Here is a 72089-nt window from a genome sequence, read left to right as displayed (position 1 = left end):
CCCTCCTGCTTTCATCACGTCCTTTGTTATCGCTAAAATGTCAGAAATTTTGTTGTTCTAAAATTTTTGAATAATTTTTCATAAATTTTTGTTGGTATTTCTATTGTTTTACTCTGGTTTCTATAGCATCTAGTTTATCTACACTTTTCATCTGTGTTTATCAATATTTCGAATAAATTCAGACAGTATAGTCCTGTCGCCAGGGGGGGGGGGCACAACGGCCTCCTTTATTCAGATGGACTTACCCAAGTTTTTTTATGTATTTTGACCCGTAGAATACGAATTTTTTGGGTAACAGTTGATCCGGATGTCGATAAGATTGTTATAGACAAAGAACTTGAGGAACTACATAACAGCGATTTCTTGCAAAACAAAACATTTTTTTGTATTTTTTGGGTCATTCTAAGCAAAAATGTTCCTACAAGTTTTTTTCGTAGGATGCACAGTTTTCGAGATAACCGCGGTTGAACTTCCAAAAAATCGAAAAATTACAATTTTTGAACCCGAATAACTTTTGATTAAAAAATAAAATAGCAATTCTGCTTACCGCATTTGAAAGTTCAAGTTAAATTATATCGGTTTTGATTATTTGCATTGCTAAAAATTTATTTTTTTATTGTTAAACAAAGCTATAAACACATAGTGTTTCTCGTGCCTAATACATGCGTTTTAATGCATGCTACGTAGTTATTGCCTCGCTTGCACTTGTAGCAAGTCTACCTACTCGTTCGATTTTAAATGAGAAATCATTGAAAACATCACTCACGCACTAGGTGTTTATAGCTTTGTTTAACAATAAAAAAATAAATTTTTAGCCATGGAAATAATCAAAACCGATATAATTTGACTTAAACTTTCAAATGCGGTAAGCAGAATTGCTATTTTATTTTTTAATCAAAAGTTATTCGGGTTCAAAAATTGTAATTTTTTGATTTTTTGAAAGTTCAACCGCGTTTATCTCGAAAACTATGCATCCTATGAAAAAACTTGTCAGAACATTTTTTGCTTAGAATGACCCAAAAAATACAAAAAAATGTTTTGTTTTGCGAGAAATCGCTGTTATGTAGATCCTCAAGTTCTTTGTCCATAACAATCTTATCGACATCCGGATCAACTGTTACCTAAAAAATTCGTATTCTACGGGTCAAAATACATAAAAAAACTTGTGTAAGTCCATCTGAATAAAGGAGGCCGTTGTACCCCCCTTGGCGACAGGACTAGTATGAAGTTAGTTGTTAAATTTTCTAGTTTAAGATGAATAAGGGTTTAATAAAATAATTTTTTTTTAATTTTGATATTGTTTTAATAAAATTTTTTGTAGAGTAATAAAAACTAAAATTAGTTTAACATTTAAATACAATACAAATAAACTGTTTAAAATATATTTATTTAGTTGTAATTATATAATAATGTAGAAGTATAACTTCTAACGTGCGTACAAAGTACAAACACATTCTTTTTTTCAATGAAACTATTTCTAAACAGCGAAAATTATAACGTTTTGAAATCAATTTTATATAAGTTTTATACATAAACACTCTTTACTTTGAACTATATTGAAATTAGATGCTAATTACTAGATGCACATTATTATCATATTATCATATTTATAATACCCAGGAAATTCTATGCAGATAACTGTTATATATTTCGTGCCTTGTTTAAAGCTTAATAAACACTATAGTTAGGTTCTACTGTTATAATTATGAATTATTGAATATAATATATTATGGTACGTATCAAAAATAATTGCATGAGCATGTACCTGAGTATGAATTTTCGGTTAATATTTTCAAGTTTACTCGTTTATCCTGATTACTTTAGACTTTAGACCAAAGATGACAAAGAAGTGGAACGTTGCTATTATTAGAGTTTTTTATTAGAGGACGTCTATTTGGCCCTCTAGACTCTAGACAAAGAAAACTCTTTGATTTACTGTCAAGCTTTCGAATTTATTTTAATTCTTTTTCAAGATTTTGTCTGTTGATAAATATAATGAATATAAAAATTACGTATTTATAATTTTTGGTTGTCTACTTACTATAATATACAGAGTGGGCCAAAGAAAACAGTCCACCTCGATATTTGACACTATTTATTAGATATTAAGGAAATGACGAAATAGGTCGATTTTTTCGATGGGTGGTTCCAAATGTGGAAGGGAGGGAACCACCTCCCTTCCACATCCCCCACCCCTTATTTTTAAATAGGGAATAGGGGTCGCGTGCTAGCTCATTTGAAAGGTTATTCAATTCTCTATTCAGTAATATTAACATTGACATAATTATTTATACAGGGTGTCCAAGAAAAATTATTTTGAATTAAATTAATTGACACAAAAAAAAAGAATGTATGTAATTTATTTAACTCAAAATACATTCTATTGCTGACAGAAAACAGAAAATATGTTTATTTGATAAATAAACGTTGTTGCTTAAATTCAATATTCAACCTACCAAGAGGCATAATAATATGGGTGGCAGCTTGAACATTGAAATTAAGCAAAAAGCAATGTTTAGTTATCAAGAAACATTTTTTTCTGTTTTGTGACAGCAGTAGAATGTATTTCGAACTAAATAAATTACATACATTCTTCTTTTTGTGTCAATTAATTTAATTAAAAAAAATTTTCTTGGACACCCTGTATAAATAATTATGTTAATGTTTATATTACTGAATAGAAAATTGAATAACCTTTTAAATGAGCTAGCACACAACCCCTATTCCCTATTTAAAAATAAGGGGTGTGGGAAATGGGAGGAAGGGATTGACAAATTACAGATGTACCTACCGTAAAAATGTGTCCCCCTTATATCAAAAATCGACCTGTTTCGTCATTTCCTTAAAATCTAATAAATACTGCCAATCATCGAGGTGGACTCTTTTCTTTGGCCCACTCTGTATACCTATTATAGTCGTGAGATTACAGATAAATTTAAACATTATAAAACGGACAATGGGACAATATTAATTCTTTTTATTTTTTTAATTCTTTAAAATTATCTTATTGCTATGTTTAGCATGCCAATGCTATTAGGTCTGGATCCCGTGTATGAAAAAAAAGTTGATAAATAGCAAGCTGAAAATTTGTTAATAGCTTAAGGGTGTCTAGTCGGATAAACTTTGATATATGCGAACACTGGAACAGGGGCAGTTTTAACTGTGGAACAGTTTAAAAATTTGGAACGGTCACACCACGAAAACGGCACATTTATTTTGTCCGACAGAACAGACTTAAACTCTCCGAACAGAGATTAAACTCTAATGCAAAAAATCATACTGCTATTGATCACCTAATGGGCGTTTTAATGAGTGGAACATGTAGAATATTTCAAATGACAGGAATTATTACAGGTGATAAATAGCAGTCTGAGTTTTGCATGAGAGTTTAATCTCTGTTCGGAGAGTTTAAGTCTGTTCTGTCGGATAAAATAAATGTGCCGTTTTCGTGGTGTGACCGTTCCAAATTTTTAACCTGTTCCACAGTTAAAACTACCCCTGTTCCAGTGTTCGCATATATCAAAGTTTATCCGACTAGACACCCTTAAGCTATTAACAAATTTTCAGCTTGCTATTTATCAACTTTTTTTTCATACGCGGGATCCAGACCTATATAGTTTGAATTTTAATATTCAATTTTTAAAAGCTGTTTTAGTTTTTCGATATTAAGGTTTTTAATTATGACTGGAGATTTAGATTTTTGATTTTTGATTTTCATTATTTATAAAAAACTGCTGGAGTAAAGTGATCAATTATGTCAGTACGAAAAACGATAGGATTAATATTAATTTACTGTTTTAAATTAGCTTGAGTTTTTATAAATATATGATGATTTATATTTAATGTTTATTAAAAACTTTTGATATACAATGTGTGTTTTAATTGGGCGGGGGGCCCGCATCCCAACTGGAACCAGGGCCCTCGGATCTATCAGTACGCTACTGTGTGGTGGTACTGATACAAAATGTTAACTGTCGGGCTATTGTTCATTTCTTGGCTTGTCGTTTTCACTGCTATTTGTTTTTTTATTGTTGGTATTGCCAATCAATCAGATGAAGGCTGGAGAGGTTGCAGTACCAAAAATTAATTTATTAAGTAGGTCTATCGGATAAGGTACCAATCAACCAACCAGCCAATAAAAAGAAAAAAGAAGCTGACAACTAATCAAATACTCGTGAGTGACGATTTCAACGATAACACTCCTAATTAATTTAATTCAGATGGCGAAGACTTCTCGCACTGATCGAATAATCCCTTTCCTACAGAATTCCTCATAAAATTGGCAACGCAGCTCATTCAAAGACCTTTACCGTGACTCGCGAGTTGTTTGGAATTTCAGAAACTCAGTTCAACACGTATTTCAACGGAACGGAGTAGTAGTAGCATTGTCTGCTATACATCGCGCACCCACCTGTTTTTCCGAGTGACGCGTTTTCAATTTTCCGAGTTTCGGACAAAGTTGCCGCAAGTGGAAAACAGTGCCGTCAAACAGTGATCGAGTTGTGCTTTTTTGGATGGTTTTTGTGGTAGAAATTGATATTTTTTGTGCTGCTAGTGACTACTTTCACCTGTATATTAGTATACACCTTCGAGAACAGGTTTTCAAGATGAAGACGGGTCTGGTTGTAATCTTTGTCTTCGGATTCATGCAAGGTAGGCACTGCCGCCGGTACTACTTTTTCTGTTTTAAATTGTTTTATGAGGTTTTCTTGTGTCTGGTGGATTGTTTTTAGAACTTTTTTGATTGTTTATCGATGTTGAAAAACGTTTAAAATTTACTAATATTTTTAAAAAAGCATAGTTAAAATCATTAAGTCTTTTCAATTTTTTTTCTATATTAGTAATATCAAACAGATAGATAATCGTTATATTTAGATAACAAAATAGGTATGTTAACAATTCATCATTTAAACTTGATTCATAAGGTGTCAATTGTCATAATTTTTGTTTTTATTAAAACAACACTTTTACAGTAGTTAAATAATGACATGTATGTAGAAAGAAAACTGTACAAGCCGAAAATACACTTAGCCTGATCAGGGAACACAAAATTTTACGAAAACCTCCAAAAAAATACAGGAAGGATGAAAATTTGGAAATAGGTAGTTGAAATTATTGTCTATTATTATATAAGAAAAAGTTTACAATTCTACATCCCTCTATTTTACAAAATTGGGAAATACGGGTGAAAAATATTTTCTCGTGAGTGAAAAAATATACGTTCAAAATAGGCCCGGAATTGGATAATTTTTGTTCTATAGAGTTTTTCCCAATACTTTCCCAAGTCCAATACTTTTCGAGTTGTTTGCAAGTGAATATGTTTATTTTTAACAAAATAAAAAACATGTTTATGGACGGTTTTTCGCAGATAACTCAAAAAGTAAGTACTCTAGCGAAAAAAATATTCTTAGTAAAATATAGCTTATAAAAAATTGAAAAAAAAAATGGTGTACGCGTGAGGTCTGCAGACCCAGTATAAAGCAGAGTTGCTAATGAAAAGTAGGTTCTTCTTCGTCAAATTCCAAATCGAATATTTCAATGTGAAATAATCAAAAAACAGAGCACGTTTCGGGGAAAATTCAATACAACTTTAAAAAGTGTTTAAAAAAAGGTTTATTTTTGTTTTCTAAAAAATTTTATAACATTTAAAATAAGTAACTTACGCTCAAAATATTGTTGGTCCCTTTTATTTTTTGGTACATAAATCGCGAAAATCACCCCCTAATTAGCTTCCCAAATAAAATTAATCGTAACCGCTTCACAAGTTACTTTACTTATGTATTGTTTATATTATCTATAAGTTTCATTGGTTCAAAGTGCTCATTTTTGAAAAAAATTGGGTTTAAAATAAAACATTTTTTTTTAATTGTGAAAAAAAATGGAATTGTTCATGGAATTAACTTAAAAATTATTAGTAATACCAAAAATCTTAAAGAGTAATAAAATGTACGTTTTGCTTTTCTGAATATTTTTCCTTTTTTGGTTTCTTGTTATATCAAAATTGATTATGCTATGGATGTTCAAAATTTTTGCCTAAACTCGTGATTACGTTACTCGTTCAAGCCATTTTAACTATAGCTTTTTCAAAAATAAGCACTTTGAACCGATGAAACTTACAGATCATATAAATAATACATAAGCAAAGTAACTTGTGAAGTGGTAATGATAAAATTTATTTGTGATGCTAATTAGGGGGTGATTTTCCCGATTTTTTTTTCCAAAAAATAAAAGGGACCAACAATATTTTGAGCCTAACTCACTTACTTTTAATGTTACAAGTTTTTTTTTTAAACAAAAATAATCCTTTTTTTAAACACTTTAAAAAAGTTAAAATGGTGCTCCGTTTTTGGGTTATTTCACATTGAAATATTCGATTTGGAATTTTATGAAGAAGAACCTACTTTTCATTAGCTACAACTCTGCTTCTACTGGGTCTACAGACCTCAAGCATACACCATTTTTTTCAGTTTTTTTATAAGCTATATCTTTGCTAAGAATATTTTTTTCGCTGAAATACGTACTTTTTGAGTTATCTCCGTACAACCGTCCAAAATCATGTTTTTTTTCTGTTAAAAATAAACACATTCACTTGCAAATAACTCGAAAAGTATTGGACTTAGGGGAAAAACTCTATAGAACAAAAGTTGCTTAGAATTAGTCATTTTATCCAATTCCGGACTTATTTTGAATGTATATTTTTCACCTTCGAGAGGGGGGTATTCCCCTCTATTTTTGAAAAATTGAGGGGATGTAGAATTGTAAACTTTTCCTTATATAATAATAGACAATTTCAACTACCTATTCTCAAATTTTCATCTTTCCTTTATTTTTCTTGGGGTCAGATTGTTCTTTGATCGGGCTAACTACCCAGCACAAGATTCTGCCACTAATAATTTTTGATTAAGTTTGACAATTTATTTATTATTTACATCAGTTTGTAGGTACATGTATTAATTATTGATATCGTTTGTTATTATTCCGGTAACATTTCTTTTTTTTTGATTAGATGACATTATACGGGAGTGAATGGAAGCGTTGTATTTTCTCCTAACTTTAAAAAATTTTGTGGAAATATTGAAGGACTGATTTTGTTTCGTAGTCTTTTTGTATTATCTCGAAGGCATCCCTCAGATTTTGTTTTTTTTATTATCCGAATATATCTTTTCTTGTAAAAGCTTTAAATAAAAATACTGCTTTGAAAGTTCATTTAAGTAATTAAAAATATTAAACGCACTAAAATTAACAAAACAAAACAAAATTAACAACAAAACAAAACATTTGTTATCCTTGTCTGGGGAATAGCCCGACATCCCTCTACCAGCGCCAACCTTAAATGTACCAAATGCCTAGGCCTAAGATGACGACGAATAGCCTAATATTTCAAATCATTACATAAATGTTCGATAGGATGAGATCTGGGCTGCATGCGGCTATTCCAATCAATCCAACCTCTATTTAAGATATTCATGTATTATGAGTCAATCAGTGTTTTTATTTACAAAAAATTGTGCAACTCTTACAAGAAAAGAAATATTCGTATAATTCAAAAAAAATCTTAGGGATGCCTCCTCGATAATACGAAAGGACTATGAAATAAAATCTGCTCTTCAATTATTCCACAGATTTTTTTAAAGTTAGGAGAAAATACAACGCGTCTATTCACCACGTATAATGCTACCTAAGTAAAAATTGTTTATTACTAGAATAATAACAAACGATGTCACTACATGTACCAACAAATTGATGCAAGAATCTTGAAAATCGGAAATCAAATAAAAAAGAATGTGTGTGTACTTTGTACGCACGTAAGAAGTTATACTTTTATTATATGATTTCTTAAAAATAAATATACTTTAAACAGTTTGTTTTAATTTTTTTTAAACACCAAACTAATTTTGTGCTTACCGCTTTCAAAAAAATAAAAAGAAGTATAGGAATGCACTGGATTCGAACTCAAGACCTCTCGATCTCTGGCCGAATGCTATACCAAATACGCTACGAGGACAGTGTCCGTATCGCTTCGGACGTGCCTAATGACAATTCACGGCAACAAACAGACAAGGTGAATAAATATACAATAAAATGTTTTAATAATACTCATCTTACTCCTGAGGAAGACAAATCCAAAGACACAAAAATTATAATAAATATATTTACTAAAAACACTAATATATTCTTTTCACACCTCTTCTTGCCTTGATATATTTATACATAACTAGAAAGATTTAGCAACTAAACGTCATACTGTCTGTGTGCGCATGCGCTCAGTATTATGAAATTTTACTCTCAATCGCGCCTAAAGAAGTATAACTTCAAAAAATTATAAATTATCAAACTTAAAAAATATTTAGTGGCGGAATTTTGTGACGGGAAGTGTATATTTTGACTTACATTATGATTTACAACAAACCAACTTTAAAATAACTCGGGGAAATAAGATTCTTCTAGGGTCTGTGATAAATTCAAGTATCGTAAATTTTTTTAGTTATTTTAGGCCTATATTAAGAAAATAGCAGATATTTCAGTGTCTTTATTTTAATTATTAACAGGTTTAACCAAAAAATACCATGTTTTTTAAATTTTTTCCTCATCATTAAGTAAAATACTTTTATTTTTGTATGTAAAATTTGTTATGTATAAATTTGTTTATCCCAGAGACCTATTTTTGCAATATCATTGCTCAGAACATAATGAAGATAGGGTAATTCTGCGCATACCAAATGAAAGTCTAAGTTAAACTATAGATATGTATCAAAAAAGTGAAAAAAATTTACAAGACAAACCCTTCTGCAAAATTACTGGCATTTTTGATTTATAAATAGAATATATTTTATAATTTTATAAAATATAATAAATAGAATAACTTTTAAACTATTGCTCGTAGATAATTTTCTTTTCATATTCGAAAAGCTGATAATTTTTACAAATTTGAAAAAATAGAAAGTTATTTTGGGGCGATTAGATAAAAAGTAGGTTTTTTTATTTCCCAGCTAATTTATAACTTAAACAAGTAAATAGTTTAATTAAAAAAATATTACTTACAAGTTTTATTATACAGTAGAAGATTATTCGATACAATTGAGTAAAAAATTATTAACAATTTAGTGTAAAAATTCCATTTCTTCGATTAATTTTGAAAATGACTAAATTTTATCTTTTAAAATACCTAACTTTGGGCGATATACCTACCCAAAATAACAAATATTTTGGTTAAATTTTACAATAGTAACAAATCGCGATTTTTACGGAACAGTGGAATATTCACATCTCAAACCATATTTTTATACAGAAAAAACAAATTATCAGTAATTATCAAATGTTAATTTCAAAATGTTTTCTACTTGGCGCCGAAATGATGACTTTTGATACAATAGATTGCATTCACACAATACAAAATAGATCTGCTAGCGCAAACCACATAAATTACTTCAATTAAAATGCATTTAAACATCTGTAAACTACTGAACACTGCCACTAAAAGTAAAATCTATATATACATAACCTTGATTGTGCAATATGTCGTACTTGATATTCTTTGTTTATTTTACTTGTGTACTGGTAAAAACTCAAATGCAGTATATTTGAAACCAATCACAAGTCAGGTTGGACAATGCACTTATTTTTCCCATTCTTACAAGCTCATCTGAAATATGGACTATTAAAAAATTTATAGAAGTAAGATCGAAGCTTTGAGTCTACAGAAAAATTTTACGTGTGTCCTGGACAGAACACAGAATCGACCTGTCAGTTCTGGAAGAGCTTCAACACAAGACATAATTATTAACCTTCGTAAGGCGGTGCGGGGTGCAGCTGCATCCCAGCCCTCGTTTTTCTCACCTATCTTTTTTAATAAATTTTTTTGATTTTTGCCCATTTTTTTATTCGTATTAAATTCAATTCTAAACGCACTCCACCCATTACAGCATTTAAAACTCTTTGCGTTTAAGTGCTTTTTTGGAAAAATTACTGTAGGGTGCAAATGATGAAAATTTCATATCCTGAATTGGACGTTTCTGATGTTCCACCTGGAGCTAACAGAGCTACGGGACGAGGTCGGTGTTACTTATGTCACAGAAAAAAGACAGAAAGTTCCGACATAACTGTATTGTGCAAGTAAAAACTTTGTGTTGCTTACTCTGTGAAAAATTTCATGTGTTTGTCTTGCAACGATAATAATTTTTTTTAAGAAGAAATGAGTACATACTTATTTTGTAAAATTATGTTTCATAGTATAGTCCAAGTAATGAAGCTTAAAATAGGTCAAAACCTCGCAATTTTCACAGAATGCATCGATTTGCTTCGAGAATAAGTAGTGGATAGTCCAAGGATCAAAATCTATATCATGCGGAAAGGCGCTTTTACCATGGGGGTGGTTGCCACCCCATCTCGGGGGTGGAAATTCGTTCTTATATTTTAATCGCAAAAGTTGGTAAAAACGTTCATTCTAAGTAAAAAACGTTCTATACATTTTTTCGATAAAATTGATAGTTTTCGATTTATTCGCTATTGAAAGTATTAGTTTTATATCGAAAAAATCAAAGTTTTTAAAATTTTCTGCTAATAACTCCAAAAGTTTTCGTTTTATCAAAACAACTTTACTTAACAAAAATGTACCTTTTGAAAAAATAAACAAAACCGTTTTTTTAATTTTCTTTACCAATAGTAATCGAGCTATACTTTATTATATGATGGCTCTTCTTCGTCAAATGCTAAATATTGTAGTTTCAAATTTAAAAGTCGGGAAAACTATGCATTTTTAGAGAACAACTTGTTGAAACTAATTTAAAGTACTTAAAAATATCTATCTCCAGAAATAAAAAAAGTCTCTAGCTTAAAAATTAAGTAACTTATAATGAAAAGAATGTCAGTCCATATTTTTTTCATCAAAAAATTGATCGCAAGCAAACCCGTAATCACCACCCTAATTAAAATTGGTCATTGACCTTATTTGACCTTTTTCATGTATGTATTATTAATATATTCCTAGAAGTTTGACTGGCTTAGAATGATTAGTTTTTAAAAAACTGGAGTTAAAAGTGAATGACGAATTTTTGTAGTTTAGAAAAAAATGGCCTTTTTTTCAGAATAGCAAGATTAGTATCAGAGATACGAAAAAATGTTTAAATATGAAATTGTAGTTTATTTAATTCCCAAGAACATAGTTTGCAAAAATTTTTTCTACGGTAAAAATTGAGTGAGCTATTATTAACAATTAAAGCTTGTAATAACATGCAAAAACCACCTTTAAAAACCCTTTCAAAGTCACCTCTTTTTGCGACTGAGGATTTTAAAAAGATTTAATATTCACAGTCTTATAGATCTTCTTAAATCCAATCAAATTGTTTTTACCAAACTTTCTAAGATAAAAAATAAAAAGTTACGATTAAAAAATCAATTTATTTTTTTGAAAAAAAAAGGGGAAATCCAATTGGAAACATGATAATGTAAGTTAGCGGTGTTTTTAGTCATTGGCCTTATTCATTCTTATTTATTTATGTATTATTAATAGGTTCTAAAAGTTTGAATGGCTTAGAATGATTAGTTTTTAAAAAACTGGAGTTAAAAGCGAATAACGAATTTTTGTAGTTTGGTAAAAAATGCCATTTTCTTCAGAATAGAAAGATTAGCATCAGAGATAGGAAATAATGTTCTAATATAAAATTGTAGGTTATTTAATTCCTAAGAACTTGGTTTGAAAGAAATTTTTCTACGGCAAAAATTGAGTGAATCATAAATGAGTAAGTATATGGAAAAACATTGATTTTTTCTATACAAAATAACACTTTCGATAGCGAATAAATCGATAACTATTAATTTTATCAAAAAAATGTATAGAACATTTTTTGCTTAGAATGAATGATTTTATCAACTTTTGCAGTCAAAATATAATAAAAAATTTCCACCCCCGAGATGGGGGGTTGCCACCCCCATGGTAAAATCGCCTTTCGGCATCATATAGATTTTGATCGTTGGACTATCCACTACTTATTCTCAAATTTTTGAGCAAATCGATCCATTCTGTAAAAATTGCGAGGTGAAAAGCTTCGGTTCCTGGCCTAGTATAATAAGCAAGTCCTATTTATCTTTCAAATCAATTTCCTCGACGTTCACATATGAAAAACAATGGATATACATATGGGGTGCAAATGCACCCCGCACCGTCTTTTACGTAAGAATCTAAGCACCGCCTTACGAGGGTTAAAAAAGGAAACCCAGCATACCTAAATTACTTCGACCCTTTCTCGGAAACCGCTAAAACGATTTTTATAGATTTTGGTGGGTAAGGGTCTTTTAATGCGGCCGATATTATAGTGTTAATTACATTGTTGTCAAATCTTCTGTTTTTCTGAAAATCTAATGAACTTTCTTATTTTAACTGGAACACCCTATATATTTTTTACGTTTTGAAGTCCTTAGGAAATACTAATTATTTTTCATGTTATATTCTCTATACCTTATTGCCGTAGTTTTGGAGTTATTACTCGATTTATTAAAAAAAAATTAAACAAATTATAAAAAATAATTTTTTCGGCCCGAATAGACATTATTTTAGGTTTTTATTTAATCTAATAATATATCTATAATCTATAATTTAATAATAGTTATTAGTTTTAGTTAATATTTTCTTCTAAAGTTAATCGTTTCCGAGTTATAAACAATTAAAACTGAAAAAAAAATCGAAAAATGACGATTCTCTAGGTTCAAAAACACAAGTAAAAAATATTATTTTTGAAACTGCGAAGTGCCTAAATTTAAGTACAAACCTTATTTTATCAGATACCGATAAGTGATTCGGTCTCATTTTAATTTTAAAACGTTGTTTTTTAGTTGTTAATGCAGCCCGATCGCCCGTTCTCTCATATGCGCTTCATTAACAATTCAAAAAACAATGTTTTAGAATAAAACGTGTCAAAAATTCTTATAGGTAGCTGATAGAAGAAAGTTTGAACTTGAATTTAGGTACCTCGTAATTTCAAAAATTAATATTTTTGTTGTGTTTTTGAACCTTGAAAATCGTCATTTTTCAATTTTTTCAGTTTTAAAATGTTTAACTCGGAAACAATTAACTTTACAATAAAATTACAAAAGGCCTTTTTTGTTCCCAATGATCCAAAGAACCTAAAAATAATATCTACCCGAGTCAAACAAATTGATTTTTATAAATTATTTAAAAATTGTTTTTTTTTTATAAATTAGCAATGACTCCGAAATTACGACATTTAGGTATAGAAAGTATAGCATAAAAAATAATCAGTATTTCTTAAGGACTTCAAAACGTAAAAAATATACAGGGTGTTCCATTTAAAATAAGAAAGTTCATTAGATTTCCTGAAAAACGGAAGATTTTACAACAATGTAATTACCACTATAAATCGGCCGCATTAAAAGACCCTTACCCACCAAAACCTATAAAAATGGTTCTAGCGGTTTCCGAGAAATTCCGTGTTTCCATACATTCTCGCTACCCTGTAGAACTAGGGGTAGTAGAAGGAAAGGTAAACGGCCGAAGACCAAGACATATCTCTAACACGATGGGCAGACCAAATGAAGTCTCTGGTCCTGGTGAAAAATCCCTACACGAATCCGACCATCAAGAACAGAATCGCAGCGAATGTAGACAGTATTTATCAAAAATCAAGTGGTGTAAGAACTGGAGATTTTGGGGGAGGACCCAATATCTTTGCTTGATGTCCTGGATATTATAAATTTTATACGGATGATATTATTTATCTTTTTTTAGTACACGTAAAATAGACCTTTTAGAAATGTTTGTATCAGCTACAATTTGTTTGCATTAATTTAAGCGTACGAAAAACTAATATAGCACGGAAATTGGATTTGTTCTTTTATATTGATCTTGTCACTTGTTGCCTTTGTTTGAAGTGTTTATTCTTCGTAATATTTTCTTTCAACTAGAATACAAAGACATACAATGTAGACTTTTCATTAAAAAAGCTCATTTAATTATGTATGCATAAAAACCAGTCCGGCAAGATCCACGCCATCCATGTCCTACGACCATCCGCCCACATGGTCTCTTTGTCTTCTCATTAAATAATCTTTAAAGCTTACGATATATTATGTATGCTTGTTTATTTTCTTACGGTGTCATATTGTTCTCTAAAATATGATCTTTCGACTTTATGGACTTTTTTAATGTTTGTTAGAAAAGTCTTTACTGGTTTGGTTATTTATGGGTGTTAGAAGTATTTACTAATCCAAATATACTTATCTATTTATCTATCATATTTAGAAACCCATTCCAAAACAAGTTTTAAAACATATATTTATTCTGGCATATAGTCCAGGAACATAAGTTTTCCTTAGGACTTCGCAAGAACTTGTCGTTTTTCCGTAATATGTAGTAAGAAAAGCTAGGTACATAATATATGTTTACACGTTTTCTGAAGAAGTTTCGGCGTTGTTTTTTTGATTTAGTAGGAAAATTGTGATTTATTTGAATTTTTACTTAAAACGTATCTAAGTATCTACATAAATATTATAAAAACCAATGTTGGTAAAAACCAAGGTTTTTTCCAAAAAACCAGGTTTTTTGGTTTAAACCAGGTTTATTTGGTTTAAACCAGGTTTATTTGATACAAAGGTTTATTTGATACAAAGTATAATAAGTCTAAATACTTTAAAAATGAATAAATTATTTTATAAAATTTAATACATATAACAAAAAAAACACCTTCAAACGTAATAATATTCAAAATAACTAAGTTCGAAAGTAAAAAAATTGAATTTATTTATCTAATTTTTTTTTCAAGGTTTTAAGCATGTTGTTTTAAACCTGTCAACCCTGAATAAAAACTTTATCAAAAACGCATACTCAAAATAGCGTATTTTAAAATTTTTGAAAGTAATTTGTTGCTCCAAAAACAGCATAATAACAAAACTTATTTACTTATTATTTTTCCAATCGTTATATACTAAAGCATCATAGTTCCTTATCTTTATTAATGACATCACTAGTTTAAAAATCGATGGAAAAGTTTTTCTTTTTGCTGACGATACCAGTATCACTTGGAGCAACTCAAATATCGCAACTCTTCATGCTACTATAACTTCTGATCTACTCACAATAAAATACTGGTCCGATTCTAATTTACTCTCTTTTAACGTAGATATAACAGTAGCATTATCATATAAAGGAGGAACTCTTCAACCCTTACCTCTTCATAACAACCAGATCAGTATAGTTGATTCTGTAAAGTTTTTTTAGATAGCAACCTTAAATGCTCCCTTCATATCGATGTGTTAAGCAAGAAACTATCCTCAGCTTGCTTTGCAATAAGATCTGTTTCAAAGGAAATGAATTTAGACTCTTCCAAAATAACATATTTTTCTTTGTTCGAGTCCCATCTTCGATATGGTCTTCCTTTTTGGGGTTCTGGTATAGCTGCCCAATCCGATGTTATTTTTAAATTACAAAAAAGAGCAATAAGATATCTTTTTGACCTCAGAAGAACAACACATTGCAGAAGCTACTTCAAAGATCACATTATGATTCTAACACTACCTTCTTTATATATTTTAGTAACTGTTTGCTTAATTCGTAAACATCTACATGTCTTTCCAGCAAGACCTAGACATGACTATTCCACCAGAAATTCAACCTTTGACATTTATTTACCGATCCCGTCCAGTGAGTTAGTAAAGAAATCTATATTATATTCAGCAAAAAAACTATACAACCATCTCCCTCTACAACTTAAATCTGCAACATCTTTCCCCAAGTTCCGTAACATGACCAAAGCCTATTTATTTGAAAGACCATATTATTTAATAGCAGTTTCTTAATCTTAATATATATTTGAGTGTCATATGCAGCAGCTTAACACATTCGCGGACACGCTGTCATTTTATACACGTATCCTTATGGAGTAAATGACTTCATATGCAGTCATGACCGCGAATGTGTTAACTTACTAACTTATTAAATTTATTAAGGTATGTTACGCAATTTGCATTTTTTTTTAAATTTTGCAATAGATTGTTACTGATTTTTATTTAATTTTATTATGTTTTATTTATATTGACGATTTATATAATTGACCGCCCTGAACTTGGCACCCTTAATGATAGCACCCTTCCAAATTTTTAGAGTTCTGAGCTCTTTTTGAAGAGTTCTATAGTTCTCGCCGGGGTGCAGAAAGAGTTCTGCAGTTTAAATGCCGTTTTTTTTTAAAACAAATTTTGGGGTGCCAATTTCAGGCCGCACCCCTTTTGTGCGGAAGGGTAGTTCCAGGTGCACAATTTGGAAGAAAATAAAGAGTTCTAGAGTTCTCAATAGTTTTTTTTAAGAGTTCCGTCATAGTACGCGAGTTAGGGGCATTTGAAAAAAAAGCGAACAGCATCCTTTTTTAACGAGGTTGTTCGAGATTAATATCAAACCAGTGCAATTAGTATAACAAATAAAAAATAGAAAACAGGTTACACGTCGATTGGTCATTTGGGAATAATGACTCTACTACTCGTAAAGTAGTGCTCATTTTAGTTCAAATTCGCTCATTTAGCATTCTTTTTAATCAGAAGTACAATTAGTTTAATAAACCAAAAAAATGCATTATCTATTATTGATTTGCAAATATTTAGTATAATATTGTATTTCTGTTTATCGATATTAGAGTTTGCATAACCAGCATCCTTTTTCAAGGAGGTTTTTCTAGCGCAATATAAAGCTATTACAACCAGTTTAATAGATAAATAAATATGTTGTGCATCGATTGCTCATCAGTAAAAATCGATTCTAATATTCTTTACGTGCTCGTTTTCGTTTACATTTGCATGATTTTCATCCTTCCTAATTTATCTTGAGCTAGCACAACTTGCGACATTTTCACAAATATTAATTATTACAAAATGACGATTTTTGAAGGTAATAAAATAGTGAATTGAAATATTTTTTCGTTGCTCAAGCTCAAAACTTAAACTCTATGTTTTTACGGAATTTCTCATGTGCCTTCAATAGCACAGTGGGTAGCGCGCTTCGCTATTTTCAGTTGTCGCGGAGGTCCCGGGTTCGAATCCCGGGAACGGCTTCAGAATATTTTTCTGACACAGATTTCATGGAAAATGAATCAAAGGATTATTATTAACCACTAAACTATATCTGCATATGTGGTTCATCTTTCTTAAAGAAAAAATATTTTTTGCCTTCTTTTTATTTATTAAATAAAAAGGAGGCAAAAAATATTTTTTCTTTAAGGAAGATGAACCACATATGCAGATATAGTTTAATGGTTAATAATAATCCTTTGATTCATGAAGGGTGCTATCATTAAGGGTGCCAAGCTCAGGGCGGTTAACAAAAATATAACAACTCTAATTTATTGTTTATGAATTATGAATAAATTATTCATAAACTTGTATAATTAAAGACAAAAATTCTTATGTAAATAATTACTAATTCGAGATTCAATATACATTAAATTTTTAGTACACTTTGATAAAAAAAGGGAATATGCATCGATTGTTTAAATGTTAATATTGTCTTACAAATTTTTTTGCTCCTTTTGATTCGATTTGCTCCATGAAAAGCTATTTTTAGTCTATAATAATATTATACTATAATAATATTAAACTATAATAATTCTCAAGTATCGTTCAATACGCATGCGGCGGCAAATCCTCGCTTTTTTTTCAAATGCCCCTAACTCGCGTACTATGACGGAACTCTTAAAAAAAACTATTGAGAACTCTAGAACTCTTTATTTTCTTTCAAATTGTGCACCTGGAACTACCCTTCCGCACAAAAGGGGTGCGGCCTGAAATTGGCACCCCAAAATTTGTTTTAAAAAAAAACGGCATTTAAACTTCAGAACTCTTTCTGCACCCCGGCGAGAACTATAGAACTCTTCAAAAAGAGCTCAGAACTCTAAAAATTTGGAAGGGTGCTATCATTAAGGGTGCCAAGTTCAGGGCGGTATATAATTTTAGTAAATTGTGTTTGTTATTGTTCTTATTTATGTTTCTTGTAAGCTTTGTCTATAAAATTGTTAAATATTTCATGACAATAAAGCATATTTCTAATTCTAACCTATTGGGTTATAAAAATTAGGCTCTAAAACAAAAAAGTTAAGTTTTCCATTTTAGTGGGGATTTTACATTTTTTAATTGAATTTAATTTTTCCAAAAATCAGTTTTTGTGATTATTGCGCCATCTATCCATAATTCAAAAAAAAATGTCTCGAATAAAAGTTTCGTATTTTTACGTAAGAAATCCAAATTTGCAATAAAAAATGGGTCCCTATTTAAGATTTTAAAGTAACCTCCACCCCTCCTCCGCGGGGGCCGTGTTTGGTGTTATTCGATAGATATTTGAAAAATATTGAACACGTATTTTTCAGTTTTTTAATCTGATGTTCATTTCGCTAAATATCGCGAGTTCCTATTTAAAGTTTTAAAGTTATCCTCCGCCCGTGTTTTGTTCATACGATAGACTTTTGAAAAATTTTACAAGAATTTTTCAGTTTTTCTATTTGATGTTAATCTCGCGAAATATTTGCTTTTTTTTTGTAAAATTTTGTGACACTCATTTTCGTACGCCCCACTCAAATCGTTAGATTTTTGAAATATACATTGTTTATCATGTACTTAACTTACCTTGTTTTAATCTGACTCGCTAGAGTTTTCCTAAGGATAGATTTTTTTACGGACTGCCCCAATGCACGCCCCTATATTAAGAGTCCATAGTAGGGATATTATATAATATAGTAGGGGTACATTTGCAGCGTACACGGGTTCAACCCATGTGATTTTCTGACGCGCTCGAGTAACTACAAAAATTCCCGCTTAGACTTCCCCTACCATTACACTTTTGTGATTACTCTCAAAGTGGGGCCGTGTAGTGCTTGACAAATCTTCAAAATTTCAGCTGGATGCATGAATTGGTCTAAAAGTTATTCAAATTGTTTAGCCGAGAGGTAATTTTTATATACACCGTTATTAGGCGTCGACGCCCTTCCCGTAGGGATCTATGGAGGAGTGTCACCGAGCCGCAAGCCCTTATCCCTTGCCGTCCCGCTCCTCCATAGGTCGATCAGACACCAGCTTATTCCAGACTAGCCGTAGATTCTATAGAATTTTATACTACTACTTTGGCCTTTTTATCTTTCAATGACCCGATCCAATACCTCATCTTTTTATTGTCTGGACCGTTGCCGATATTTTCATTTTCTAGCATTATCTGAATTCTTTTGTCCTTAAAAAACTCTTGTAGGTATTACTTTTGCCATCTTTTAAGTCTTTCCCCAACGTCTAAAATTATTATTTTTTACTTGTTTTTAGTGAACATTTATTGAAAATTATGCTTTTAAATTTATTTGTCAATTATTTATTAATTTGTGTAAATTTTAAGGATTAAAATTTTTTTTGTATAAGGATTAAAATTCAATTCAATTAAATTAAAATCATTAAAATATTTTGAACTAATCAAAAGCAACGGATAATGCAATCGCTAATGTATTGTTTATTAAATTAATTTGATCCTCAATTATTTCAATACAGATTTAATCACATATTGTATACCGGGTGCGCCAAAAAAAGCGGGATGGTCTAATATTTCGTGAAACTTACATTGGGTCGAAAAATTGTAAAATATGTTTTCAATATGTTTCAAAAATCTATCGAATAACACCAAACACGACTCCCCACTAACTTGGAAATCTTAAATGCGACCTTCCCTTTTTTATTGCAGATTTGAATTTCTTATGCCAAATTATTATCATTTTTTCGAATTGTTGATAGAGGGCGCTATAATCGGAAAATACGATTTATCCTGATAAATTACAGAAACAGTATATGTATATATCGATAACACTGTTAAATGAAAAACCAAAAAACAAGTGTTTAATATCGTTCAAAAATGTATCTCCCTTGCCCCACTCGCAGGGGGTGGGCTGGGGGTCGTGTTTGTGTCATTCGAAAGATTCTTGAAAAATATTAAATATTTTTTTTTATAGAGAAATGATAAGTCTCAGGTCTAAACAATAAATCTGAAACTTCTCGTGGTACCACTTTCTGGTAATATCCTTAATCTCTGCCTTTTACAACTCATAAGGCAGAAGACGACGAATGGGACTCTACACTCTACAATATGCAGTCACATTTCGTCTATTCGTCTAGGAAAAATTCCAACGAAAATTTTTTGCTCAATTAGAAATCCAATGAAATCAATTAATTTGTGGTCATCTGATTGAATACAACCAATAAAACCAACATTATACTGAAAACAGATCCCATGGGCTGTTTTCACTCAGTCATGTAGCTACACTCAACGAAAAAGGTACGTAATATCAATAAAAATGTTAATTCAGACAACAAACGCAATTGTTAAAATTTGTCCAATTCTTGGTTTTATTGGAACAACAAAGCGATGTTCATCAATTCATTATTTTCGTTAGTTGAGCCAATGTATTACGTTTATTGAATGGACGAATATTCATTATGTATACCATAATATCACTTTATTGATATTACGAACTCAGTTCATTGAGTCAACGAACACTGTTTATTGAAACAACAACGTCGTTAATTGACCGACGAAGACCATTCATTGTGCCAATAACAGTGTTATTTCTCCTAACGTATTTCGTTTATTTCTACAATTATTTCCGTTTATTGTTACAATTAATTCCGTTCATTGGCACAATAAATACGGTTATTCTTACAAGCAATTCTATTCATTCTTACAATCAGTTTCGTTCATTCCTACTATGAACGTATTTTATATTAACAATTACTGAATGCATTAGCCCAATGTATCATATTAATTGATTAATAATAATTTTTTAAATCCCCTTTTTTGTCCTTAACCTTTAGGACTTTACACTGTGTGATTTCTCATAATTATTATATCGCTTATACAGTGCACTGGAATCAGTGTTACACTCCCCCCCCCCCCCCTTATTAACTTATTTATTTTTAGTACATAAGCAAAACGCTCAGACGGGTCGATTTTTAAAATTATCTAAGTAGGTATATTATAACATCAATGTTTCGAACTTTACACGATCCCTCTTCAGGTGACAGGCGTAACTTTGATTTTCTTTAATGGGAAAGTACATCATGTGACAGCTCATTTAAAAGTGTTTGAAATGGTGATTTCAAAAATGTATAACACTTTAATCATTTTTGAGAGCGCAGGGGCAAAATTTCGATCGAATTATTTTTAAACGCATTCATTTTTTTGGAATCCTGAGAAAACTAATAAGTATTTTTGAAAAATTTAACCGCAGAATAAAAGACTACATTATTACTGAGGGCTGAAAGTCCCTTAGAATAAACAAAAAGTTTCTTTTGAATAGTATATTTGAAATAAAAAAATCATACTAAATTTTCTATTTTTCACCCCTGTGACTTATTAAAATAATCATCATAGAAGTTCTCAGGGACGTCAGACCCTCGATAATACTGTAATATTTTATTCTGCGTTTAAATTTTCAAAAATACTAATTATTTTTTTTCATTCAGGATTCGAAAATTCATTTTCAGTTCATCTTATAAATAACATCACAAGACAATATTAAAAGTAAACACTTACAAACATAAGACACTGACAAGTTTATTTTTAATTAGAATGTTCTCCCGTATTTACCTTATCAGAAAAAACTTACTTTTATTCAAATATAAAAAATAAGTAATATCTTATCCTTATCTTCCTTCTACTACGGACTACACTTGGAAACAAAATGCAATTATTATTCCGCACTTTCAAGGAAAAGCCGTTACATTTCAAATGGTCAAGCAAAACATTTATTGTCTCAACAACCACGATTATTGTCACAATTAACGCATTGATTGTGGGAATTAAAGGCAGTAGTAGATTAATTAATGCATTCGTTGGCACAACAATCAGTGTACATCTATTCAATAATCATATATTACTCTATATTAACAACATTTGTACATTGTTTTAATGAAATCTGTACGTTGTCACGATAAACCAAGGTAATTGCTTGTCATCTACGAAATCAAGAACGTGAGTTGCTGCCACAATTAACAGTATTTATTAAATATACGAAACTAAGTTATTGGCTGAATAAATTGAGTGTTATTGATTAATGTACTCTAGTTATTCTCACAATTATTATTCAATCATTGTGACAATAACCAAGTACATTCGTCAATGTCTAAAAGTTCGTTGAAACAACAAATTAAATTGTTGTGAGAACGAAATACTATTCAATAATCACTGTTAATCAATATTACGAACTAAATTTTTTTGAGTGTATGGATACCTACAGTTCGTTTCATTTCGATTTTGACATTTCAAATATTCAATATTTCAAAATGTCACGATTTGGTTGTAATAATGTAATAAAGACATGTTAGTTTCTATAACTGATGAAGATTTATTTCCACTACGCATGCTGTTAATAATTTTATTATGATGTTCTTCGTCAATGTACGGTTTTATTGAGTTGGGATTGTTATGCCCCGTAATTTTTATAAGCTCTTGCTCTTGAACACCACTTTTGGCCAACCAACTGACCGCGGTCGATCTATTGGAGTGATTAGTAATTTTTTTTTCCTTGGTTTTCAAGCCAATCGCTTCAAGATAATTGCACATTTAAATAAATTGTTTCTGCTCTGTATTTTTTTTTTCATAACCAGCAAAAAATTTTCTATCCGAATAACCCTCGAACATTGATAAATGCTCAAAAATTTTTTAACAACTTTCTCAAGCTTGTTGCTTACAGGCAACAGACCTCCGCCTACGGCGTCGGTCTGTTTCCAAGCAACAAGCTTTCGAAATCTGTTATAAAATTTTTTCGAACAATTATCAATGTCCTTGGGTTATTACTACTGAAAGTTGATTCTGTGTAGATACTCAAAATATGAGTAAAAATGAAAATTAAAAACAGCTTATACTTAATATGTTTCATTTCGGTTCATCCCCAAAATCCTTAAATTTTTACAATAGATTTTTACTCTTAAATGTTTGGATATTATGATTGAGCAAACGTAAATCTAGAAAGGTACTACTTAGTACCTTGTATTAGAAGGAGACCAAGGTAATTTGTGCTAAAATACAAACATAAATGATAAAATCAGTGTATAATAAATATAGCAATGCATTTATGTACTTTTAAATGCAAGGTTGACAAATATCAGTTACATTTCGCTTTCGAGACGGTGTGTGCCATTTTTTTCGTTTTGTTAACCGCCAGAGTACTACCTCGTTTCAAGTTCCCAAGGATTTATAAGTATACATTTCGCTGAAACTAGTTTTTGCGTTTGTATATTTGAGCACGCAAAAGTACTTCTCGTTTTTGTATGCCTTTGTTAGTCTCTGCAGTTATGTCTATCTCGCTCAGATTGAAAGTCATTCATGATAGCAGCAACAAATTATTAGTAGTTTCACTTCTTGAACGCATTGTTGTAATAGGTAATGACCGGTTGATTCATGTGGAATTTCTTGTACGAGTGAAACTTTAGTGTTTTACTGCGTATGTTCTTTTGCACTAGAAAGTAAACATCATATTAAAGATATTTATTATCTCTCGCCACAGTGTTAAGATTATTGCCTTAAGTTAAGTAATTAGTGTAATTGTACTTTTGTAAATAATTCGAAAAAGGCTTACTTTCCTTTGGATAGTAACATGCAAATAATATGCAATATGTTTAAGAAATTATTAGATACGCTTAGAAATTCAGATAAATATACCTAGGAGCTAGATTCTGTATGAAAATCCAAGACCGTGTTTCTGATTATAGATTTTTCTTCTTCTTCTCCTTTCTGTATAAAAATAACTGTCTGTTTTCCAATGTGCCCCAGTAAATTTTCATTCCATCATTTTCGTGGTTTTCCTGCTCATCGTCTACTGGAGAACCGTCTCATAGTGTCGTACCATAGATTTTTTAAGGGTTTTCATCCCTGCTGTTTCTACAATTCTTTTTCCATTTCTTAAACCATGAAATATATCTACATTAAATGAAATATATCTACATTAAATTTAATAAATCTATAAGTTATTCTGGAATAGAGAGTTGCTAATTTAAACTTTACAATAGATTTTAATATTCAAATAATTTAAATTACATTTTCAGACATTTATTAACAACCTTTGCATTTTACTAAAAAAATCCAAAATTCAAATTAAGCTTTAACCAAAAATTGGCTTTATCTTGTCATGTCATGTCACTCTTGTCAAATTGTATATCCACTTCCTAATTTCTCAGTTGGTCTGTGCCCATTGAATTGGCAAGTACCTAGCATCTTCGAGCAGGGAAGCATGGCACCCTTTTAGCATGTGTTCCATTATATCTGTTAACATCGACTTGTAGTCATAAAATTTTAGTAAATTATATTATGTAAACCATATATGATGGGGTCACCACTATATACAGTGTGCTAGTTTCAAACTACTCGGCAGGATGTAAGTATTCCCACATTTTTTTTTTCATTCTAACAGTCACAATTTTAATCTTTTGCTTTAAACTAACGTGGAAATACTTCATTCTAGGCACTGAAGATGTTCTGTATTAGAACGAAAACGTTTTGCAATCCATGACATTTTAGATAGTTTTTAAATAAACGATTTTATACCAGAATACATCTCGAAGTTTTTACTTCTGTATGAGTTTTTTAAACTATGGTATACAGCCAACTATTGGGATTTTCCCATTGATCTTTTTTTACAATTCTTTTTGTTCTCTCTGCGTCAGGTGATGTTTCTGCCGCATATGTGCCTCGTATTATTTTAGATGTATGATTTAGGCTGTGGTCACCAATAAATGTCGTAGGTTTGGTACAGCGTTTGTCGATCGCCGGCAACAACATTTCGATTTGTTGATAAGCAACTCGTATTGTTCTCTTTTACTACTCGTTTTTCACATTTCGCTAGGTTAAGGGGGTATGCGCAAAATCTTAGCCCAATGCTTTTTATTTCAATATTTAAATGCATTATGTTACGGTGACCATATCTTTTGAAAGAAAAAAAAGTACAAAAAACCAAAAATGTATTAAAAACGCAAAATGTATCTTGTTATTGGACAAATATAACTTTTTGGCATTAAAAATAGATAAACTATGTAGCTAAACATAAAAAATTATATCAATTATACTAAACATAACACATTACATTAACTTTGAAAAAGTTACAAGCCTGTAATTCAATGTTTTTAGATGAGGGACCTGGAATAGCCTCAACTTCTTCCGGTTTTTGCATCATTCATATTTTTCTGAACTTAAAATTAATTTAAGAAGGTCCGGCTTCGACTGAAGTAAATGAAACATTTCATACAAGTCTCATCAAAATTTGCGTACACCAGCATCGCTGCCTTGAGAGTGGATATGGACATTTGTGACTTTACCGACGTCCAATAATAATTATTTATTACAGAAAATAAACGCTCGATAGCCGCACTAGTACCCGGAAGACAAAAAATAAATTCGCATAATATTTGTAAGTTTTTCAGTTTGAATCGATCTACACACTTAAAAAACTTTAAGTCATCGATCCTGACTATTTTTTCTTCTCTGTTCCACTCAGCAATTTTTTCACTTGAAGCCACGTCTTTCAAAATTCCCAGTTCGTCAAAGAGTTGATCTTCGTGTAACATGGTTGCCTTAGTATACAATTTAAAAGCTTCAAGAGAATAACAAACATCGTTCCATGTTATTTCACTTCTTATGCGAGCTCCACACTCTCGCCGAAGTCAATCGAGGTTCAGCAAGTACGAGAGTGTAGACGGCCACCTTATGTAACTTTGCCTCACTTCGTTCTACTTCCATTCTCTGTCGGTCTGGTCAAAGGGATCTTTGTCGGTATCGCACCGCTCTTTGTCGGTATCACACTTCCTCGCGAAGTAAAACGAGTGTGTAGAGAGGGTACTTCGAACTTCGGTCAACTTTGGCGAAGTAACTTCGCCGAGAGTGTGGAGCCCGCTTTAGATCTATGCTTTTGAATAGTTTAAATTCATGAAAATTTGTACTCCAGTTTTCTACGTAGGTTACACATTTTGTGTAAAAATGTTTCACTTCTGCAGTGAATTTTGTGTACGACCACCGCACCATAAGCCTGATGTCTCACACACTTAAAATGTTTTTAAAGATCATTCATAAACGCATTTACCAAACACTTGATATGGATATTGAAGAAACCCACTTTGGATTTACACTACTAATCAAGAGATGCTTGGATGTGAACCAGGATATGTACGTCTGTTTCATAGATTACAAGGCTTTCGACAAAGTCCGCCACAAAGAGCTAATGGACGTCCTCAAAATCAAAACAGTTACAATACAATGACCTTTGAATTATAATAAATCTATATTATAAACAGCAGGCACACATACGCATTAACGAACACACATCAGAAGAGTTCGAAATTAAAAGAGGAGTGCGACAGGGGTGTGTATTGTCACTACTACTATTAAATGCATACTCTGAGGAAATTATGAAAAAAGTTCTTGAGGGAGAAACAGCAGAAATAAAGGTACCTAAATGGAACGCCAATTAACAACATTAGATATGCGGACGACACTATCATAATAGCGGACAACCTCCAAGACCTCCAAAAGCTAATGAACAAGATAGCTGAGTATGGAGAACAATATGGATTATCAGTAAACATCAAGAAAACTAAATTTTTGAGGATATCAAAAACCCAAAATAATGATAAAAGCCTGACAATTAAAGGTAAAACTTTAGAACAAGTTGAAAACTACAACTATCTTCGCACAATAATTAATCACACAAACGATTACTTCAAAGAAATCAAAGTTCTAATAGAGAAGGCAAGAACCAACTTCAATAAAATGAGAAAGATAGTTTGTGCAAGAGAACTGAAATAATTAAGACTTAAGAGTTAGGCTGGCAAGGTGTTATATTTCTCGACTCTGCTTTACGGGATATAAGCGTGGTCAATTAACGCGTCGACTACTAAAAAGTTGGAAGCATTTGAATTGTGGGTAAAGGTACCTGAAGATAGCATGGACCGATCCTGTAACAAACAACGAAGTCATGAGAAGAGTCAACAAAAGAATGGATATATTATAAACCATCAAGACACAAAAGCTGAAATACCTGGAACAGTGTACAAAGAAATTTGTTTAAAAGTAGTAAGAGATAAAAATATTCATTTTTTATAAAAAAATAAGTACATTCGCGTGTCCTTAGAAAGGTTTTAAAGTACATCAGGACAATATTTAAAAATAAGTACTGTCCTACTTAAATAAGTACATATGGTCACCGTAATTATGTATTCATTTTTTTTCGAATCCCGAAAAAACTAATAAATATTTTTGAAAAATTTAAACGCAGAATGAAAGATTACATTATTACCGAGGATAGAAAGTCCCTTAGAATAAACAAAAAGTTTGTTTTGAATATAGTTTTGAATAAATATTTAAAATTAAAAACCACACTAAAGGACATCGCACACATCTTATGGAAAATATAATGTCACTCAAATTCAATAAAATTTATACCAATAGATTCGTTTTAAATTAACGATCAAATCTTATCATTGCGCCAACTCTCTATTTTCAAAAATAAGAGCAGAAATTGATATAAATAAATCTGAAATCAAATGGGTAGGTACATAAGTTAGAGAGAGAAAAAATATTTTAAAGTACCCAGATTTTCGGTACTCCATAAATCAGTGAATTGGTTTCACTAATCCACTTAGGCCCAGCGGGATTTAAGCTGTTATGAATAGCACTCAGAGCAATAATGATTGTAAACTAACATATTATGGACTCCAAAAATGTGATTTCGATAAACTTTAATTGCAATTTGCGCCATAATTAATCATAATTAAGAGTTGGCGCAATGATAAGAATTGATCGTTATATTAAAACGAATCTAATCGTATAAATTTTATTGAATTTGAGTGACATTATATTTTCCATAAGATGTGTGCGATGTCCTTTTCTCTTTTTTTGACCACTGTATGTAACTTATTAAAATAAACATTATAGAAGGTTTCAGGGACTTTCTGCCCTCAGTAATATTTCATTCGGCATTTAAATTTTTCAAAAATACTTATTAATTTTCTCAGGATTCGAGAAAAACGAAGCATTTAAATGACGTTGGATCAAGATTTTGCGCCTACCCCCTTAAAACCTGTACCAGCCGTACGTTGCAATGCTCGAAAATATCTAAAGACGCTGCTTCCAACATTTGAATTCGCTCATAGCAGACTGACACTGCGTTCGGCATCCAATAGAGACCGTATCCATTATTTATTGTATCAAGCATACATACGCAACCTACTGAGTGATAGTGTAGGCAGCGTACGGCGTTTATTGGTAACCACAGCCTGTGAAGCCGTGTACAGCAGTTTGATGCTACGTTCGGAGTACGATAACAAACCGCAACTATTATTTATTGTACTAAGCACACAATAATAAAAAATCGCTAAACGCCGTAAAAATGAGTGGCGCATACAATATTTCAGCAAAAGATCTGATATGAATATTACGTGGCGCGAAAATGTATTTTCATTTTGATGTAAAACAAAATTCTAGTTTTATTTTAAAAGATTTTTTCATATTTGCCCAATTTAAAGTAAAACGCGCCACAAAAGAGTAACTTTGATACAGATTGAATTTTGAAACTCTTTTGTGGCGCGTTTACTTAAAATTTAGCAAATGTTATGAAAAAATCTTTTAAAATAAAACTAGAATTTTGTTTCGCATCAAAATGAAAATACATTTTAGCGCCACGTAATATTCATATCAGATCTTTTGTAGCTATAATATTGTATGCGCCATTCATTTTTACGGCGTTTAGCGGTTTTTTATTCTTGTATCAGGAGTTTTTCAAAGTTATTTATAAATTAAATGTATAAAGTTGAATGCAATGTTTCTAGATTACATGTTAAGCTTTATAAATGGTCGCCTTTGTCGCATTATCTCCCAAATGATCTAGTGTCCATCGAATATACACTAGATTTTTTTTCTATTCGAAATAGATTGAAAAAAATATTGGGATGGCCGGTAAATGAACGCGGATTGCCCGTTGCCAGATCAAATTAGCGTCGTAACCACTACAACTACATAAACCATTTAGGGAATAATCGTTAATCGGATTATACTTTTGTAGCTTAATAACTTCTAAACGGCTTAACCGATTTTGTTCACTAAACATGAGTTTGAAACGTATTGACAAGTAGTATCTTATGCATCTAAGGCCAAGTATGATAACTGAAGCTATTACAGGAATTATTGAGCTTAAAAAACCGTTTTTCCCATAAGAAATAGATTTGATCATATTTATGAAGCCTATAACTTAAAAATTCGAATTTTCCCGGATATAAGATATACACCGTTAGATTCGTCTAGAGTCCTTCTACAAACGCTCAGTTATTGGCGTAATTCGTAGGTTGAAATTTTGAGTAATTGTCGAAAAACCAAAATTTTCAAAGTTTAGTTTTTCAGTTTTTCGGCTATACTGAGCCGTGTGTATGTCTGATCCTGACAGCTTAAACGCCATTTGAAAGCTTAACTCAACGCTATTGATTTGGTGTATTTACTGTTCTCCTGCCTCTTCTTGAACCGAAGATATATACCGCCAAAAAATATGCCGTTTTGTACCTACCAAGTCCTATAGCTGGCTTATGAGTAGTCAAAACTCACAAACTATACCGGTTCTGAATCGGCCCTCACCCCCTCTTCAAACGCAGAAAAAAAAATTCAGATCGGTTTAACTTTTCCACACACATACATACATATCCACAAACATTTTCCTTTTTTTAAATAAAAATTGACTCATATTTCTGAGCTCGGTAACTTTTGAACGGTATAACCGATTTTCAAAATTAAACATGAGTTCGAAAGGTAATGATCGCTTCTATTAGAAGCCGCAAAGGTCAGAGTTAAATTTTCGAAGTTTTTGGGAGATTTAGGGACGAGAACGAAAAACAGACCCTAAATAGGAAGGGCCGTAAAATCCACACCCTTGGACCAAAATGGATGGTTGACATATGAATGGGTGAGTCTTTTCCTGAACTTTAAGATGGGAGTTGGCCCAATTTTCAATTCAGTCAGATTTAGAAAATCGAAAATTTCGTGTGTATAATATAGTGTCGCGTGTAAGAGGTGTAGGTGTGCGCCACTGGCGAGAACTGCCGTTCTCTGGTAATGGACGCGACCTACGGCAAGACTCTGTACGCAACTTACGGTATTTAATGGAGACCACATCCTTAGATATATTGGAGAACACTTAAAATCCCGTGGCCAGACCTAGTCATAAATGAGGAAATCCTCATAAGAATGAATAAGAATTGAAAGGTGCTGGCCACGATCAAATCTCAAAAGTTTCAATACTAAGGACACATATTATGCGAAATGAATCCAGGTATGCCCTCCTAGAAGTCATCGTGCAAGGAAAAAATATTTGGAAAGCGGGATCCAGGAAGAAAAAGAACATCCTGGTTAAAGAACTTCAGAACCTGGTTCAACACATCTGTGCAGCTTTTCCTCTCTGTTGCTGATAAGATAAAAATTGCTATGATGATCGCCAACATTTGTCATGGATAGGTACATTAAGAAGAATGTCATTTTGGTCTGATGACCGTTTTGGACTGCTATTAATTTGTATCCCGATATTTTCATTTCCTCCATATTATTTCATTGTTTTATTTGATTGTTTCATTCCAAAAACATATCTCATCTTATAACTCAACAGCTTATATCTCATTTCGGTTCAGAAATGATCCACCATCTCAAGAGGATCATCTCTAACCTTTACTTGTTGAAGTTTTATAAAGTAAAATTTATTATAATTCAAAGTTTCATTTTAATAAAATTAAAAATAATTTTTATTGTTGCGTATATAGTCGAGGAAATGAAACTGAAAAAATGGCAAAACCTCGCAACTTTTTTCGTCCAGCATCGATTTGTACAAAAATTTGGGATTAGGCTCATTTCACCCTCTAGTTCATTTTCTATATTGAGCCGTTGTACGCTTTTGGTTTTTTAAGGGTGAAAACTACCCCTAAAAAAACTACTTGTAAATAATTATAAAATAACATTTTAAACTGTAATATTGTCAACATTTGGTTCTTATTAGTTACATAATGATTATCTTATGCTTTAAGGTATACTATCATAATATTTCAACCCTTAAAACCACCCTTGTTGGAGCTATATATAAACAATTACTTATCTTAAAAGAATAATTTCGGCTTGCATCGATTTACATAAAAATTTGGGATTAGGATCATCTCACCCTGTACTTTATATTCTATAACATGCTCAAGGGCGTCGATTATTTTTACGGGTGCACACTACCCCTTATTGTGAAAAATTATATAAAAACATTGTAAACTTTAATATAGGTAAAATTTGGTTTTTATTGGCTAAAAATAATGATTGTTTTATGCTTTAGGCCAGTGGTTCCCAACCTTTTATGTCTGACGACCCACCTTCTGATGTTTTTTCATATTCGCGACCCATTCCTCACCCATGATAATATATATGTACGTTATTCAGCTACCGTAAGAGCCATGTCGCGACCCACCTGAAGTCCGCCCGCGACCCAATAGTGGGTCGCGACCCACCGGTTGGGAAACGCTGCTTTAGGCTATAATATCATAATATTTCAACCCTTAAAAACCACCTTTAACAACATTACAATTTTTATAAGTAGATAATTTAATAGATCTATACAGAAAAAAAGTAGAAATAAAAAATTACAAAAACATTTATTTACACAATAATACGAATTTACAAATACATAGAAGTATAAATACAAATAGTTTTTAAGTCATCTTCCAGTATACGAACCAGTTTTGTGGTATTATACATACATGCATTGAAAATGTTCCATAAGCCGACTATTCGAATATTTCGAAAAAAAAAATTCGATTTATAAACATATCTCCTTTATATTTGGCGGTAAAAAGTTTTTTCAAATATGGTTTTGTGGGATTTTTGAAGAGCAATAAGACTGTGTAAATTAAATTTCGTTAGATCCCTTAGTTGTTAATAGGGGTGGGTTTAAAGGGCTCGAATAAGGGGGTGTTTGCTCGTAAATAGAGGTTTTAAACAGCTATATCTCGCTAACTATTTACTGAAATGAAAATATATGCCCAATATAATTTTAATTATTAAAAAAGCTACAATTTAGTAGGTTATCATTTTTTTCGTATCTCCAGTATTTTCGGAGATATTTTGAAGTAAAAGGTGAAAAATACGAAATTGCAAAAATCTTTTTTCCTTTAAACTCCAATTTTTTAAAATTAGGCCTTTTAAATAAGTCAATCTTCTTGAGTGTATTGACAATATCAATATACAAGGAATTACAGACAGGTGAAGACCAATTTTTAATTAGGAGGGTAGTTAGGGGGTTATTTTCACTGTTTTTTTTTTTTTCGTAGAGAAAAGCAGGTACCGACTTTTTTTCATCATAAGTCGCTCTATTTTCATGTTAAAATTTTTTTATTATTATTCTTTGAAAGACTTAATTGTATACTTGAAAAAAGATAATTTAGGTTTTCCTCGAAAAATGCAAAGTTTTCCCGTTATTTGGCTTTGAATATTTCAAATTATGCATTTGACGAGAAAAGCTAACCTTTAACATGCCCTTCTCGGTTTGTATTGGTAGGTACTAAAGATATTATAGAAAAATAATTTAGTTTGTGTTACTAAAAGATACAATTTTGTTATCTACAGTTTTTTTGATTACATGCATATTTTTCGAGGTATTCTCAAAAAACCCTCTAAAAAAGTCGATTTTTTCGACGAAAAACTGTTACTTTCAAAGGCGAATAACTCAAAAAATATTAGTTTTTGTAATACAATGTAAAAAACATTTTTTTCTTAGAATTACTTTTTACATCGATTTACATGGTTAAAATGTAATAAAAAATTCCCAACACCGAGATGGGGTGGCAACCACCCCCCAAGGTTTTAGCGTACAGAGGCATGATATAGAAAATGATCCTTGGACTATTCCCTACCTTCTGTGAAAATTTCATGTAAATCCATGCTGGACGAAAAAATTGCGAGCCAAAATGCTTCATTTCCTCGACTTATATTGATGTGTTGCACAGAAAGGGAAGAGACAGAGAAGTTTTGACCACGAATAAAAAGAGAAAAACAGCATATTTGGGGCACATACTTAGAAATGATAAGTTGTTGCAGCTGATTATGAAGTGTGAAATAGATCGAAAAAGGGGTCCTGGTAGCAGTGGCGGCTCGTGACCTTAGTATGTGGGTAGGCTACACATATACTTCGTGTAGGCGACAAAAAATATCCTACAGTTTGTAATACATTTTGAGCCGTCTTGCAATACTAAATGTAATCTATGAGCGCAACAATGTGTAAAAATTGCTTTTGGAGCATCTACTTTAATTTTTGATTGTAATCCGTTTAAAGAGCCAGCCATTACACTTGCACCATCGTAAAATTGAGCAATTAATTTATTTTTGTAATCATATGGCTCAAGCACGTTTGAAATTAAACTATATAGAGCGTCTGCAGATCTATTATTGCTAACATCAAAAAACCCTAAAAATCTTTCTGTTACCTACCTGACCCACTTTGTTAACAAAACGGATTGTTAAAGTACACTGTGATTTTTCGGTTATATCAGTATCTAGTATCGTCAGCTAGTATAGAAAAAAATTGACTTTCATTAATTTCTGTTGAAATTTCATTTTTTACGTAATCGGCAAGACAATCTATTAAATCATTTTGTATTGTTTTTGACAAACCCGTGAACACCCCTTCTATTTTTTAACATGATCCTGGATTTCCTGATCGCGTTTAACTACTAAATTAAAAATTTCTTTAAAATTACCCATGTTTGAAGAATTATGGCTCTCATCACGACCGCGAAATGTAAGTTCTTGTTTTGCTAAAAGAATTGTAACATCAATTTCTTCAACTTCTTCAATCTTTTTCAACTTCTTCATTATATATCTTATTAGATAGAGAAATATGTCCAGCGAAAGCACTGTCAGTAGTTTGTTTATTTTTTTCTAACCGTTTTAAATCTAAGCAATTGTTTAAATGTTCTTTCGAAGATTCATGTTTTTTTACACTAGCTGATAAATTTTTCAAATCTGAATATCCCTGACTCACTCAAACATTTTGCTTCAAATTTGAGAGCAACAGACAAGGCCAACAGAAAAGTGAATTTTTAAAATAACTTCCGCTTAGCCATTTATGATTTTCATACCATATTGTTTTAAACGATCTCGAAAATGGTTGATTGTCTTTTGTCTTATCTGTGGATAAAATTGTTAAATTTTGTAAAGGCCGGCCCATTGAAATAATTACTAATCTTTCTTGATTTTGGCGCCTTGAAAAAGGCGTCTCGATCAAACTGCATATTACATGGTTTAAAATATTCATATTCGATGACTAAAGTTTTTCCACCAATAAAACTAACACACCTACGTTTCAACAACGTCAAATATTACTTATTTTATTTATGTATCAAATAATAATTTACTATTCGAATAAATTGACAAGTTAACAATTAACCTCGCTTTAAATTTTTAATTATCTATATAATCTAATAACACATTATTCAGTTTTCATAAACAAATTTAAATTGTCCTACCTAGTTTTATTCAATACTTAACCTACTAATAACAGCCAAAATCAAAAACAATTATTTTAAAACAGTTTCACAAGACACAAGAGAAGCAACTGATAAAATTTTGTAGGTCCGGCTATAAGACTCTGTGCCTATCCCCCCTTTCAAAATCGTAGAATACGGTCGCTACGAGCAGACCTGCAGCAGGCCTGCTCGCGTAAACAGAGAGAGAGATCGCACGTCAATTCGGTGTTGGCGTCGTTCTATTTCAGGCTACGTTCCCGAGTGCCTGACCAAGGAGAATATAGAATATATACAGTACTACTGATACTACAAAGAGCGTACAATAATTATAACTACGGAGAAATTTTTTTGGATATTTTTAAAAATAATTTGGATAATTTTTGCTCTTTTATTGTAGATATTGTGTCAAAATTTATAAATTACAATTTTGAAATAAGTAATTTATATTAATAATTTATATTATTGTACTACATTTGAAGAGGGTAGGCGGCGCCTACCTTGCCTACCCCGACGGGCCGCCCCTGCCTGGTAGACGACAAATATTCTGGCTAAAAACATTCGCGACTGGATCGGGTTAAACACATAGACGCTTTTAAGAAAAGAAGAAGATAGACACGAATTTACAATGGTTATAGCATAGCCAACTTTCATTAGTGGAGACGACACTAGAAGAAGAAGAAGAAAATATAGACATTCCTGTATAATTCCTACATATGTATTTATTCCTCCGTTTTGTGGGTGGATATTTCCCGATAAAGTTTTTCTCCTCTTTTTTCGAAGTTATTCCGCTTGAACATTGAAATGAGTCTACCAATTTGAAAATAGATACTCTAAGATATTTTAACTTGCAGTTCCGTATTTCTATGCTGCTCTTTACTTGATTATTACTACGAACTTGAATGTTCGCATAAAAGAAAAGATATTTAACAAGTCAGAATAATTGTTTTCTCACTATGTCAGGGGCCGCTATGAATGCTATGTGCCTTCTCTTTTCAACCTTGAGATTAATGATACTTTTAGTGCAACATTTCCACTTCGCAGAGAAACGTTTTAAGCCCATATATCAAGAACATTCTAAGCACAAACAATTAGATAATAAGTAATTTTCTTGAGTACGTATGCTGAATGCAATCACACGGCAATTTATGGGTATTGAAAAGTATTCAGTATGCAAAAATGCACGTTGCATATAACTGCATACTCATCGATAATAGTAGTATCAGTTCTTTAGTGTTTGTGAAATATACATTTGACACCATTTCTTAACTGTTCAATATAATGATTTGAAAAATGTTTGACATACCTTGAAGTAAAAACGCTTGTGTAAAAAATTAACACACCGTGTCTCAGAGAACTTTCTTATTTGAAACGCTGCTTTTCTTTGTAGAGAAGGTTAAGCACATTAAAGAGGGCGCAGCCTAAAGCTGGGATCCAACAGAACGTAGCATGGCACTCCTTAAGAAATAGAAAATACGTACAGTAGACTCCCGTAAGTTCGGCCACCTCGGGACTGAACCCTAGGCCGAACTTAAAAGTGGCCGAACTAACCGATGCCTATCTAAAAATACCCATTTATTGTTTGTAAGGATCTAGCAAGCACGAAACACTTGCACATTCTGTAGAATGCAACACAGTGGGATACTCTGCCATATATTTAACACATGAAAAAACAGAAGGATAAAAAAACACCACAAAACAATACTTACAGAACTGTAGGCCTAATAAAATTTAAAAATATTACTGTACATTACTGGTTTGGTTTCTTAAACACTTTCTCAGCAGCATTTGCGTCGCTATATTCTTCTCATTTTCCTGGTGAATAACACACTCGAAGATTTCGTCGTCGTCGTTCAAACCTCGTTGTGTAGCTCCTTTTCAAAGTTGATCCACACCAAAACATCTTCTTCAACAATGGGACCGTGCAATTGGACCACAGTTCGGTAGTTGCCGAACGTCGTACAATAAGCTGCCTTGTCATCAGGTGCATTCCCAAGAATGTTGTTTGGCTCATCTGCTGTTGTGTTTGCTTGGTCAATCATGTCTTCTATATTTGGCCAAAGTTTTTTTCAAGACTTTACAAAAGTCGACAATGGTATTTCGTCGTATGTCTTGACCGACATATACACAACATCCTTCATACAGTATTGCCCAAAATAAACAGTACTGAAACTGAAACACAGATGCATTTTTGTGCGCGCTGCCATATTCAAATTAACTAGTATAGACCTGTCGAGTAATCTTTAAATAATTACTTATTAGGGCCTAATTTTTAAAAATGGTGTTAAATACAGAGGAGAAAGTGTTTCTCGTGGAGCATTATTTTCGCTCATACGGAATCGGCCGACGTAATAGTGCAAGTCTGCAATACGTGTGTGATCAATTCACACAACGCAACGGTTTAATAAACGTTCTAATGCTGTAATTTTCAACAACCTTCAAAATTACAGCATTACTTGGACACCGTTTATTAAACTGTTGTGTGAATTGATCACATACGTATAGCAGACTTGCACTATTACGTCGGCCGATTCCGTATGAGCGAAAATAATGCTCCACGAGAAACACTTTCTCCTCTGTATTTAACACCATTTTTAACAATTAGGCCTTAATAAGTAATTATTTAAAGATTACTCGACAGGTCTATACTAGTTAATTTGAAGATGACAGCGCGCACAAAGATACATCTGTGTTTCAGTTTCAGTACTGTTTATTTTAGGCAATACTGTATTAACTGACTTCAGTATTTCTAGGTCTAAGTTGTCATCAGCCTTCAATTTGGAAAGAACTTCAGAAAGCAGTTTTCGCCGATACTTCCTCTTGAAGCACTCAATAGCCTCTAGGTCCATCGGCTGATGAAGACTGGTTACATTGGGTGGCAGGAACAGCAGTTTAATTTATTTTTCATCGTCACACTGAATATCTTCCTGGTGAGAAGGCGCGTTGTCGGGAAGTAGAAGTGCTTTGCTGGGCAGTATTAATTTTGTAAAGTGTTTTTTTACTTTGGGAACAAATTCGTCGACGAACCATTCCATTTACAAATATGTGTCCATCCATGCCGATTTCTGCGACCGATAATACACTGGGAAAGTTTCCATATTTATGTTCTTAATCGCTCTCAGTTTTGCTGCTGTGTCAATGACAAATAGGAGTCAATGTGGATCCCCGAAGCATTTGAACACAACGCGACCGTTATTATCTTTTTGCTGACTTTAAACCCTGAAGCAGATGTTTCTTGTGGGGTGATAAAGGTCTTTCTGGGCAGCAGTTTAAAATTTAACCCAGTTTCGTTGACGTTGTCTATTTGCTCTGGGTTCAAGTTTTGGTCCTCGATGATAATTTAAAAATCTTGCAGAAAAATTGGTGGCCACTGCAGACAGAGAGCCGGCCGGACTAAGCGGAGATCTAACTAACCGAGGCCGAACTTAAGGGAGTCTACTGTAATAGAAAAAGATAAAAACTAAATGAAATGAATTTCGACTCGATTCAAGTTCTCCGTTTAACCCAGGTATGGCAATACCAAAAGGCACCGTTAGGAAAATATTCCAATTTACGGTTCAGAGAACCCGTATGAAACGAGTCTGTGTACTATTTGTCTTCCTCAGAGCCTCCTTGACAACAGGTAGACCTAGAAATAGTACTATCGGAGGATGGAGGGAGACAGATTTAAATCAAAACGAAACCGTAGATTTTCTTATTTTACTAATGCCATACTCTGTATTAGAGTACACAGACTCGTTTCATACGGGTTCTCTGAACCGTAAATTGGAATATTTTCCTAACGGTGCCTTTTGGTATTGCCATACCTAGATTAAACAGAGAACTTGAATCGAGTCGAAATTCATTTCACTTATTCCCTGTTTTTGCTTCTTTCATTCCATGTTGCCATTTTTACTATGTGGTTGCTTTCTGTCTGTGTTATCATCTCTATATTCACCCATGTCCTTATTCTGTGCTTTTGCTATTTCCCGTTCTGTCCACTTTTTTTCTTCCACTATATTTCAGATGTTCTTTCTTGTGCCTATTTTGAGTATATCTTCCGTTCTCGCTCTTTTCCTACATTTATTCTTGCTCAATTCCTCTTTTTTTGCCATGTCTCTCATCATTTGTGCTTTTATTTGTGTATTTTCATCTTCTGTTAGTTTTTTGGGTGGGTTTCTTTTAGCTGGTTATTGTGTTTATTCCATTTGTTTGTTTTTCCGTCTATTATTAATCTGAAAATCTCATTACGTACCTTTCAGTCTCCCCAGACCTCATTAGAGGGGCTATATTAGGGGTGGGCAAATACTTTTAAGCGCGGGCCAAAATAAAATTTTCAAAATGTTTCCCGGGCCGGAGTACTGTACCGCCTACCTACGCTGTGCAAATGCGAATATTTTTGGTCGAATTTTGCCCTGCCCAAGAAATTTTTTTTTCAAAAATACTTCTTCTTCTTCTTTTTGTATAGACATGACTCTGTCTGATTTTTAAATGTGCCTCCAGTAAGTTGTCGTTCCATAGTTTTCTTGGTTTTCCCACTGAACGCCTTTCTATTGAGGAACCGTCTCTCGCCGTCCTTATAGTGCTCTATTTGTGGTCATTCGGCTTATGTGGTCATTCCATTCTACTCTTCTGTTTCTTACCCGGTTATAACTGTTGTCCACCTTGCATCTCCGTCGTATATCTATAATTCTAGCTCCGTCCCATAGTGTCTTGCCATCGATTTTTCGAAGGGTTTTCATCTCCGCTGTTTCGAGCAATCTTTTTGCCCTCTCTGTGTCAGGTCGTGTTTTTGCCGTGTATGTCAATATTAGTCTGATGACTGTTCTGTAAATTCTGCCTTTCATTTCTTTTCCGATATTTTTATTGGTCCACATTGTGTCATTCAGGTAACCTGCGACTCTGTTTGCTCTATTCACTTGATCTTCCACTTCTGTTTCGAGTTTTCCGTAGCTAGATATTGTGACGCCTAAAACTCACTCACTTGTTTTATTACATAACCCTCCAGCTCCCATTTACATCTTATTGGATGTGCTGTTATAACCATGCATTTTGTTCTTTTTAGGGAATTAACATGTTTCTGGTGGTTATATTAAATTGGTGCAGCATAATCCGCTGTAAATTATCTTCACTCTGAGAGATTAGTATTGCATCTTCTGCATTGCAGATTATTTTAAGTTGTTTTTCTCCCATTTGGTATCCTTTTTTAGTTCTTACTTTTTTATTATTTTATCCATGATTAGGTTGAACAATAAGGGTAAACATAATAATAACTCAGGGAATCCCCCTGTCGTATGCCATTGCCAGCTTCAATTGGATCAGTTAGTTCATCTTCTACTTTTACTTTTATTGTAGTAGATGTTTTCGAACATTGACAAAAATATGTTAAAGCATTTGGACAAAGAAACTTTACTGTTTACTATAGATAATAGTAATAATACATTATCTTACTGGGGTGTGCATGCAAACAATTTGTGCCCAGTAAAATATGTCACGTAATTTTTAAAGAAATATGGTCCATTGTATCATTCATAACAAGGATCCAGATAAAAAATGAAGATATTGAACAAGTGGATAATACGATTCTGTATTACAGAAGATCTAAATCCGAAATCAAAAATTCGATGAAGAATAGGCTATCAAAAGCAGCCATTTTGAATATAGGGAAATTTCTGAGTAACCAAAGACTCAATTTGCAAATCTGATATCGGATGATAAAATGTTATATCCACTCTATTCTTCTTTATGGTGCCGAAGCTTGGACTGTTAATGTTGACTTATTGAGAAAACTGAAGCTTTTGAGATGTGGCTTTTTAAAAGAATTTTGAAAATACCCTGGACCGATCATATTACGAACGAAATGGTGCTGCACATAATGGGAAGAGATAGAGAACTTCTGACTATCATTAAAAGAAGAGATATCGTATTAGGGCACAGAAATGATAAGTATGAGTTGTTGCAGCTGATTGTGAAGGGTAAACTCGAAGAAAAAATGGAAAAAAAACCAAAACATCACTGTCTCGAAGAGTGAGAGAAGTGATTGTTCAATTCTATGTAGTAAAGTAGGAATATAGTTTCAACTGTTCGAAATTATAATACTCTCTATTATTTAGGTACATATTTCATTATTTATATGAACATTACACACATTAATACTGTTAATTTTAACAAAAAAAGAGATTAAAAAATGCTTGTGCGATTTTTCAACGGGCCGGATAAAATAAGCGAAAGGGCCGGATGCGGCCCGTGGGCCGGCTTTTGCCCACCCCTGGGCTATATGATCAGCTCTATATAGCCCACCAGCATATATAGACCTTGATCCCGCGTATCAAAAAAAAATTGATTAATAGCAATCTGAAAATTTGTTAATAGCTTAACGGTGTCTAGTCAGACAAACTTTGATGTATGGGAACACTGGAACAGGGGCAGTTTTAAATGTGGAACAGGTTAAAAATTTGGAACGTCAGACTACGCAAACGTTCCATGTATTTTGTCGGACAGAACTTCCAATTGATTTGTTACCATTTCATTAAACTCTCGTGTAAAAATCAGACGTGTGTTCATCACCAACTGGGAATTTTAATGAGTGGAACACGAAGAACATGTCAAATGACGTGAATCATGTTGGTTAGTAATAGCAGTCTGATTTTTGCATGAGAGTTTAATGAAAGGGTAACACATCAATTGGATGTTCTGTCTGACAAAACACATGGGACGTTTTCGTAATCTGACGTTCCAAATTTTTAAACCGTTCCACAATTAATGTTCTCATCCACATCCCTGTTCCAGTGTTCACGTACATCAAAGTTTGTCCGACTAGACACTGTTAAGATATTAATATATTTTCAGCTTGCTATTAATCAACTTTTTTTTGGTACGCGGTATCCAGGCCTAATAGCCCATTTGATGAGGTCTAGGGAGACTGAAACTTACGAAATGGGATGATTGATCATCTCTGAACCGAAATGTTTTCTCAGTTTACTCTTATTGTGGTTATACGGAACCAACTTTCATTGGAATTCTTTCCTAATGTGACTGCATATTGTAGAGTCCCATTCGTCTCCTTTATTCGGCAGAAATTAAGGATGTAGGTACCCAGAAATTGGTTCCACTGTAGAGGGTTTACGGATTTGGTCTCATGTTTTATTATTAATTTGTTATATCTATTATTATTATGCAAGTTTTACCCTATTTTATTCCTTTGTTGGCGACCTATCTTATTGTTTTTTTTTGTATTTGTAATTCTTCTCTTGTTATGTCATAATTTATATTACCAGAGAACGGCAGTTCTCGCCGGTGGCGCACAATACCCCTACATGCGACACTATATTAGGTATACACGAAATTTTCGATTTCCTAAATCTGACTGAATTCAAAATTGGGCCAAATCACATCTTAAAGTTTAGGAAAATACTCGCCCATCCATATGTCAACTCTTCGTTTTGGTCCAAGGGTCTGGATTTTACGCCCCTTCCCATTTAGGTTCTGTTTTTCGTTCTCCAAAACTCCCAAAAATTTCAAAAATGTAAGTCCGACCTTTATAGCTTCTGATAGTACTGATCATTACTTTTCCAACGCATGTCTAATTTTGAAAATCAGTTATACCATTCAAAAGTTACCGAGCTCAGAAATATGACTCAACTTTTATTTAAAAAGGGGAAAATGTTTGTGGATATGTATGTATGTGTGTGGAAGAGTTTCACCGATCTCAATTTTTTTTTCTCTGTTTCAAAAGGAAATCAGGTCCGATTCAGAACCGGTGTAGTTTGTGACTTTTGACCACCCATAAGCCAGCTATAGGGCTAGGTAGATACAAAATAACATATTTTTTGGGCGTATATATCTTCGGTTCGAGGAGAGACAGGAAAACCGAAAATACACCAAATCAATAGCGTTGAGTTAATCTTCCAAATTGTGCCTAAGCGATCAAGATCATACCTACACACGGCTTAGTACAGCCGAAAAACTAAAGAACTAATCTTTGAAAATTTTGGTTTTTCGACAACTACTCAAAATTTCAACGTACGAATTTCGCCAATAACTGAGAGTTTGTAGGTGGACTCTAGACGCATCTAACGGTGTATACCACATATCTGGGAAAATTCGAATTTTTACGTTATAGGCTTCATAAATATAATCAAATTTATTTCTTATGGGAAAAACGGTTTTTCAAGCTCAATAATTCCTGTAATACCTTCAGTTATCATACTTGATCTTAGATGCATCGGATACTACTTGTCAGTACGTTTCAAACGCATGTTTAATAATCAAAATCGGTTAAGCCATTCAGAAGTTATCGAGTTCCAAAGGTATAATCCATTTAACCATTATCACCGAAATGGTTTATGTAGATGTAGTGGTTACGACGCTAAATTGGTAGGGCAATCCGAGTTCATTTACCGGACATCCCAATATTTTTTTTCAATCTATTTCGAATAGAAAAAAATCTAGTGTACATTCGATGCGCGCTAGATCAATTGAGAGATAATGCTATAAAGGCGACCATTTATAACGCTTAACGTGGAATCGAAAAACATTATATTCAACTTTATACATTTAATTTATAAATAACTTTGAAAAACTCCTGATACAAGAATAAAAAACCGCTAACGCCGTAAAAATGAGTGGCGCATACAATATTCCAGCTACAAAGGAGCTGATATGAATATTAGGTACACTTCGCGTCATATAAAACTGGTACACGTTTTTTTCCCAATGTAAACCTGTGTTCAGACTGACAATTATTGTTCGTGAATCACGTCGTTGTTGCCATCACATATAACGGAATTGCACTAAATCTAAATACAAAAAAAAAATAACGTTTAAAATGTAAAAGTGTAAAAGTTGTTCACTGTAAAAGTTATTCATTTTGTATTAATTTCAAATTAAATTTTTAATTTTTCCAGTGTGTTTTATTTATTCTACACAACTTAATGCAGTTTTGTCCTACAATTTACGAGAAACCAATCACACCTCTCGATTTGAAGTTAAACATAATAATTTAAAGTCATGTCAAGTTTATTATCTATCAATATTTTTGAATTGAAATATTTTCATAAATTATAATAAAACACGAATTAATGTATGGATACTTAATTGAGATGACGGAAAATTACAATTGTTTTAGTTTTGAGTATATTAAAAAATGCGGTCTGTCGCACAGCCCCGTTTTTACCTAGTTTGATATAATATTTTCGTTGAACTGGCAACGTTGCCCTAGAAATTAGCATGACACTTGTGACAAGATCAACTTACACAACTTGAAAAACACGATTTTCGGTTATAAGAGTTGTACCAGTTTTTTTTTACGCGAAGTGTACGTGGCGCGAAAATGTATTTTCATTTTGGTGAAAAATAAAATTCTAGTTTTATTTTAAAAGATGTTTCCATAATATTTGCTAAATTTGAAGTAAAACTCGCCACAAAAGAGCTTCAAAATACAAACTCTATCAAAGTTATTCTTTTGTTTTACTTCAAATTTAGCAAATATTATGGAAACATCTTTTAAAATAAAACTAGAATTTTATTTTGCATCAAAATGAAAATACATTTTCGCGCCACGTAATATTCATATCAGCTCTTTTGTAGCTGGAATATTGTATGCGCCACTCATTTTTACGGCATTTAGCGGTTTTTTATTCTTGTACATTATAATATTAATAAAAATGCACACTGATAATCTATACTATGTACATCCTATCATTATAATATATTTTCCATTTAAATCTCAACTAAACTACAAAAACCGTACTGTCACTTTGTATGAGGTCAGGTTAACTCAGTTGAACGCATATAATAGAATTTCTCATGGTTAGTGGGAACATTGGAGAAGCTAATCATATTGCAATTTTCTATTATACACTTGCTCGGCCAGTGAAACAATCGACTCAACAAACTGTTCAACGAAACGAAAAACTTTCATTTTTGTTTCCATTCAACGTTTCGATAATTAGTTAATTATGATAGACTTGAATACAGATAACTTAATCAGATATTTTTATATAGATAGTGGTTTCCACGATTTATAGAAATTTTTGTTTATGAGGGTTTTGTAATATAGCCGAGCTTATGGTAGTATTAACAGGGTTGTCAGATTTTCTGTTTTTGTGGAAACATAATGAATTTTGTTGATTCAAATGGATATCTCGCAAAAATGATGTCGATTTGTTCTATAAACATATGTCCGCAAATGCTTCGTTTACTTCTTAATAGTTTATATTCTAGAAGAGATCTCATAACATGATATACTATCAGGAGAGTCGTATTTAGCTTGTACAGTAAATTTTTTATCCAAATCATAACGGAGATAACCAACAACAACCGAAGACAAGTCTGTTTTGTGGATATTTCTGTCGTGTTAAAATAAAATCTAGTGGTGTATTAAATTAACAAGGAACTTTACAAAACATTAAGCAAAAGAGGTTAAATCAGATGCTCAAACTGTACGCTTATGCTAGACATGTGATCTTTAAAACTTTCCAATACATTTTGTAATGTGACTGACTGCAAAGTTTTCCTATCTCTACGATAATCCTATCTTTAATTCATATTGGCAGGTTTTGTTTTATAAACCGTGCTATTTAATAGTAGTCCTACCCCTATAGACCGCTACTTTCCCCATAGAAATTAGTCTAAACAATTCATATCGAGTTATCTTGGGAGCACTCTTGTAAGAGCAATATTTTCGAATCGTAATTGTCTTTTGGATAATGTTATGAACATATAGAAAGGATAAATGATCAAAGATGACCAAAACGACTGTTACAGTGGATCCACATGAATATGAAAATAAGGAGAAGACCAAGAAGATCGTGGAGACAAGAAGTAGATAGTGCAATGGAAGAAAGAGGTCTACAAGCAGACGACTGAAAAAATCGCAAGCCTTGGAAGCTAGAATGCGAGAAACGGTGACAGCTGCAAAAAATCTTTGTTATAGAGACAAATTTAACTCGAATCATTACTTTTGTATTGTTCTGAAGCTATTTTCTTGTGGCATCTTGTAATAAGTTTATTTTTACTTTTAAAAACCTCTCAAAATATAAAACATTAAATTTAACAAATTTTGTTTTACAGATATCTAAATTATAAATCCAATTACAACTTTGTCAATTTCAAGGAATTTTTCAAGAAAATTTTAGGAATTTTATTATTTTAAAGTCTTCTACTTTCAAATGTCAATCAGATAAAATTAAATTATTAGAAGAATTTTTTTACCAAGTAACAGTTTACTTCCAATAAAAATAGTAAATCGCAATACCTTTATATACATTTTTTCATCTTCGTCAAGTAAAATTGGAAAACATAGGTTACTAGTGCACTGATTATCACTCATATTCTCATACTTATAGATAGTAAAATAAGATGTAATAACGTTTAATGAACGATGAAATTACTCAAATTAACATCTCCTAACTGTACTAGATTCCTGTTGCTATAACATAAATTTTCAATAAAATAATTAATACATTAACACAAGTTTCTCTTCAATTAAGACCATCATTATGTTGTACCTCAAGGCTGACAACAAAAGTAACGTTAGATTGGTCAATGACTCAGTGGTAAATTATGTTAGTTAAAATGCAGTAGCAAAGCTATTAGATGTATTTCCCTCAACACAGACTTAATAATTGATGTTATAGTCTTCTATTAACGACTAAAATATAATGACGGTCTTTACAACTTCTGATAAAATAAAACACAATGGAAACATCATCGTTAATTTAATTTTATTGATAGCAGGAGAGCAGTGTGGAAAATAAAGTAAGGAATGTAATAAAATATGTATACAAGAAAATACCCAAGACTGCCTATACTGCGTTCCACGGTCACCTTTCAATACAGACTATTCTGAAGAACAGTGTTGCCAAGAGATATTAATATTTATATTAAATAAATTTTAAAGCATTTTTATACCTCACTTTGTCTATTAAATTTGTCAGTATGTATGAGAAATCTTGTAAGCTGTCAAAGCAAAGGGAGTTTAGCTCGGTGGTACCGCGTTCGACCGGAGATCGAGAGGTCCCTGGTTCGAATCCGTGTGTTATCTAACTTTTTTTATTTTTAGTATTGTTTTAATAAAAATTTTTGGAAAGTTGTGAGTAACAATTAGTTTAATCTTTAAATACAAATAACCTGTTGAAAGTATATTTATTTCGTTGAAATCATATAATAGAAGTATAACTTCTTACGTGCGTACAAAGTACACGTGTTAAAAAGTACATTTTTAAGCCACTCATTGTGAATGGCAGAATTCGCTTCGCTCATTCTGCAAACTTTCACATGCGTGCCTTTAAATTGTACTTTTAACACTTATATCATAAATAACTATTAAATATAATATTAATCACAGGCTAATTATAATTACATAATATTGAAATGATATAATTATCTTTAATATCGTATAAATATCTTTCATATTACCTATCTATGAATTATTTAAAAATAATAAAACACACAGATTTTCAAATCAAGATGTTGTGGAATTCTGGAATATTCTATTTCGACGGACTTTAAGTTCGTCTGCTTAAAACCGGCAACACTGCGCTGCAAGGTTCCATAAGTTTTATATTGGGATATGCTGCCCACACTGCAAAGTGACTGCGGAACGCAGAGTAGTACAGTATTTCTCATGATCATCTTTCAGTGCGTCACAGTTTTTCGATTTCTTTCTAACGCATTAAATTGTATGTGACAGAAAAAAAGGCACGTCGGTGATTACATTTCGTCGGTGACATTTTTATAACATTTATTCTAGTTATTCTAGTTGTCGATAGATGGCGCCATAATAAAAAAATAATTTTTTTTAATTAGATAATAATATTACAAATGTAATCTGTATAATTTATAAGACTATACAAATCAAAGAAAATACCATTTTATAAATGCAAGAAACACATTTGATTTGTTTTTATTCCAAATTGAAAATAAAATGTGACAACTGTCAGATTTAACTAAAATGTCATGTTAGAACAAATGTCATAAATGTGTATTATCACGGACTTACCCTTTTTCCTATCATTTGTTACGCACTGAAAAATGATCATGAAATGGACAATATCAATATTCATCCCACTACCGAAAAACCCAAAACCCCAAAACTACGACGAGCTCCGTTTGATAAATCTTATGAGTCATGCTGTAAAGGTGTATTAAAAATTTTACATAGCCATTTCAGGAAGTGTTCATAGTGTAGGAAACAAAGATTGTACCTTGCAAAATGGACACAAGTCAGGTTTTATTTTTTTTCTGGTATATCAAGGGTTGTTTATTATAAGACTAACTGTTTCTGAAAAAATTTCGCCCCGGAACCCCCATTTTCACCCCTTTAAAGGGGGTAATTTGTGGTTTTTGCGGAACGTAGCCCTTCCTGTACCTTTTACAAAAAATTTCTTTTATAGAAATATTAAGAGGACTATATTTTCTACGATTTATTTAGCTCACCGTTTAGCGGGGGTGGCGCCCAAAAGTTGACAAGTTTTTAAAAAAGATGTTTTAAAAAAAAATAATATTTTCCCTAACTGTAACGGAAATTAGGAAGAAATCCTGCGGCAATTATTCACAAACAATTGATTGAGTTTTTGGTATAGGTTTCACTTAAGGGTAATAGCCCTTTTTTTAATTACAGGGTGTTACATTTAAAAAAACCCCTTTTTATACCATCTGAACCGTTTATGCTAGAGTAAAAAAACTTTCAGCGATTACCCATGTACTGGTGCTATTTACAAATTTGTATAATGCACCCCCATTTTTCCCCGGAACCACCCCAAAAAAAGAAGAATTAATAAATAAAGTGATTTTCTTGGAATCCTTCACACACAATGCCCTTTATTAATATGCTTTATATATTATTTTGTGCTCGTTATTATTACCCATGCATTGACACCAAAAGCGATTTCCTAGTGCAACCCCTGTAGCCATAAAAAAATAAATAAAATGGGGGGTTGAAATTTTGTTTTTGTTTTTTGCTATTTGATATGTATGTGCCTATGCTTCATTAATAGTGCTTTTCAAAAATATATATATATATATATATATATATATATATATATATATATATATATATATATATATATATATATATATATATATATATATATATATATATATATATATGGTTATTGCAACATCCCTGCGGAAACCTTCTACTAGCAAACTATCCTTGAAAATATACTGCAGAAACTACCCCTAGCCCTTGGCGAGCATGTTTTTACGATTTTCTTATTACCTATGCATTATTTTTAAACAAAACTTATACAAGGTTAAATACCACTATTTACGCTAAAAATTAGGTCCTATTAATTTTTTTCGTATAAGCAACCGTTACGGAACAGTGGCGCCGTAAACCTCATATATGCTTTGGCGGGCTCCAGTTTTTGTTTTTTATTTCGTCATCTGCTCGTTTTATTGATAAAGTACTTATGTAAAATAAAACAACACAGTGTAACCTGCAAATTATGAGCTATGCACATTTTACATTCTTTCCGCCCCAAAGCCGCAGTGGTGGCCCAAAATAAATTTTTGCATATTTTCGCCACCTACACGCATTTTATTGCATTAATGCTACTTTAATAGCACAATATTCACCCTTAAGTGGTCACTAAGCAGTGGCGGATCCAGGGAGGGGTGATCGGGGCGATCACCCCTCTTCCTCTCAAACCAAGTGATATTCATTTATTTTTGTAGAAATACTTATATTATATTATTATTTTTATAAGAATGGCGTACGTTTGATGCTTTAGCGACAGTGGCGGATCCAGCATCGTTAAGAGGGGGGTGCCAATTGGCTAAATTTTTATAAAAATAAATGAATATTTTTATAATCTTTAAATATAATATCATTTGGTTTAAGAGGGGAGGTGATCGCCCCCCATCACCCCTCCCTGGATCCGCCACTGCTTAGTGACCACTTAAGGGTGAATATTGTGCTATTAAAGTAGCATTAATGCAATAAAATACGTGTAGGTGGCGAAAATATGCAAAAATTGATTTTGGGCCACCACTGTGGCTTTGGGGCGCAAAGAATGTAAAATGTGCATAGGTCATAATTTGTAGGTTACACTGTGTTGTTTTATTTTACATAAGTGCTTTATCAATAAAACGAACAGATGACGAAATAAAAAACAAAAACTGGAGCCCGTCAAAGCATATGAGGTTTACGGCGCCACTGTGCCGTAACGGTTGCTTATACGAAAAAATGAATAGGACCTAATTTTTAGAGTAAATAATGGTCTTTAACGTTGTATAAGTTTTGTTTAAAAAGAATGCATAGGTAATGAGAAAATCGTAAAAACATGCTCGCCAAGGGCTAGGGGTAGTTTCTGCAGTATATTTTCAAGGACAGGGGTGGTTTCCGCAGGGATGTTGCAATAACCATATATATTTTTGAAAGCACTATTGATGAAGCATATGCCCATGTGGATCAAAAAGCAAAAAACAAAAAAAAAAAATTTCAACCCCCCCCATTTTATTTTTTTTCTTGGCTACAGGAGTTGCACTAGGAAATAGCTTTTGATGTCCATGCATGGGTAATAATAACGTGCACAAAATGATAAATGAAGCACATTAATAAAGGGCATTGTGTGTGAAGGATTCCAAGAAAATCACTTTATTTATTAAGTCTTCTTTTTTTTTTGTGGTTCCGGGGAAAAAATGGGGGTGCATTATACAAATTTGTAAATAGCACCAGTACATGGGTAATCGCTGAAAGTTTTTTTACTCTAGCATAAACGGTTCAGATGGTATAAACAGGGTTTTTTAAAATGTAACACCCTGTAATTAAAAATAGGGCAATTACCCTTAAGTCAAACCTATACCAAAAATCAGTCACTTATTTGTGAATAATTGTAGCAGGATTTCTTCTTAATTTCCGTTACAGTTAGGGAAAAATATATATTTTTTTAAAACATCTTTTTTAAAAACTTGTCAACTTTGGGGCGCCACCCCCGCTAAACGGTGAATGATAGACATATGCTGTCGCGAAATAAATCGTAGAAAATATAGTCCTCTTCATATTTTTATAAAAAAATTTTTTGTAAAAGGTACAGGAAGGGCTACGTTCCGCAAAAACCACAAATTATCCCCTTGAAAGGGGTGAAAAGGGGGGTTCCGGGGCGAAATTTTTTCAGAAAAAGTTAGTCTTATAATAAACACCCCTTGATATAACAGAAAAAAAATAAAACCGGACTTGTGTCCATTTTGCAAGGTTCAACCTCTGTTTCCTACACTATCAATTCATTTTACTATTTTTGGCCTAAAAATACTACGACCAACAGAAATAGTGCAGTCACTGAAGGTGGATATGAGCTATTACCTCCGATTTTGTTGAACCTCCATCGATTTGCATGAAAATTGGTGAGTGGTTAGAGGATATCTCAAGGAACAAAGGTGACATGGTGCCAACTTGCGCTTTTACCCTGGGGGTGGATGCCACCCCTCCTCGGGGGTGAAAATTATTTTATTAAAAATAACCCCACAATTCGATAGAGGGACAAATTATAAGCAAAATTTGTTATATAAACTTATTAAAATAAATCAAAACTTTTTGAGTTATTAAAGATCAAAGATTTTAATTTTTTGTGAGAAAAATGCATGTTTTTAACCGATTTTTCATAAATAACTCAAAAACTATAAGTTTCTACAAAAAAGTTATTATTATCAAAATTGAGGCTAATAAAAAATTAAATAAACTCCTTACTAGGAAAACCTTTCTGTGTTAACTAGAAGTAAGTTATAGGTAATTGAATGTATATTTCTTTCGTCGAGTACCCAAATCTAAGTATTCAAGCTTAAATACCGACAAAATGATGCGTTTTATAACATAAACTTAATAAACAACTGTCAAAGCTCATACAAATATCTATCAAATAAGCCCTCGAACAAGTTGATAACATTAAAATTTATGCACCAAAAATGTTTCAAAATGTATCTTTTAAAATTTTTTCCAAAAAATGTTATTGTTTTTTGTAAATAACTCGGTTAATTTTTAAGATATCAGGTTCACCTAAAAACTAGTTAAAAGTTAACTCTAAGAGCTATTAAAAAATGTCAAAATTAGTCTTTTAAACCTCTCACTTTTTTAACAATAAAAGGTTAAATGGCCCCGGTTACATGGTTCTCGCAGCAAAATTGAAATTTTTAACGTTTCTATCTCGGTTATTTTTACTCTACGGAAATAGTGAAATGAATAAAGTATTTGTAATAAAAAATACTAAAATTTAGTTATATATCATTTTTTACGTATAGTGAGTATTTTTGGAGTTATTATCAAAAGAAAATGAAAAGTACGATAATTTTAAAAATTCTGATTTTTTTAAATTGTATCTTGTTTTCAAAAATATGCATTCTAAACCAGTGAAAATTGTTGAAATCATTAACTATGTTAATCTAAAGAAATTTTTGTAAGGATTACTACAAATTTTAATTTTTGTGGAAATGGCGTATGTTTAATTTTTCACTTTTTCCTAAAAAATCGAAAGGGTTCTCTTATTTTCATCATAACTTGCTTAATTTTGATACTATTAACTTCTACTGGAGCTCATTTGATAGGTACTCCGAAGTACTTTGACAAGTGTATTCTACAAAATGCATCGTTTTCCCGTTATGTAAGCTTGAATACTTAGATTTGAGTACTCGTCGAAAAAAATATACATTCAATTACCCATAACTCACTTTGAAATAACATTAGTTTAGTTCTTTAAGTGGGGAGTGTATTAAATTTTTTATTATCTTTAATTTTGGTAATAACAGTTTTTTTACAAAAGCTTATAGTTTTTTAGTAATACGTGAAAAACAGCTTTAAAACATGCATTTTTTATAAGAAAAAATAAAATTTTGATATTTAATAACTCAAAAAGTATTGATTTATGTTAATAACTTTATATAACAAATTTTGCTTAGAAGTTGCCCCTTTATCGATTTCTGGTACTTTTTTTTTATTAAAAAAATTTCACCCCCGAGAAGGGGTGGCATCCACCCCCAAGGTAAAAGCGCAAGTTGGCATAATGTCACCTTTGTTCCTTGAAGTATCTTCTAACTACTCACCAATTTTCATGAAAATCGATAAAGGTTCAACGAAATCGGAGGTGAAAACCTTCAGTGACTCCACTAAAAGATATGTGCTTTATAGACTTCGAAAACGCATACGCTAAGACACGACCTACCAATGGAACGTTTGCAAGTAGATCGAGCGTTCCACATCCGCAGAAGTGGAAATTAGAAAAGGTAGACTGTTTAAAGAGATACTGGAGGATTCCAAGGACGGTACTGAAGGGACGGGATTTATAGAGGCTCACTCAGTCTGTGAGCATTTCGGCATGAAAATAAACAATAGGAAAGGTCCTAATATCAAGATATGCTACAGACTTGCTACAGGGATGTATCTAAAATGTTTATACCTGTATGCACGCCAATGGTGAATATAAAATTCTTAACAAAGTAAGTTATCAATCGAAGTGGCACAGAATACGACAATAAATATCGTCCCCATACCACCAGGTTGACAACAGGTGGAATACTTTCTTTGGTTACAACCTCCTGAGATTTTCAAAATTTATAAACAATGCAGGATGCCGAGGAAATTAAGATGAGAGAATTTTAAATAATTCACAACTCATCTGCTCAGCGTGGTAAAAGTTCCAACAAGAAAGATTCCTTAATACTCCTACAAAAGAGTAAATGAAAAAAAAAAGAATGTGTGTGTACTTTGTACGCACGTAAGGAGATATTCTTCTATTATATAATAGGTAATTTAAACGAAGTAAATATACTTAAAAGGTTATTTGTACGTATTTTATTTAAAAATCAAACTAACTTTCTTATCTACCACTTTCAAAAAAGAAGAATATCTTCAAAAATTATATAATATACTTACAATCATAAAATCTATAAAAAAAAATAAAAAAATAATGATTTGCTTGGGGCTCGAACCCACTTCACGTCTACCGCGCCGTACGAAAGCTGACGGCATTTCAAACTAGACCACATTCGCGTGTACGTCATGTGGGAATATACACAAACTAAACGTTTACACCATAAATTTATATGAATTTAATAAAATTATTAGTTTGATTTTTGTCGAAATAAAATACAACAAAATATAGAGTAAGAAAACAATATATGAGATGAAGATTTGTAGAAAGTTTGTTCGTAATCAGATTATGTAAATTAAAGCATTGCCTACTAATAGGTAACTACATTATTTTGTTTACATTTTCCAAATAGATAGGTATTGAAACTATTAGGTATTTCCAACTGAAACATTTAGAATTACGTACCTGCGGCTTTTCAAAACTGTTTAAAAAGTCACTATAATTATAAATTTGATTTTATTTCTGTCCACACATCAATAAAAACTAATATTATACAATATTTTTGTTTACCGATAATCTCCATATTGAACAATTATTGACAGATCATTTCAAAATTTCAACACCCAATCAGAGCCCGTATAACCACTAATACCATACTGTCGGTGTGCGCATGCGCGGGGATCAATCAAATTTTACCCTCAATCGATTCGCCGCTAAAGAAGAATATCTTCAAAAAATTTCCTGTTGGAACTTACCACGCTGAGCAGATGAGTTGTGAATTATTTAAAATTCTCTCATCTTAATTTCGTCGGCATTCTGTATGATTTATAAATTTTGAAAATCTCAGGAGGTGTAACCAAAGAAAGCACTCCACCTGTTGTCAATCTGTTGTCTATTTATTGTCGTTTTCTGTGCTACTTCGATCGATAACTTACTTTGTTTTTCGTTAGATGGCTCTAGTTCATCCGTGACATTTCTTTCTTTGTAATTCGGAAAGGCCCAAAGTATGATACGTGGATAAGTCGGAGAGAAGAGGATATGGGACTACTGATGAGGGGAAAAGACCTTCGAAACCGGTATAGACTCTTCCTGCACTCTCCGATTTAACCAGAGTATTATGCAGCTGCTGCATTTTCGTGTTGCAAAGAAATTGAAAATGTTTATACATAAAATTCTTAATTGCATGTCAAAAAATGCGCAATAACTACCTCTTAAAACCTACCAAATTTCATTTGCATATCTCAACCAGTCTTAGAGCAATAAATAAATCGTCAATTTGTAAGAAAAAATTTAACATCCCGTATCTCGGAAACAAAGCATTTGCGGACATATGTTTATAAAGCAAACGGTCATTATATTTTCATGCAGAATTACCCCTTAAAGTTTGTCGCACTTATTTAGAACCACCCTGTATTGATGAATAACATTGCTAGTTGTTAAAGTACCTAACTTTTTTATTATCCGAATAACCTAATGAATCAAAAAGCAAAATGTTTAGAAAGCCTAAGGCTTTAGTTGAGTTTTAATTTCAATATTTTATATACTCTAGAACAGCGGTTCTCAATCTTTTTGAGTCATGTACCACCAAATACTTTTTATTATTTTTGGTACCACCTAACTGAAATACCTATATAGCTAGGCGATCTAATTAACTATAACAGTGGTGCTGATTTTGGCTGTTTTGCGTTTCGTGTACCACCTCAAATATTGAAATGTACCACCAGTGGTACATGTACCACAGATTGAGAACCGTTGCTCTAGAACAGTGATTCCCAAAGTGGTCCAGGTGGACCCCCAGGGGTCCACGAGATACTCAACGGGAGTCTGCGTTGGCGTGAAATAAAAATGGGGGTTCACAAGTTGTAAAAGTGGGGGCCCACGAAAATTTTATAGTGATTTGGTATTTATTTAAACAAATTTGCATTTTTTTATCGTAAAATATCAATGAAAAAAATAATGTTTTAATAGTAGGGACTTAAAAATGTCATTAAAATATATTATAACAAGATATTTTGATTAAAAACAAGTTTTTGATCAAATTTTAGTGTAGAAAACTTTAAAATGCCGTTTTTTACATGGGTCGAAGGGTGCATGTAACAAGGTTTTACTTACTTTTTGAATCAGTTTTAGAGTTTCTGGAAAGTTAAGATCCAGCTTTCAAGGAAATCCTGATCAAATGGAAAGCAGACATCGCGTTTTTGACAGATTTGTTCAAAAAATTTAATGACATTAACTTGCAGTTGCAAGGGGATAACCTAAATTTAATAAAAACAAAGAGTGTAGTTTCGGCTTTTTTTGGAAAATTGAAATTTATGAAGCAAAATATTAGTGACGCGAATTCTCAGTTTCCAAACTTGTCACATAAAGCATGTCTTGATGAAGATATTCAGACATACATTCAATATTTAAATGCGCTGCATGATGACTTCAAAAACAGATTTGAAGATATTTTGATAATGGAAATACCACCATGGGTCATAAATCCATTTGATGCAACGGAAGTGTCGGATGTGGTATTACAAGAGGAACTACTAGAGCTCAGCACCAATGAAGAACTGAAGGTGCAATTTAAAAAAGGATATCAAACATTTTGGCTGCAAGCAGAAATACCTGAAAAATATCCTGGGCTGTGGGAAATTGCGAGAAAACTTTTGATAGCGTTTACCTCGTCATACCTTGTCGAAAAAAGTTTTAGTGTCGTTACAAACCTATTAACAAAAAAAAAAAGGAACACATTAAACATTACAGAACGGGGAGATTTGCGGTTAATCCTTACAAAACTGAAGCCAAATATTGATAATTTGCTGTCAATCCATCAAGTACATCCCTCCCATTAAAAGTATGGGTATTTTTTTATTATTGATTTGCATATTATTTGAGTGGAGGCCGAGATTAGACAAAAGAAGTAGAGGAAGACCACCTACTCGTTGGACTGACGATATCAAGAAAATGTCAAGAAATTAGATGCCAAGTGCCCAAAATAGAGCACAATGGACAAAAATGAGGGAGGCCTATGTCCAGCAGTGGACGCAAAGAGCTGGGTGATGATGAATGATGATGAATTTAGGGTTGGAACTCACCTGCGACGCCAATTTCCATCGTTAGATCTTCACATTTGGGACGAGTTTTGGGAATATGGTAAAAATGTAGCAGCAGGGGGTCCACCGAAACCAGTAAATTTTTAAAGTGGTCTACGAGAAAAAATAGTTTGGGAACCTCTGCTCTAGAATCTAGAATATTCCACAGGGTGTTCCAAACTTTGAGGAAAAAACACACTATCATTGTTACACCCGGTATACAATGACACTTACCTCTTTAGCAATAATATTATTACATGGATATTCTTGAAGAATAAAGCTATAATATACCAAGAAGATCACTAAAATCGGACAAATGGTTTAGGAAATACGAGACATAAAAATGTCCCATTTTTAAGGTGGGGCGTTAATTTTGATATTAGTGTATTTATCAGGTTATTAACTTTTTAAAATTTTTAATTCAAGTTAATGGTAATAAATTCAATAATATTAATTAAATTCCCTTCTATCGGTGTTTTATTAAAATTATACCCAAATTTTATCATTTCTTACAAAAAACATTAATTATATATTTAAATTAGTATAAATAGTTGGTATCACTCTTTAACATGTGTTTAGATAGCTCATATACTGGTGTTTTTGAATGAATATGTAAATAATATAATATTCACACCTGCTAGGTAACAAAAACGTTGGAAACTTTTGGTGGCTTCTAGAAATCGAAAACGTCTATTGTTATTTGAAAGGAAATAACCATTGGGGAGGAGAATGGTAAAATTTTTAATATACGTAGTATACAGAGCGAGGCTGCATTATGGAAAAATTCATTATTTTTCAGACAATTTACTTTTTACAAAAGTCCGCCGATTTTAAATTTTAAATCCGTTCATTTTTAAATAATATGTGAAAATGGTGACATCGCCAGTTTTCACGTGCTGACGTAATTGTTATTTTTTTTAACTGAAATGTGGGACTCATAACAACTCATTTATGAAAGGTCTTTTATTATTGTATTCAGTAATGTCATAGTGGTTTATTATTATATTAAAACGTTTTTATATACTCAGCTTGGTTGTTGTCACGGTCTCCGTAAATTTTGTGATCCATTTTAAAAATAGTTCTAGGCTACCTAGGTACCTGGAATTTTCAGAAAAGCTTAGATCTAGCTAACAATGCAATATTTAACTTTAACTGCTATTATACAGGGTGATTGATTAGTGGGGTAAAGCTCCGTCGATCCGTTATAGTAATGGACAGCGATAAAAGTTAATAACAAAAATTGTAGCCAACTTTGAGCTTCACATTACAAAATTAGTTAGAATGTTACAGGGTGATCGATAACATAGTGGCAGACTAAACTTATGTTTTTTTTTTAAATGGAACACCCTATATTTCATTTTATATTCGAAATGTTCTTAACTTCTCCATTACAAAAATATAAAGGTTTGGTACGTTAAACAGGGTATTTACAAAGTTATAACAAATTTTATATGAAAATCGTAACAAGTTCAACTTGTAACAAAAAGAAGAAAACTTCTGTTGGAGTGAAAGTAAAAAGAAAGATATACTCCAACAGAAGTAAGGAAAAAAACAGGAGTAACTAGTTGGACCAAATATGTAGAGAGATGTGTTGTAAAGAAAAGAGTGAAGTGGCTTCTACGTTGAGAAGCCGAGGTAGGGAAAAAATACTACTTTGCAGTAGTACTGAAGAAAGGGGGATTAAAAGGGATAATAGGGATAGCAGTAGAAGTATGAAGAGACAGAGGCAAACTGAATAGAGTTGGCTAGCTATAGATAGAAGAGAACAACTTGACACTCAAGGATGGATACGGCTCGTTTGCATGCCTGTCGAAGAACAGTAGCTCTAAGTAGATAGAAATGATGACTAAAAGGTGAACTAATAAAATACGAATAATGTACTGAAGAGGAATGAAGATGAATAATTTCTAAAGACGAACAAGATAAATAAATCTAACAAATCATGGGCGCCATGAAAATGATCTTCGATCATTTTCCCAGATATCTTATACTGCTGTCAAATATTAAATATATCAAACCTGTAATAATGAACATAAAGGAATAATAAAATTCATGATATACAAAATAAATAAACATTTATTAAAATAACTACTAGATTTTTGACAATCTCTGAGTTACACAAAGTGCATATTCTGTGACTCTAACATGACAAAAGTTATACAAAAGTTATATTTGTGCTAACTACAATAACTATTCTGTTACAAATTACATAATTACGTCTCACTTACATATAGGGTACAACTCACATGAGATTTCTACCCAATGGTTATAGTACGCTTGCTACGTACAACTGAATTAAAACCCGAAAAATATTACTAATATATAAATAAATAGGCACAAGCCTGACGAAGGGAAAATACATGATGAATTAAGCAAAATGAATTAATACAAGTTATAAAAATGAAGCTAAGATAAATACTGAAACGATGACCTAAATTACCCGAGCAAATGCAATAAAATAAAGTAGCGACGAATTAACTGAACAAATGAAATAAAGCGAATAAATAATAACATATTTGGGAAACAAGCAAGTAATATTACAAAAATAAATATCAGACCAATAATAAAATATAAAAACCTAATTTTCTAGGCGTATTACCTTGTGTACACAAGTAACTAACCATAAGTTTGGGAACCTAATACAATAGTATACAAATATGTCATATTAAAAAAAACCAGAGGTAAACTAAATCTGGAAAAAAAATTAATTAACATAGTGCATTAAACCGAGAGTCTGAAATGTAAGAAAAAACCAATAGTTACTAAAACACATCACTAAATGTTCCCAAACCAATACCTTCATCCAAAGATTTCAAGGTAAAGTCCGATGCTGTAATCCAAAATGAACACCTGGGTGGTACGAAACGGTAGGTACCTCCTATATGTCCAGGTGTAGAATGAAAATCAGGAGCAGGAACGCCCCAAGTGTTTCCCAAATGACATACTCCCAATGGTGACTTGACTGTGGCTGTAGTGGTTTCCCTGGGTGGTCAAATAAGGGGCTACGACTTCGTTAGGGTTTCTCCCAAATGGCTAAAAAAACATTCCCAGTTTTATCTCCCATATAAGCATGAGCAAAAAGTAAAGGGAAGAAAGAAATAAATGAGGAAACTTTTTACAAGGAACAGTATAGAAAAACCGACCATTAAAAATGGAACAAAAACCAATCTCAAGTAACCTTGAACTATTTTTGAGTGTGAAGACATGAACAACTGATCTTGAATTTGAAATGGAAATATAAAATATGATTTATCTGAAAGAATATCTGTAAAACTATATTGAATTTATAAAATATTGGATGTTCAATAAATTTAAAACCTACAGAGAAATGATAATTATTTCCAATATTAATTGAGAATTGCATATGTTTGGTTATGTCTAACCAAAATCTATTAATATATAATTTTACTTGAATATGGATATTAAATAATCGAAATAATCTATATAACTTCACCTAATGGCTTCACTAAGGAAATTTGACAATGAAACTAGTATTCCAATAAAAACTAACAAAAAATTATTATAAAAAAGATTTTATTACCGGTGATTTCTATTCTGATTCCAAGAGGGGTTGTTTTACCCCCATGTCTCCCTACCGCATAAAACCATTTGTGGTAACTTTTCACCTCAATTAACACTGCTTGATGTTATAAAATACGTTGGATGAAATCATCCGCCATTTTATGGTACCTATTCGACACAACAGCCAACAGTCAAGTAAAGAACGAGAGCCGTTTCTCCGCCAAGGTAAACGTCAAACTCTCTCAGAACACGAAATAATTCTCGATAGGTGGCGTACATAGTACGTTCCATCACCGAGGTATGACGTCACCTCAGTAGTCCTATACGAGAAATTAGAGAATTTAAATGAGAGACCGAGGGAAAATAATTATAATAATAATTAAAGCTAATTTCGTAACGTGACCGTTACAAACTCCCTGTATAAATAAAAATAAGCACAACGGCAATGGTTTATTGATGCCATATTTTTTTATTTATTGTCAAAATTGTCATAAATGATTTATATTCCTAATTTTCTTTATATTGAATACAGGGTGAGTCAAAACGGAAGTACATTATTTTCTCAGTAATTTTAAATAAAACACCCTGTATTTTATATCACTATCGAAAAGTACTGTTACCGTACTTTAATTTTAATATAACATTCCCTATGTCTAAATTTATTAGTTTTTGAGATATTTTCATTTTTCAGAGCAAATTATTAATTACGGGTCTAAATCTTTTTCAAAGGACACCGCACACATCTTATGGAAAATATAATGTCTTTCAAATTCAATAAAATTTATATGAATAGATTCGTTTCAAATTTACGGTCAATTCTTATTATTGCGCCAACTCTGAATTTTCAATAGTAAGAGCAGAAATTGATATAAATAAATCTGAAATCAAATGGGTACGTACATAAGTTAGAGAGAGAAAAATATTTTAAAATACCCAAATTATCGGTACTTCATAAATCTGCTCGGGCTATTAAGCATCTTATTATAATAGTTTCACTAATCCGCTTAGGCCCAGCGGGGTGTAAGCTGTTTTGAATAGCACCCAGAGCAATAGTGATTGTAACAGACACTTTTATTGACTCCAAAAATGTGATTTCGATAAACTCCAGTAAACTCCATTATAAACTCCATTATACTCCAGTCCAAAATCTCCAATAATACTACTTTATCTGCCTTTTCCCATCTGAGAATTAAGGTCGCCCATCAAATAATGATGATCCTAGGAACATTAGTGTAGTATTCATTCTCTTGTTTTTCTACACCGATGTATATACATGCTTTTTAGTGTGTAGAATTTGCGAATGAGAAAATAGTTTCCTTCCATGGCTTACCCTGCTATGAACCACAGATGCATTTTTCATTTTCAATTTGTTTTTATTACAAAATGTTGACTGCGCAAAATAATGCAATGCAACAAACATCTGGTGTCTTTTTATAACACAATTATTTCATAGCCCTACTTCCTCTAAACAATTATTTCTACAGTACAAAAATGAAAACAAAAGATTTTTCTTACGAATCTCAAACACAGGGTGTCCCAAAACGTAGCGCAACGGTCGAATAAAACATGGGGTCGACAAACTGAAAAATACGTGTTCAATATTTTTAAAACATCCATCGAATGGCACTAAACACTGATCGGAACACAATCGGAAAAATGCGATTTATTAGCGCCATTTATCAACAATTCTAAAAAATGTTTCGAATAAATATTACTTAATTTTTTTCTGAGAAATCCAAAACTGCAATAAAAAACGAGGGTTTCTATTTAAGATTTTAGAGTTACCCCTTACCTCACCCCCAGAGTGTGGAGTGGTGGTCGTGTTTGGTGTCATTCGATAGGTTTTTGAAAAATATTAAACACGTGATTTTTGTTTTTTTTTTTGGAAGTCTATTTTACCTATGTCTAGAGATATTAGACCGTTTCTATAATTTACCTATGATATCACAATAAATCGTTTTTACCGATTATTGTGCCCAGTAGCGGCTCGTGGCTTTAGGGACAGGGTCGGCAAGGTTTTGTCTCCTCAGATAGGTATGCCATCTAATTAAAAGGCTTATTTCATAGGAGATTTTCGGTATTTGTTTTTTTTTTTATTCTTTTTTATTTTTTTTTTATTTTTTCCTATAAATTTAGAACCTAAACCTGTTTTTCTGAAGCTATTTTCTTGTGACATTTTTATAATCAAGTATATTCAAATGGGAAATAAGCCACAATTTTAAATAAATATAAATAAATGGGAAATAAACCTGTTTATAAATTAAAAGTCTATAATTTAGTCTATGTTGTTTCGAAGTAGCAAAATGGGTTATAACGTCATTGTAAAATTTATTATTGCTTTGGAGAGATTTTAAAAGTTTTTTTTCTATTAAAATTTGAAATTTGAGACAAGTTTGACATTCTCTCTTGTTTCATGGTATTTCGACAATATTTTTGACTCTTTTGAGACAAGAGAAATCTCATTCATTTGAGGCAGAATTTGCCCACATTTGAGCACAATAATTTATTAATTTCGGAAACCGTTTGTAGCTAATAAAATGCAGTATATAAAATTATACATATTTTGTAGCTTATCCCATCTTCCGAAAATATTTGGATCAGCATATAAACCTGTGAATCCATTTTCTTATTTTATTTAATTAAAGAATTATGGATAATTTTAATGAACTTGTCTAATAAATATTTTGAAAATTATTTGGCGTAACTTTTAAATTTTGAATCGTCAAAGAGGTCAATGACTTAGAACAGTGAGTAAATAATAGTTTTGCCTGGTGCAATAGTTGTAACTTTTGCGTGGAGACCATACAATTAACCGGACATCAAGGCAGCGCCGTCATAAATTTGCGTTACCAATTTATTTTTTATATCAAAAAATTTTAATATGTCCTTTAAAGTCAAGCGTCCACAGACCCGCATCGTACGCATCGTACGCAACGGATTTTAGTTTGACAATCGATAATGCGATCCGTACGATGCGGATCAGTGGACGCGGTTACATAAGTTTCTGTGCAAGGCAAACTAAAATCCGTTGCGTACGATGCGTGCGATACGTACGATGCGGGTCTGTGGACGCTTGCCTTAAAACACCAAAAATATATTCTGTCTTATGGCTTCTACTCACGTTTGAAAACCTAAAATCCTCTCATAAATATTAGACCTAACGCGTATCGAAGAACAATTATTGATACTTGTGAATGACATGTTACCTCTATCAGTAGTTTCGTCTACTTCTACCGAAAAGCATCAAAATGTAACTACTAATAATTGATTCTTTCATTCTGTGCTGTTTTAGGTACGCCGCTAAATGTCTTCGAGTCAGAAAGTAAATTAGAAAATTTGTTAAATTCTCTATAATTAACTTGATGTAACGAATCATCCGATTCATCCTGTCACCTAAATGGTAATTCCTAACAACTTAAAAAAATTACAATATCAATCATTAAACGACGTAAAACTACCTATTTCATAATTTTATCCCGGGCGCGATAGCAAGGTACGTGACTAGGTACGTGCCTTGCTAGCTACCGTTTGCAGATCACCGCTCGGCAGATTGGTTTCTGCCGTACTTGCCATTCAAATAGATACGGGAAATGTATAATTGGTTGCCTATCGGCTAATATTCCATAGCTTCTTATTACAATCAAATCTTCAATCTGGGACGGCTTGCCGAAAACACAATCGCAATCGGGTGCATGGCTATAGGATCATTTTTGAAAAGTCTCTTACGCACAGCACACAGGGATCACTTAACGTATGGGATCGATCGAATTCTTTTAAAAACAATGAATAAAATTTAGTCTGTATTATCTCACAGATATTTTTTTTATTTCACAGAAACGAATATCATCATTTCTGATTAAATTAAATATTTAAAAAAATCTATAATGTGTCCATAAGGGCCGGTTGTTCGAACGCTAATCAACATTGATCACTATCAAATATTTAATTACTGTCACAACTGTCAATGTCAACTTTGGTTTGGTTGCTGAAAACATAGTTAATTATAATTATGAGATTAGTTAGTCAATTAACATAACAATTATTAACATAATTGATTAACTAATTTCATAATTGTCATCAATAATTATGTTTTCGGCAACCTGGCCAAAGTTGACATTGACAGTTGTGACAGTTATTAAGTATTTGATAGTGATCAATGTTGATTAGCGTTCGAATAACCGGCCCTAAATGTGTGGATCGGCACTGTCGACCCTGACCAGCCGCCACTGATAGTGCCATCTATTCACAATTCGAAAAAATGTCTCGAATAAAAGTTGCTTATTTTTACGAGGAAATCCAAATCTGCAATAAAAAAATGTGGGTTCCTATGGGTGGAGTGGGCGGTTGTATTTGGTGTGATTCGATAGATTTTTGAAAAACATTGAATACGTATTTTTCAGTTTTTCGATCCGATGCTCATTTCGCGAAATATTCGACCGTTCCACTGCTTTTGGGACACCCTATATACTTTCGTGAATAAACTCTACATCTACATGCACATAATCTGCATGTTTAATTTAACCATTCTTAATCATCACAACAAAATTGTTGCTGCTACACCAGAAAGTTTATGTTTCCTTTGTTGTAGTTTCGACAATAAAGTTGCTGTTATTAAAATAAAACGCATGCTAATCATTACTGCGAAGCATGTTTACATAAAAATGCACCTTGACACGTAAGATTACGAGATGCATGCTTTATCTTAGTCACATCTCGCGCAATGATTCGTATTTTATGTCCTACAATGTTTTAAAATTTCCTTATTTATAACACTGTAATCCAAGAGATTACACGAATGCTATGTTTCATAAAATTTAACAAAGCTTTTAAATCTAGATGTTATAAAAACAGTATATAGAAAGTATATAGAGAAAGACCGATAAAATTGCTAAACAAATTGTATATCAATTATCAATACTTCATCTTCTCATGCCTTTTACCCTATCAGGTGTCGGGTTGGGATTTCGGTTCTTCCTTTACCCATTTTTTCATGCATTTCTATTTTTGGCCATCAATCTTTTGGCCTGATCAATCAATTTCCTTCTGTATCTTCCCCTTCTCTGTTTTTCTTCTACTTCCCAATTCTAATATTTGCCTTGTACCCCCCAATAAATGACCGTTTTGGAGTGTAATTTTCAGGGGCAACTCCGAATTGCATGAACATTTGGATTCAGGTTCTACTCACCCTCCACTTCAAAGTTGAATTTATGCCGTTGGTTGCTTTTACTTGGGGGGTAACAGTCACACTTCTCGGGGGGTGAAAAACGCGTGTTTAAAATAAGCCCCGAAATGGATAAATTGACAGATTATAAGCAACTTTCGTTCTATAAAGTTTTTTATGTAAGTCAATACTTTTCGAGTTATTCGTGATTGAAAATGTTGATTTTTCGACAAAAAACTACGTTTTCAGACGGTTTTTCGCATATAACACAAAAAAGAAAATATTCTTTCGTAAAAGTATCCTTAGCAAAAGTGTAGCTTATAAAAACGAAAAAATGGTGTATCAATAAAGTCTATACATTGAGTAAAAGCTAAGTTGTAGCTCATGACAAATACGTTCTTTATAGTCTCATTCCAAATCGAATAATTCAACGTGAAATCACCGAAAAATTAAGCACTTTTCGGGAAAAGCTTATTAACATTTTTCCAATTATTTAAAAAAAGCTTTATATTTGTTTTTTACAAAAGTTTCTAGTATCAAAAATAAACGAGTTACACTGAAAAAATATCCTCTAAAAAATATGAAAACATCTCCCTCTATTTAGCACACTAAATAAAATTAATCGTTACCGCGTTACCATATGATCTGTAAGTTTAATTGGTTTGAAGTGCTCATTTTTAAAAAAATTTGGTTTTATAGCAAAAAAAATTTTCTAAACATTTTTGAAAAATTTTTCTTTTTCAAAATAACTTAAAAAGTATTAGTGATAAGAAAAATCTCAACGAGTAAAAATTGTAGGTTTTGCTATTATAAATACGCTAGTTTCATATTGTTTTTCTGTAAGACAAAAATTGGTTAAGATATGGCTGTTCAAAATTTGTATACACTCGTGATTAGTGACCCGTTCAAGTTTTTCAACTACATCCCTTTCAAAAATAAGCACTTTAAACCGGTGAAACTGACAGATCATATAAAAAATAGATAAGTAAATTGTTTGTAAAGCGGTAACGATTAATTTCATTTTGGGGAGCTAAACACGGGGAGATTTTCATGATTTTTTTTTTACAAAAAAAAAGGGGGCCAACTTTATTTTGAGCGTAACTCGCTTATTTTAAATGCTAGAAATTTTATAAAAAATTTGGATAAAGCTTTTCTTATACAGTTTAAAAAAGTTTAAATGGGTTTTTACCGAAAAGTGCTTAATTTTTCGGTGATTTCTCCTTGAAATATTGATTTGGAATTAGACGAATAAGAACGTATTTTTCATGAGCTACAGCTTTGTTTTTACTCGATTTATAGACTTTACTGATACACCATTTTTTCGGTTTTTTTATCAGCTATACTTTTGCTGAAGATATTTTTTCGATAAAATATTTACTTTTTGAGTTATTTGCGAAAAACCCTCTGAAAACGTAGTTTTTTTGTCGAAAAATAAACATAAACAGACACATAAAAAATCTCTATAGAACGAAAGTTGCTTAAAATCAGTCAATTTATCCATTTCCGGTCTTATCTTGAATGTATGTTTTTCACCCCCGAGAAGGGGTGACTGTCACCCCCAAGTAAAAGCAATCAACCTCACAATTTCAACTTAGAATTGGGAGGTAACTAGAACCTAAATCCAAATTTTCATGCAATTCGGAGTTGCCCCTGAAAATTACACGGTATCGCCGCATTTTTCGTTCATTTACCTGTCGTCCTTTATCAGACTCTGTCGAATGCTTTTCTTACGTCTAGGAACGCTGCCTCAGTGTAGGTACTGTCTATCATCGAAGCCTGCTGCTATGTATTCTGTGAGCCTGAATACCTGGTGTTCTCTTGAGTCGATATTTTAGACCTCTGCTGGATATTTCTACCGGTCCAGGTGCTTTCTTTAGATAGGTTTTCCGCATTAGGTCAGGCACTGCATTTGAGGTTGTGTATTCCAGTGGTGAATCTTCTTCTGCCGGTCTTCTGTAGTAGTTTTCTTCGACTTTCTCTTCAAAGTTAGAATCTTCTTGTTGGCGGTAGTTCATGGAACACTGTCTGTGTAGGGTAGTTCTCATGACTTCGGCCCTGTCTTCGGTGGTGTCTTTCCTTGTCTAAGGTGTATACTCTGCCATTTTGTCCATGTAGATTATTCTGTGACATACCTGTTTATCCTTAATATTACGAAATGGTATTAACTGTACACTTTTTTGTTTTAGGTAAGCAAATTAGATGGTTTAATGTGCACCGGATAATGGTAAGGCAATTAACTTAATTTGAACAACTAATTTTAATGTAACTTAATATTTACTTTAACATTGTTTTCCTTTATGGTTTCTTTACTTGCAAAAGTATCGTAGACGTATTCATTCAATATTTTGATTTACAGTCCACTTAGATTATATTTTATAAATTAATGGTTTTCGACAAGTATTATATAGTATGTCCCTGTAAGTTGGAACCGTATGGAAAACTTTTTTATTATTAATTTTACGAAGAAAGTTATTCTTCATAAAAAACTGCATGGTCTAAAACCTAAGATTCAACTATCAGATATAAAATTTTATGAATATTATACGATTTATATAAAAAAAATAGCTGAGATAGAGTAAAGTAGCTTTATTTTTCACAATATTGAAAATTGTTATTATGAAAAGCTATTTGAAATTAAAAACTATATTCTAAAATGCAATTAATTACATCATTCTAATAAAAAAAAATTTTTGAAAAAATTTTTTTTTTATAAAATGTTCTGCATGGCCTAAAACCTAAAATGCAAACATCTTATATCAAATTTTATCAATTTTATACGAGGTATGTCAAAAAATATGAAATTCGCTAAAGAGTAAATAAAATACCTTTATTTTTCACAATATCGAAAATTGTGATTACGAAAAAAGGTTCAGAAACTATGTTCCAATATGTAATTATTACATCCTTCTAATTGAAATATTCTGAACTATAAAGGTAGGTACTTTACTCTTGATGGAAATTCATCTTTTTTGACATACCTCGTATAAAATTGATAAAATTTGATATAAGAGGGTTGTATTTTAGGTTTAAGACTATGCAGAACTTTTTATAAAGAATAACTTTTCTCGTAAAATTAATAATAAAAGAGTTATCATAGAAAATAATGTTGGTTATCCATAATTTAAGAAAAATTTTCAATTTTTTTTTAATTAGAAGGATGAAGTTGCATATTAGAATATAGTTCTTAATTCCAAACAACTTTTCATAATAACAATTTTCAATATTATTGTGAAAAATAAAGCTACTTTACTCTTGAGCGAAATTCATATTTTTTGACATATCTCGTATAATATTCATAAAATTTGATATCTGATGGTTCAATCTTAGGTTTTAGACTATGCAGAGCTTTTTAGGAAGAATACCTTTTTTTCGTAAAATTAATAATAAAAACGTTTTCCATATGGTTCCATCCAACTTACAGGGACATACTGTATATTATATGTATATGATTTACTTTAACTCGGGTGTTGGATATTCTTAAATTGGTGTATGTGACTAATTTTGATATGTTTTCTGTTATGTATGTTCCGTGTTAACTGGTATTAAAATTTCTTTAATTGTTTACCAATTAAGTTACACAAACTACCTTTACAAATTATTTGAAAACTCCTCATAATTTAATATTATACACAAGTTGACAGTGGCTATAAGACAGTTGATAACATGTGGATATATACAACCAAATATTTTTTTATTGATTATAATTTGTATGAAAAAATTACTGTTATCTGATGATACGTCTAATACGGAGAGTACCTAAACATAACCTATATTATCTTATCACTATCAGATAATATTACCTGAGCTGCTAAAATTAGTGAAAAATGACAACAAAAACTGTTAGATAAACAGAGAACACAGCGTTTGTAATTAGTTTGTGCTTGTTTTCGATTGCATGTTTAAATAATAGACCGATAATTCCGATTCGATTTTTTTGGACAAACTTACTCAAAAAGAGGTCCTTATAACATATCCACAGGGTGCCGGGACGTGCCGTGGTCGAAAAATGGTTAAAACAATTTTTTTTAAACAAATTCACAAAAATAATTTTTTTATTTCCAACAATTTTTTTTTTGATAATTTGGGTCATTCTGAGCAAAAAAAGGTCTCTTGTCATTTTTTTCTAAAATTGACTGTTGTCGAGTTATATGCGATTAAAAATTTGAAAAATGCGAAAATGGCCATTTTCAAGGCTTAATAACTCGATTAAAAATTATTATTATGATGTTTAAAAAGTGACCAAATCAAGTCTCAAACCCCTTCTTCAAGGTTCTGAAGAGATTTTTGTTATTATTTCATTACAAAGCTGTTATTTTTAATTATTAACAATTATCGCTATAGTCCAGGATCTATCGTCGTCCCCGTTAATGAAATTATTCCGATTTGATTTTTTTGCACAAACTTACTCAAAAAGAGGTCCTTATAACATATCCACAGGGTGCCGAGCGGTGCCGTGGTCTAAAAATTGTTTAAACAATTTTTTTAAACAAATTCACAAAAATAATTTTCTTTCGAACAAATTTTTTTTAGATAATTTGGGACAGTCTGAACAAAAAAGGTTTCTTGTGATTTTTCTCTAAAATTTATTGTTGTCGAGTTATACGCGATTTGAAATTTAAAAAAATGCGAAAATGGCCATATAACTCGACAACAATAAATTTTAGAGAAAAATCACAAGAGACCTTTTTTGCTCAGAATAACCCAAATTATCTAAAAAAAAATCGTTCGCAATGAAAAAAAAATATTTTTATGAATTTGTTTAAAAAAATTGTTTAAACAATTTTTCGACCACGGCACCGCCCGGCACCCTATAGACGTGTTATAAGGACCTCTTTTTGAGTAAGTTTGTGCAAAAAAATCTAATCGAAATAGTTTCGCTAACGGGGGCGACGATACAGTTGGACTATAGCGCTAATTGTTGATAACTAAAAATAGCAGCTTTGTAATAAAATAATGACAAAAATCTCTTCAAGACCTTGAAGAAGGGGTTTGAAACTTGATTCGGTCACTTTTTGAATTTCATAATAATAATTTTTAATCGAGTTATTAAGCCTCGAAAATGGCCATTTTCGCATTTTTCAAATTTTTAATCGCATACACCTCGACAACAGTCAATTTTAGAGAAAAATGACAAGAGACCTTTTTTGTTCAGAATGATCCAAATTATCTAAAAAATATTGTTCGAAATGAAAAAATTATTTTTGTGAATTTGTTTAAACAATTTTTAGACCAAGGCACCGCCCGGCACCTTGTGGATATGTTATAAGGACCTCTTTTTGAGTAAGTTTGTGCAAAAAAGTCGAATCGGAATAATTCCGCTAGCGATGGCGACGATAAAGCCCGGTCTAATAAATAATCATTATGTATGTGTATGACGTTGATCAAATATTAACGTCCATATTCTCCACATTGCTGTATTGCATGAATAGCTTAGCTGGACCCTTACAGAGACACTAATGAAAAAATCGAAGGCCTTTTGTAGGCGTATGGTTTAAGGCAAGGTGACACCGTTTTTCCGTTTTATTTGGTTTAATCTTTGTCCTCTTTCCTTCAGTTAGTATGATTCGTTTTCTTCATTCTTTCTTACTTTAATATCCTCCGTCCCAAATAAACAATCTGTAGACCCAAGTCCCAAAGCTAGCAGTTGTGTCCTTTAAAATTCATTCTGGAATTCTTTGTCCAATTTAAATTTCAGGACTAAGCTTCCCCTTGGGTTAATTTTTATGTTACCCACAATAATAACTATCTTCTGGGCATTCCTCTTCCTATCCAGGTTCAATTTACGTTACAATCCTAAACTTTGATACAATCCACATCTCTTATGAAACTTATCAATCTATCCTGCACTTTTTCTGACACTATTGGCTTTTCCATCATTGATATATTTCACAGTTTTGACATACTCACCGAGAATTTCCGTTTTCATTTAATGCTTACTAAAAAATTTCTCTTTTATTTTATTTCACGTTAAGAATGGAACGTTTGGCTTATGCAGATCAGTATTGCCAAAACTCTCAGGCACATGTTGCTAGCAGATTGCCGATATACGATTCTCGATACTATACAGGGTGATTGATTAGTGGGGTAAAGCTTAATAGATCCGCTATAGTAATATATAGTAATAAAAGTTAATAACAAAAATTTTAGCCACCTTTGAGCTTCACATTACAAAATTAGTTAGAATATTACAGGGTGTTCGATAACACAGTGGCAGACCAAACTTATGTTTTTTTAATTGGAACACCCTATATTTTATTTTAAATTCGAAATCCTGTTAACTTCTCCATCACAAAAATATAAAGGTTTGTTATGTTATACAGGGTATTTACAAAGTTATAACGAATTTTATATGAAAATCGTAACAAGTTCAACTCCCTGTATAAATATAAATAAAAATAAGCAAAACAGCAATTTTTTTACGTATTGTCAAATTTTAAAAAATGATTGATATTGCTAATTTTTTTTATATCAAATACAGGGTGCGTCAAAACGAAAGTACATTATTTTCTCAGTAATATTAAATGGAACACCCTGTATTTTATATCACTATTGAAAAGTACCATTACCGTACTTTAATTTTTGATAACATTCCCTATGTCTAAATTTATTAGTTTTCGAGATATTTTCATTTTTTAATGGACCAGTAGTAGCGTGGCCACCCAAATCACCAGAATTTAATAAACTAGACTGATTTTTTTGGGTTTACGTTAATAATGAAGTTTATAAAATACCCCCAACAACAAGGGATGAGATGAAAAATAGAATATAAAGTGTATTTCGATGTGTTAACTTACAAAGTAAAGTAGTAGAGTAAGTAGCTCATTCAATGATCGTTTTTAGGCGTGCATAAATGTGTTAGGAGGTAATTTTGAACACCTTATGTAATTAAATATTAAAAATATTTTATTAAAAGTAGCTTCTATTTTTTCAAACATGTTTTTTTGCAAAATGTTTTACTGATAAATTATTTTTCGTTCTTTATTTGTTACATTGTTACATTTATATACAAAAGTA

Source organism: Diabrotica virgifera, chromosome 2 (genome assembly GCF_917563875.1).
Source record: "Diabrotica virgifera virgifera chromosome 2, PGI_DIABVI_V3a".
In the NCBI taxonomy this organism is placed as follows: domain Eukaryota; kingdom Metazoa; phylum Arthropoda; class Insecta; order Coleoptera; family Chrysomelidae; genus Diabrotica; species Diabrotica virgifera.
The sequence above is the reverse complement of the archived record's forward strand: the minus strand, read 5'-3'. Positions refer to the sequence as shown.